The 62,784-nt window shown below is 41.0% G+C and overlaps 1 protein-coding gene and 1 non-coding gene across 2 annotated transcripts; one reads left to right on the top strand and one right to left on the bottom strand.

The window, feature by feature from the left end:
- Positions 1–47,555: 47,555 nt before the first annotated feature.
- On the bottom strand, positions 47,556–48,925 carry LOC132044083 (uncharacterized). Its single transcript, XM_059434572.1, has 4 exons — positions 48,786–48,925; positions 48,570–48,704; positions 48,088–48,515; positions 47,556–47,818 (listed from the first exon to the last, which is right to left on the bottom strand). Exons 1-4 carry the CDS (start codon positions 48,923–48,925, stop codon positions 47,556–47,558), a joined length of 966 nt encoding a protein of 321 aa, XP_059290555.1.
- On the top strand, positions 48,438–48,544 carry LOC132044084 (small nucleolar RNA R71). The gene has a single exon (XR_009412022.1). It is a non-coding gene; the product is annotated as a small nucleolar RNA R71 (small nucleolar RNA).
- Positions 48,926–62,784: the final 13,859 nt, after the last annotated feature.

Here is a 62,784-nt window from a genome sequence, read left to right as displayed (position 1 = left end):
ATAGACTTCCTCCATATCATATATCAACTCCCAAACATCAATAATAACATTCACAACATCATCACAATAGCCTTTATTCACCTACATTATCCTTACTTCTCAATTCACTTCCAATTATCCATATTCACGATCATATCACACGATTACGTTCATTCATATACAATTCCTATTCCATGTTCTCAATATCATTTATAACATGATTACAATCATAATGTATCAAGAATCATATCTCAATCCAAACATTTACTCAAAAGTGACACTATTCCCACATTCATGACCCATTTTCTATACCCTTCTACAATCCAAGTGTTTCAACTTTCAAATACCTTAAACAACATGTAAATACCATAAAACTTACCTTAGATGGTGTAGGAATGAGCCTTGGGTGCAAACACCTCACTTGAGCAAAACCCTAGTTTCACCTTCGCTTGGATTCTTATCTTGGATGAACTTTAATGGGTTTTTTATTCTTGATTCACTTGGTTTAATAGAGTTGAACACTCATTTCTCTTGAAATCTTATGGGATAAATGTGGAGAGATGTTCTAGAGAGAAGTGTAGTGAAAGGGAAACGAAATGAAATAAGACTTGGATCCCTTATTAATACACAAAATCTGACCCGACCGTTTACGACCAACATACGGTCCGTATAATTTATACTGATCGTATGTCTGGCTGTAGATTTGGTCCAGAGAGGGGTGACATTCTGGGAAGATTATACGGCTGAACATACGGTCCGTATGTTTTATACAAACAGCCAAGATGTTTGGCCGTATAATGCCCAAATATTCCGAACTTGTTCTCGTCGACTCGTTTGATCTCCAATCCTTATACCTTCTTGACACTTGTTTATCACCTCATTAACAATCTAAGGGATGTTATAACTCTTCTCCAAAGCATCATTAAATCATCATTAACTTGTTACTCGTAAATCCTTTCCGATACATATCATATGCCTTGCCTTCTCTTGGCAAACTTTCTCGTCTAACATCGAGTGTCTTTGAAATCTTACTTAGGGTCATCAAAAGTCATTCTTTACTTATTGAAATACCGTATACTTCATGCTCTTCGTTAGTCTATTCACTGTGCATCAACAGAAAATTTTTCGAGGTGTAACATATATCATGGCTATGATATTGGGTACTTTACTTGATTGATATTGAGATGAGAATAGTGATTCCATTGTGGCTTATTGTGTAGCTGTACATTGATATTACTTGTGTGCCTGGGAGGTGCAGTTAAGAATTGTGATTCCATTATGGCTTATTGTGTAGCCTTACTATTGCTATTACTTGTTTGCCATGCGTGGTACTGTTGAGATTTATTTGATTATTGACATTGAACTCATACATTGCACGCATTCTCTTCCTTCATGATATGCTGTTGATACATTGATGATATACAAGGAAACACTGTTATGAGCTAGGCCCAATTAGATGAGAGTGACATGAGAACCGATGTCCGATAGTTATCCCGGAATCGAGGTATGAGTGCTGGTAGCGATTGCCGAGGTCTTTGTTGGAATCGTGAGGGTACATGGACTTCACGGGTCCCCTATGGGTTATGCTGCCGAGATATAATATTCCATCATCGGAGTACAGGTGTACAGTGCAAATGCATTGCATTCACATTTCATACATTATTGTATTGCATTGTATCATTTGGCTTCCTGTGATATTCCTGTGATTTATTGTGATATACAGATTCAATGTTGATATACTGAAACTTGGCACATTTGGGCTTAGATGTTATAACATAGGTGATGACTCGTTGTGATACTATGGTGATGTACTGGTTCGTATTGATTATGCTGAGACTTGGCACGGTTGGGCTTAGATGCTACAACATAGGTGATGACTTATTGTGATACTATTGTGATGTATTGGTGCGGATTGATTATGCTGATACTTGGCACAATTGGGTTTAGATTCGATAACATAGGAGATGACTTGTTCTGTAGATATAGATTCGTGTTGACTCGTCCTTGTTGGTTTATGTGTTTATCTTACTTTGTTGTCTTTATATACGTCAGCTAGTCTTAATCGGCCTATGATACCCACCAGTACTTATTGTTTGTACTTACCTGCACTTGCTACATTCTTTTGTGAATGCAGAGTACCAGTTGAGATCGACTTCTACTCCTCGTGACTGAGAGTTCGAGGCTGCTGATTCGAGTTGTTGGGGTGAGCATGTGGACGCTTCGCTACCTGATGACTCTTCTTCCATTATGTCTTATTTTGCTATTCTGAGACATTATTGAGACTATTGATGCATTATTATTACGTCCAGACTTATAGATTTTAATTAGATGCTCTTTTATGACCAGACGAGATACTAGGGTGGTTTTTGATTTACTTCCGCAATTATTATATAATCATATGTCAGACTTACGTTACTTTATCTTCTTCCGCTAATTTCTATTATTTCTGAATGTTGAGTTAAGGGTTCGCCTACAAAGGTGGGAAAGGTAGGTGCCCGCACGACTTAGTGAAATTGGGTCGTGACAGTATATTGATAAAAAGGACTATAATATTGAAGGTATGACATTTTTCATTTCTTAAATCTATTTTATCTTTAATTTAGATAAATCAAAATCTCAATTCCCCCCTCCCCCCCCCCCCCCCCCCCCCGCCCTCCAAATTTGTCCATGACTCCGGTCAAAGTATCCGAAGTTGGTTGACCGAATCCGAGATGTTTCCTACACCCATCCCAGTCTCGTGTTGAGACGGGTTCGACATAAATAATGAAGAGTCCACGCAACTTAGCCTACATATATATACTGAAGAGATAGCCCACCAATTCAATAAGCATCAATCATTTTTAAGATCTCTAACAAGGTGAAGGTTATATATTATCCTTCAAGTATAAAAATCGGGGTATTTTTGCTCCAGGGTGCTATCTGAAAAAAGAACCATGAAGGTTTGAAGCTGGGCTTTTGATTTATACCTTGTTTGTGTATTTTGATTGATTTTGAAGTGTTAATTTCATTCCCCTACCTATCTTCTTCTAGGATTAGCCAAAGGATATTTAGGAAGAAATGTATATCCTTCTTTTGTGATCGAACTACGTAGGGCCTGATTTCCCCCGACGGGATACGTAGGCAGTTTACGTAAGACTCTGTCCTTTCTTGGTTCGAATCATAATCCCCGCCCCCTCCCCCGTTTGCTTAAACTCTCATGACAGGTCAGAAAGTTTCGGCATGATAAGACAACCGCGAGACCGCCACACCAAGATCCACCCAAGCATAAAAGCCTATAATATCCAAGACTTTGGAACATCACATCAAGAGTACTCAAGCTTCAATATATGACATTGTGTTCTACTTGCTTTAAATACCCATATGTGATATTTTGCCTTTATATTTGGTGCCCAAAAACTAACTTTCTTTACCACGAGTTATTCTTATCTTATAGAAAGGGGACAATTACTGTGACATCGAAAGCGGTCATACTTCATGAGATCCAAGGCCGCGTTAGCATCCCTCCACGACAAAGGAAAGGACAAAATGATTGGTACCCCTGAAGAGACAAGAAATGAGCTCGCTCTCCGCAACGAAGACACCTAGGACTAGCAAGAGACAGCATCCCAGGAGGATGTGATTGCAACATTGTCAGCTACCATCGCTACTCTCCAAGAAAAGGTAGCCAGAAGGGAGGCAGCCGATGTAGGAAAAAATGCCTCCACTGAAGGAAGGGGGCCCCCCCCTCCCTTTCCCTCGTTAAGCTCTCCAGTGCCCGATCACTTTCTCGTCTACACGCCAGGAACCACACCCCCTTTACTGAACACCACCAATCCAAACTATGCTAGCCCCTCTTGCTGCACGCCACCGCCAGTTAAAAACACTCAAGTCCCAGGAACAACCCACTCAATCCCCTCGTACCAAGTCCCTTAGCCAGTATTCCTCAATCCAACAAGCTAAGCGCATGCACCGGCCCCACTGGCTGGGCAAACCACCACTATCCCGTTTGACCATCCCACCCACCAAGTATCCTTCTTCACTCCCAACATCCTAAACGAATCCCCCCCATGACACAAGGAGTTGGGTCATTACGAGGAGATGGAAAGGACTTGGAGAGCTAAACAAGATAGATGTCAAAGACATGGAGAGGAAGATGGAAGAATTGTTGGAAAAGTCTAACAGATCCGCGAGAAAGGCCACAGGACTGAGGTATGATGACTTGTGCATGCACCCAGATTTGGACCTGCCAGAAGGGTTTAAAATCCCGAAATTTAAAATGTTCAATGGGGCAGAAAACCCTAAGGCGCACCTTCGTTCATACTGCGACCAGTTAGTCAGAGTAAAGAGGAATGAACCCTTAATCATATGACTATTCAGTGATAGCCTAACTGGTGAGGCGGCCAAATGGTTCGCCACACAAGACATATGCCAATGGCTCTGTTGGGAAGACCTGACAGAATTCTTCATAGAAAGGGTTTGTTTCAATATCGAGACCCTACCAGACCGTTACTACCTTGAGAGGGTCAAGCAAAAGTCAACGAAGAACTATAGAGAATTCGCCAGCAGATAGAGAGCCTAAGCAGCCCGCATGCAGCCACAAATGTGCGAGGGAGAACTCGTTTCTGTATTCATCAGGTCGCAGGAGCCAGATTTCTACGATAGGATGTTGTCCATAGCCAGGTGGCCGTTCTCTAAGTTGGTGAAAATAGGAGAGGCCATAGAAGATGGCCTCAAATCTGGAAAGATCGTTAGTATCTTCAACAAAGCGTCTGGGCAGGCCGCTGCGGAAGTCTTCTGCAAAAAGAAAGAAGACGTGGCAAGCATATCCCATATTTCAAGCCAAAACACAAAAAGACCACCACCTTCCTACCAAGCTCCGCCCCTTTTAAATTATTCTGCCCCTCCCTACAGCCCAGCACCCGTGTATTACACACAATCAACCTTTACCACTGTTGTGCCAGTATACACGGCTCCGCCCAGTGTCCGTGTATTCGCTCCTACTTATCAACCACCACCACAACAAACATACCAGCTACCACCCCAGTAAAACTACCGCCCACCACAAAACAACCCTCCATAAGCCTATCAACCCTAGAATTACCAAAATCAGCTGCCACCCCCAAAGATATAATATAACACATCCGGCATTCGAGAAAAGACCCTTAAGAGAATTCACGATGCTCCTCGAATCGAGGGCTCGACTACTGGAGAGTCTACTGACTGTGGGGTTAATTCAGAAAGCCCCACTAAAGCCGGCACAGCCCGAAAATAGGTTCTATAGGGCCGATAAGACTTGAGCCTACTATTCAGGAGGGAATGGGCAGAGCACAGAGGATTGCATAAACCTGAAATACAAAATTCAAGATCTGATAGACAAAAGAGAAATCATTTTGGAAACTGTCGCTCCCAATGTGAACACGAACCAGTTGTCGAATCACAAAAATGGCGGGGTCCATATGATAGAGAGGGACGAAGACTGGGAAGCTTGCGGAACATTGTCTCCCAAAATCACCGAGCCTCTTGAACAGACAGTTGCTTCCCTCACACTCCAGGAACGTCCCAAATTCAAGGTCTTGATCCCCAGTCCGAGAGTTCCCAAGGCTATACCCATGTTCAGGACCTTGGTCCCAGCACCTGTGATAGCCCAGGTAGCACAACAGATTGTGCCTGACCCCAAAAGGCAATCACTATGCAAGCGGCTATGACCCAAGGCATAACTCGTTCAAGAAGATGCTATACTCTTGAAGAATTAGCCCAAAACGCCACAAGGAAGGAAAATACTCAGAAAAGGGCGATAATCATAGGAGAGGCCGAAGATTTCTGGCGGCGCATGCAGCCAAAAGATTATTCTATTATTGAGTATTTAAAGAAGCTGTCGGTGTAAATATCAGTGCTATCATTGTTGGCTAGCTCACCGTCACATAGCCATGCCCTCATAAAGGTATTGGACGATGAACACGTACCAGCGGGTATGAGTAGTGAAGATTTAGCCGAGCTAGTGGCCCATATCATTGGGGAACATAAAATTTGCTTCTCTGAGGAAGAGTTGCCCGGCGAAGGGACATCCCACAATAGAGCCCTCTATATCACCCTGGAATGCCGTGACAAGGCCGTAGGTAGGGTACTTGTGGATAAAGGGTCGGGCCTCAACATTTGCCCTGTAACCACCATAACTCAGTTTGGCTATGACATAGGCAAGATTCGCTCGAGCGGGTTGAACATCAGGGGATTCGATGAATCTCAAAGTGATTCCCTGGGAGAGGTTGACCTGTAAATCCAGGTCAGACTTGCCTCCTTTACAATAGAGTTCCAGGTCATGGCAATCACTGCCAATTACAGCCGGTGCAGTACCATCAAGTCTGCACCAGGCCATAAAGTTTGAATGGCAAGGATAAGAAATTATGGTGGCAGCTGAGAAGGATATTCAAAAGTATCCTTACAACACCATTCCAGTGATCGAAAGGAGTTCTCATTTCTCAAACTTTCATATAGTGGAATACATGCGAGCCACACATGTGGAGGAAGAGGTCGATAAACCTGTACCAACAGTCTACAGAATGATTGCCTCTACCATGATGAGGAATGGTTTTGAAATAGGAGAGGGTCTAGAAAGGGACCTCGAAGGGATAACAGATCCTGTGCCAATCCCAAAAGAGAACTACCACTTCGGTCTAGGGTATACCCCTAGCGAAGACGACCTCACAAGGGAAATCAAGAGAAAGCCCAGAACAAGGAATCTGCCTCGTCCAATTCTGGGTCTGTACCAGTCATTCCCCAGAAAGATGTCGATGCTGAATGAAGAAGAAATCGATGGGAGTCTCGAGTCGCTGTTCCAAGAAGAGGGATGCTACGCGGTCATTGAAGAAAATCAGTAGCCACCCAACGTATGCAATCTGAGGACGAGAGAGCGCCTGAACAATTGGACATCTACCCCCCACTTGGCTCCTCGGTAGAGAGATGGATTGTCCTTAAAAACCTTTTGCTAAAAGCGGTGACATCAGCTGAGGCCCGAATAATCACCTTTTCTAAATTACTTCGTGATGTTTAAAAATGAAAATGGTCCGATGTTGTTCCGAACCAAGACCACAGTTGTAATCAATTACTTTTGAATTAATGAAAAGCCTCGATCTACATAAAACTGCTACATTTATCGGATAATAATAACGAAAATTTTCTAACTAACTACGCGTAAAGAACAATAATAAACCTAACTTTACTTTGCCTCACTTTTTCAGTAATAATCATAATAAAATAACAAAAAATGTCATGATGTGTCATGAAACGAACGAGGAAAACAACCAACAGGAATATGAGGAGTACGATGAATCGACGATGATGCCAGAAGGGCTGGTAGAGGAATTGGAAGAATTAGAAGAAAAGAAGAAACTGAATATGGATGAAACTGAGGTGATCAACCTCGGTGACGAAGAGGATATCAAGGAGACAAGAATCAGCACTCACTTGGGGGCCCTACAGAAAGAAGAGCTCATAGCTTTGTTAAAGGAATATGTGGATGTCTTCGCTTGGTCATACGCGGATATGCCAGGATTAAGCATTAAAATAGTGGCCCATATACTACCCATCAAGGAGGGTTTTGTCCCAGTCAAACAAAAGACGCGAATATTTAAGCCAGACATAAGTATCGGGATAAAGGACGAAGTAGAGAAATAAATCGAGACGAGAATAGTGGAAGTAACATTCTACCCCACTTGGGTAGCCAACATAGTGCCAGTACCCAAGAAGGACGGAAAGATTCGAATCTGCGTAGACTATCGAGATCTCAACCGGGTCAGTTCAAAGGATAATTTCCCTATCCCAAACATCCATATCCTGATAAATAACTGCGCCAAGCACGAGCTGCAGTCATTCATCGACTGTTTCGCCGGATACCACCAAATACTCATGAGCGAAGAAGACGCTGAGAAGACAACCTTTATTACCCCTTGGAGAGTCTACCATTACAGGGTAATGCCGTTCGGCCTCAAAAACATTGGTGCCACATATATGAGAGCCATGACTACCCTGTTCCATGACATGATGCAATGAGAGATCGAAGTCTATGTGGACGATGTCATCATAAAATCAAAAGAAAGCTCAGAACACACCATGCACTTTCGCAAGTTCTTTGATAGGCTTCGCAAATTCAATCTGAGGCTGAACCCTGCTAAACATGCATTCGGAGTGCCTGCCGAAAAGTTGTTAGGATTCATAGTCAGCAATAGGGGCATTGAATTGGATCCTACCAAAATCAAAGTGCTCCAAGAATTTCCACCGCTCGAGACCAAGAAAGAAGTCATGAGTTTCTTGGGGAGGTTAAATTACATTGGTCGGTTCGTAGCCCAGTCAACTGTAATCATGGAGCCAATCCTTAAATTGCTCAAGAAAGACGCTCTCACAAATTGGACGAAGGAATGCCAAGAGGCATTCGATAAAATCAAAAGATATCTTTCAAATCTTCCCGTTTTGGTGCCGCCCAAGCAGGGAAGTCCTCTCTTACTATACCTGTCAGTATCAAAAAATGCTTTCAGTTGTATGCTGGCCTAGCATGACGAAGAAGGCAAAAAGCAACATGCCATTTACTACTTGAGCAAGAAGTTTACATCCTGCGAGGCATGGTACACGCTAGTAGAGAAGACCTGATGCGCTCTGACTTGGATCGCTCAAAAGCTAAGGCACTACCTATCAGTGTTCACCGCCTACCTCATATCCCGAATGGATCGATTGAGATATATTTTCAGGCAACTGATGCCCGTCGAAAAGTTGGCTAAATGGTAGATGCTACTAAGTGAATTCGACATCATATACGTAGCGTAAAAGGCTATCAAAGGACAAGCCCTGACTGACTCGCTGGTGGAAAGCCTCGTCGATAATGAGCTTGAGCCTTTACGGACCTTCTTCCCAGACGAGGAGGTACTTGCTATGGAAGAAGAGTTGACAGAACCACACTCAGGTTGGAGACTGTTCTTCAATGGGGCAGTCAATTACAAAGGGTCAGGCATCGGGGCGTTGTTGATATCGGAGACAGGACAACACTATCCGATGGCCGCAAAGCTTAACTTCAGGTGTACCAACAATATGGCAGAGTACGAAGCATCTGTCTTCGGCCTCAGGAAGGCATTAGACATGAACATACCCGAGTTGTTGGTAATCGGGGACTCCAATTTACTCATAAATCAAGTAAAAGGGAATTGGGTGACCAAAAATGATAAGATACTCCTGTATGTAAATCTAGTGCAAAGACTGTGCGGGAGATTCAAGAATATCGATTTCAGGCATACCTGTCACGACCCAACTAGGGCCGCGACGGGTACCCGATACTCGTACCGAGCACCCCCTTACCTCATATCGTACTCTTATTACTAAGTGGGCCATTTAAATTCTTATTATTGCCATTTCATTAATTACTACTATCATAGCGGCATCATAGAAAAAAAAAACATAAGCTTTGCTAGCTTAATATACATCAGAGGAGATCGTTCGTAAATACAAAATATCCGACTATACATGATTGTCTACGAGCCTCTAAACAACATACATATGATAACAGAGAGGGCAAGCTATGCGTGCCCGAATATGTACACAAAAGCAAAGCACAACAAGCCGTGGCTCTGAGCAACCGGAGCACTTCAATGAACCGGAGAGCTCCCAAGAGTCAAGTCCTTCGCATGCTTACCCGCGCGGCACGAAACGCGCCGTCCGCAGCAGGACGGACGCACGATAATGTACCGAGTATGTAAGGCATAAATCATAGCATGGTAGCAAAAGCGGAACAAGAACAGTAATATGAAGAAACAATACCAAAGATGCAAATAAAAACATGGCTGTAGCTGTCTGCCCCTGAGGGAGGAATCATGCATGCTTACCTTTATCTTTACATACATACATACATAATCTGTCTACATTACATAAGGCATCATAGCCTCGTCCGAGTCACATAACATCGTTAGCCCGCGTCCGGCCTCCCGCGTCCGGGTAATCGTCTCGTGCCGCCCACTAGTGGTGGTCGTGCCGCCCTCTAGGACCGGTATATACATCGCAGCCCGCATAAGCGGTGACATGCCCGGCCATCTAGGCGCGGTATAATCATCCAATAGCTGCCGCCGTAGCGGTGACATGCCCGGCCATATAGGCACGGTGTAACTGCCATAACTTAAGCATGCATAAGAGCCCAACCAAAAGCTATAACTTTATCGGAGTGACATAAGGTCGGAATCCTCTGATTGTATTATGGAATAATCCCAATCGTCATGTCTCGCCTTGAAGGAACTAATATCATAAGGCGAGACTATCAAGGAAAAATGACATTAAGAGGTAACATGGAATAAGATCACGAGCCTTATAAAACATTTATTCAAAAATAGCTTAACATTTCATATCGTCATATTCGTAGTAAGAACATATCCTTGACATATTCGTCATATACTTTTTCTCATCTCTAGCATCATCATAGAACCGTAATCGTCGCTTAGGTCATTAAGGCTTTCAATATTGTAAAACTTGGTTTTTGGAGAAAAATGAATACTTTGGAAAACATTTGTAAACTTTTGGGAAGGAAGATCATGCCTTGGATTCAAGGGATTGGTTAAAACAACTATTATTAGTAGCCGGAGTGATGTCCAAAGGTTTTCTCAAGTTATAGTACGGAAATAAACCAAGTGGAGCCATATGAGGAAATTAGGGAATAGTGGGCCCACCTCGAGTCAAATGAGGCGGCGTACACGATGTTACACCTCGCATTTTGTACATTCGAATATTCCGAGTTAATTGCGGGAAGTTAAGGGCAAGACCATCTTCGAAAAATTATTTTAGTACATAAGTTGGTTATGAATATTATCTATGAATATTAGTGGATGGGAATATTGAGAAAGGCTAAGGGCAAGAAGAGAAATTCGCAAAATGGGCCGTGAAAATAATGTGGAAGGTCGGGGACAAAATGGTAATATTAAAGAAAGTCGAGGGGTAAAATAGTAATTTCACCAAGTACTAGAAAAAGTCTTGAAAGGGACCAAAGTGTATCAAGGAAGACACTTGGTCTTCTTTGACCAAGTGAAGAAGTTCAAGAAAAGAAAAGAAAAGTCAAGAAAAAAGAAGAAAATTCTAGAGAGAGGAAGAAAGGGGCATGAGACCTTACTTGAGGGACCAATTAATAAATATGGAAAGTAGGGGAGACATGTATATATATATATTTAGAAGTCATCTTTTAAGAGGAAGAAAGAAGAAAGAAAGATGAAAAAATAAGAAAGGGAGGGAACGGCCAAGGGGCTGGCCGAACCCAAATTTTGTTGTGGTCTTGGAAAAATGTTTTCCCCTTGGTTTTCTACTAATTGAGAGGCCCTCGTCGACGTGGAGTAGCTATTGGAGCGAGGAAATCGTTCGTTAGTGCCATGTAGGAAGCTTGGCCGTGTGGAAGCTTTCAATGGAAGAGGTAAGATTTCACTTTGCTTGCATGGTTTCATAGGTGATTGTAGATGTTGTAGTATGCACAAATGGATGCAAACCATGAAAATATGAATAATGGAATTGAACATGGATGTTGGACTTTGGCCGTGAGTATGCTAGATGTGTAGAAATAATGAATTAATTGTATTTAGCATATTTATGTGTTGTCGTAGAGTGTAGTAAATGAATGAAACTCATGAGATTATGTATGTTGAGGAATGGCCGTGTAGGGGCTGATTTGGTGTACGTATGCTAAGCTAATTTTACTTAGTGTTTTAGTTGTTGTTATTATGGATTACGTGATGAAAATGAGAGTTTGATGATTCATGTTGAAGTTGGAAATGTTATGGGCTGATTTGGAGCCTAATTTGATTTCAATATGGCTTCTTGTTTAATGAGGAATGATGTTGTTAGCATATAGAAGTGTGGATGTAGTTTATGAATTTGGAAGAAGGAATTAAGTTGTTATTGTTTTTGTCGAAATTGTAAAGTATTGGATGAAGTGGTATCTTGATTGAATCGTTTTGAAAGTTATGTGAATTGAATTGAATAGAGTTGAATAATTGTGGAGATATGTTAATAGTTTGGCCGGGTTTGAATTCCCGGATTGTGATTGACGAGAAATTTGGCTATATTGAATATGGAGGATGGTATATTTACAGAGGAAGTGCTGCCGAAATTTCGGTAGCCAAGTGTTTCCTTCAGATTCTAACTCTAAGAATCCTAATAAGAGTTTTGGTAAACATGACCAATTCGCAGATTTTGACGAGATTGCGACGTGAATTTGGAATGGCAAAAGGAGCGAAAAGAGGTATGTAAGACTTCACCCTTCTTTCTATGGCATGTCTTAGACGTACTAAGTTGGATACGGGCCTCGGGGATCATTCCTTTTCCCGAAAACCAAGATTGAAATTCGCTACTATTCATTCAGTAGAATTGAACTAGAAATGGTGCGAAATGTTAAGAAAACTTCTTAGACCTATAGAACTTCCATAAATGAGACCCGATTGCTTTAAAACCCTTATAAGTAATGTCATGAAACGACTTGTACGTAAATTGTATACGCCGCCTCATTCGACCGAGGCGGGCCCACTATTCCCAAACCCCTTCGTATTGTTACATTAAGCTTACTTTCACGCCATAGCTAATAAAAGTTTTTGGTTATCGTTCCTACTACCAAATTAGTAGCGGTTTTAACTAAACTTTTGACTTCAATGCATGATTTTTCTTTACAAAAAGTTTATAACTGTTTTCCAAAATATTCCTTTTTCTTTAAAAAAATCAAGTTTTACAATATTAAAAGTCTTCATGACTATTCTAAGGATTCTAACTACCGGGAACTGTGCTTTATGACCCCGACTGATGTGTGATCCCGGCATACATATATATATATAATAACAGAATCAGAGCGCTATATAGGCGCTGATAAATATACATGGAATATAATGGTAAAACCAGAGCGCTATAGACGCTGGTAAATATATATGATATAAGTGTGTGCATGTGACAAAAAGAATCAGAGCGCTATAGACGCTGATATATATATGTGCCGAATGAGACAGGGCGCTATAGACGCCGATATTTATACTTGAAGCATGCATATATTTGCGGGGAAAATAGGGATAAGGGCGTAGCGTTATGTACGCATATCCACCGATCGGTTGGAGTATAGCACATGATATCGTCCGGACGCGGGATGCCCGGACGCGGGTGTGTGCATATTATGGTTAAATGGATCGGGCCGCCGACGCCTCGGCAATATAATATATATTCTTTGTTTTTATATAAATATCTATGAGTAAGGAAAGCTAAGAAAGTACGACATTTGCCCAAGGGCACTTATAGGTACGTGCTATCCTCTTATCTCATCACGTACTCTATAATCCCATGGTATTGTTGTTCATACTTACGTTCTTGTTCGTATTATTATTATTCATGTCTTGCATACTCGGTACATTGCTCGTATCGACCCCCCTCTTCTTCGGGGGGCTGCGTTCATGCCGCGCGGTACACCCGGACGGATCGAAGTTAATGTAAAAGATGTTCCGGCAGGTTGGCAAGCTCCATTTGGCCCGGAGTGAAGCCGAGTCGGAGTATACGTGCCGGGAGTCCCGATTACGTTAGAGACTTTGCGACAGAGTCGTGGGTTTGGGAGAGTCGGTTTGTATTGTAGTGCAAGTTTGTATAGTTACCTATTTTACTTGATGTAAAAGCAATAAAAGAATGTTTTAGTAATCTTATTGTATACACACGGCTTAGAGGTTTCAAAAATTTTCAAGTACGTAGTAAGGGTCGGCGGGTTCGCTCGGCTCGGTTACGGGGTCGGTGCCCATCACACCCTAGTCAAGACCGGGGTGTGACAAAGTGGTATCGAGCGGGTCGGTCCAAGGGTTGTACGCAAAGTCGTGTCGGTAGAGTCCGTTTATGGTGTGAAGCCGGCCACATTTATAAACAGGAGGCTACGGGGCATTTAGGAATGGTTGACCTTCTTTTACGTCATGAGATCGTGCGATAGAGCCAAGTCATAGGAGATAAGATCCTTTATACTAATCGTTGACTTCCGCAGAAGCCCAGTATCGGCGGAAAAAGGCGAGAAATGATATGGAAGGCAAAAGAGGTGAGACCGGGTGAATATATTTGTTCTATTACGTGGTGGGCGCCAGACGGAAATAGTCGTGTATGCAGGCGGAAAGTGATCATCGGGATAAAAGGGTAAAACGGTCAATGAAGAAGGAAAGACGTACTACGAAAACGTCTCGAAGTTATAAAGTTTTGATTGGCTTCGGACCGAGTAGTAAAGGCCACGTGGGAAAGCGGACGCGAAAATATCGACAATTAAGGCACCGAATTCCGGTGAAGTTTTGGGTTAAGCGTGCCCGGTGGGAGCAATTCTAGGATGGGTGACCCCGGGAAGTTTATAAGAAATTCTATATATTCGAACATCGGGGAGACAACGGAGGTGGAGCAACCTAAGGGAAACTAGAGTATATGGAATAATTGGAGATCATAAGAAGACGCGTAGCGTAGGACGAGGCGTACTTGCTCGGCGAAAAGACGGAAGTGCGTCATAGCCCTAGAACTAGGATAGGCTTGAACAGCGTTTGGACGTATTTTGCGGGCTAGTTAATAGTAATTGAATATATGTATATGTGAAGGTGTAGGATATCCCAAATATGATGGTATCGGTGGACACATGAATCCCAGTAACCGAAGTTACGGTACAAAAGCATTAATCGAGTAAGGAATGGTTCAAGTGTTGCCAAGTAAGCTGTTATCATTCCACTGTAGATTGAGGTTGGAGATGAGGATATGAGACGAGGTATAAATAGATAATGGTATAGGTGCGCCCCTAAAGGGGGGAAGCAGGTGAGAGAAATATAAGGATGAGATAAAGACAGTTGATACGGTAGTAGTATGTGTGGTATGGATGCTTGGGCTACAAATGAGGCCCCCTTACTGAAGCGAATTGTAAGGTCGGAAAAAAAAAAAAACCGACACCAAATGGATAGAAGTCTGGATAATATTTAAGGTAATATGAGAAGTTCGCACGAACTTTGAGTAGTGCGACGCCAGAAATGGACGCATATAAAGAGAAAGAGTATGACACAAAAGAACGGTATTGGATGGCTTAAGAGCTAATGTGAAGGATGGAAAATGACTATGAAAAGGAGCTCCCCGAGGTACTTATGAGACTCCGGACGACTAATTGAACATTCGAGGACGAATGTTCTAAAGGGGGGAAGGATGTTACACCTCGCATTTTGTACATTCGAATATTCCGAGTTAATTGCGGGAAGTTAAGGGCAAGACCATCTTCGAAAAATTATTTTAGTACATAAGTTGGTTATGAATATTATCTATGAATATTAGTGGATGGGAATATTGAGAAAGGCTAAGGGCAAGAAGAGAAATTCGCAAAATGGGCCGTGAAAATAATGTGGAAGGTCGGGGGACAAAATGGTAATATTAAAGAAAGTCGAGGGGTAAAATAGTAATTTCACCAAGTACTAGAAAAAGTCTTGAAAGGGACCAAAGTGTATCAAGGAAGACACTTGGTCTTCTTTGACCAAGTGAAGAAGTTCAAGAAAAGAAAAGAAAAGTCAAGAAAAAAGAAGAAAATTCTAGAGAGAGGAAGAAAGGGGCATGAGACCTTACTTGAGGGACCAATTAATAAATATGGAAAGTAGGGGAGACATGTATATATATATATTTAGAAGTCATCTTTTAAGAGGAAGAAAGAAGAAAGAAAGATGAAAAAAATAAGAAAGGGAGGGAACGGCCAAGGGGCTGGCCGAACCCAGCCCCCTTGTTGTGGTCTTGGAAAAATGTTTTCCCCTTGGTTTTCTACTAATTGAGAGGCCCTCGTCGACGTGGAGTAGCTATTGGAGCGAGGAAATCGTTCGTTAGTGCCATGTAGGAAGCTTGGCCGTGTGGAAGCTTTCAATGGAAGAGGTAAGATTTCACTTTGCTTGCATGGTTTCATAGGTGATTGTAGATGTTGTAGTATGCACAAATGGATGCAAACCATGAAAATATGAATAATGGAATTGAACATGGATGTTGGACTTTGGCCGTGAGTATGCTAGATGTGTAGAAATAATGAATTAATTGTATTTAGCATATTTATGTGTTGTCGTAGAGTGTAGTAAATGAATGAAACTCATGAGATTATGTATGTTGAGGAATGGCCGTGTAGGGGCTGATTTGGTGTACGTATGCTAAGCTAATTTTACTTAGTGTTTTAGTTGTTGTTATTATGGATTACGTGATGAAAATGAGAGTTTGATGATTCATGTTGAAGTTGGAAATGTTATGGGCTGATTTGGAGCCTAATTTGATTTCAATATGGCTTCTTGTTTAATGAGGAATGATGTTGTTAGCATATAGAAGTGTGGATGTAGTTTATGAATTTGGAAGAAGGAATTAAGTTGTTATTGTTTTTGTCGAAATTGTAAAGTATTGGATGAAGTGGTATCTTGATTGAATCGTTTTGAAAGTTATGTGAATTGAATTGAATAGAGTTGAATAATTGTGGAGATATGTTAATAGTTTGGCCGGGTTTGAATTCCCGGATTGTGATTGACGAGAAATTTGGCTATATTGAATATGGAGGATGGTATATTTACAGAGGAAGTGTTTGCCGAAATTTCGGTAGCCAAGTGTTTCCTTGATTCTAACTCTAAGAATCCTAATAAGAGTTTTGGTAAACATGACCAATTCGCATTTTGACGAGATTGCGACGTGAATTTGGAATGGCAAAAGGAGCGAAAAGAGGTATGTAAGACTTCACCCTTCTTTCTATGGCATGTCTTAGACGTACTAAGTTGGATACGGGCCTCGGGGATCATTCCTTTTCCCGAAAACCAAGATTGAAATTCGCTACTATTCATTCAGTAGAATTGAACTAGAAATGGTGCGAAATGTTAAGAAAACTTCTTAGACCTATAGAACTTCCATAAATGAGACCCGATTGCTTTAAAACCCTTATAAGTAATGTCATGAAACGACTTGTACGTAAATTGTATACGCCGCCTCATTCGACCGAGGCGGGCCCACTATTCCCAAACCCCTTCGTATTGTTACATTAAGCTTACTTTCACGCCATAGCTAATAAAAGTTTTTGGTTATCGTTCCTACTACCAAATTAGTAGCGGTTTTAACTAAACTTTTGACTTCAATGCATGATTTTTCTTTACAAAAAGTTTATAACTGTTTTCCAAAATATTCCTTTTTCTTTAAAAAAAAAATCAAGTTTTACAATATTAAAAGTCTTCATGACTATTCTAAGGATTCTAACTACCGGGAACTGTGCTTTATGACCCCGACTGATGTGTGATCCCGGCATACATATATATATGTAATAACAGAATCAGAGCGCTATATAGGCGCTGATAAATATACATGGAATATAATGGTAAAACCAGAGCGCTATAGACGCTGGTAAATATATATGATATAAGTGTGTGCATGTGACAAAAAGAATCAGAGCGCTATAGACGCTGATATATATATTTGCTGAATGAGACAGGGCGCTATAGACGCCGATATTCATACTTGAAGCATGCATATATTTACGGGGAAAATAGGGATAAGGGCAGAGCGTTATGTACGCATATCCACCTGATCAGTTGGAGTATAGCACATGATATCGTCCCGGACGCGGGATGCCCGGACGCGGGGTGTGCATATTATGGTTAAATGGATCGGCTGCCGACGCCTCGGCAATATAATATATATTCTTTGTTTTTATATAAATATCTATGAGTAAGGAAAGCTAAGAAAGTACAGCATTTGCCCAAGGGCACTTATAGGTACAGGCTATCCTCTTATCTCATCACAGACTCTATAATCCCATGGTATTGTTGTTCATACTTACGTTCTTGTTCGTATTATTATTATTCATGTCTTGCATACTCAGTACATTGCTCGTACTGACCCCTCTTCTTCGGGGGCTGCGTTCATGCCGCGCAGGTACACCCAGACGGATCGAAGTTAATGTAAAAGATGTTCCAGCGAAGTTGGCAAGCTCCATTTGGCCTGGAGTGAAGCCGAGTCAGAGTATACGTGCCAGGAGTCCTGATTACAGTTAGAGACTTTGCAGACAGAGTCGTGGGTTTGGGAGTCGGTTTGTATTGTAGTGCAAGTTTGTATAGTTACCTATTTTACTTGATGTAAAAGCAATAAAAGAATGTTTTAGTAATCTTATTGTATACACCTGGCTTAGAGGTTTCAAAAAAATTTCAAGTACGTAGTAAGGGTCAGCGGGTTCGCTCGGCTCCGGTTACGGGGTCGGGTGCCCATCACACCCTAGTCAAGACCGGGGTGTGACACACGATTTACGTACAATACGTTTCACGACATGAATTAAGAGAGTTTTAGGTTAAACGGATCCTATTCGTGCAAGTTCTAGGTGTCTAGACAATTCTTTCAACATTTCATAAGCATTTAATTCAATTCTACTGAATGAATAGTAGCCAACTTCAATCTCGGATTTCTAGGATTAGAGTAGTCCCCGAGACACGTTTTCAAGCCTATTACATCTAAGACATGCCAAAGAAGGAAAGTGAAGCCTTACATACCTTTTTCGCTTCTTTCACGACTCCAAACTCGAGCTCCAAATTCACCAAAATCTACAATTTGGTCACATTTACCAAACCTTCATTAGAGCATTCAAGAGTAGAATCTCAAGATAACACTTGTCTACCGAAATTTCGGCAACACTTCCCCTATAAATACACCATCCCACCAAGTTCAACTTGGCCAATTTCAATCATCAACAATCCCGGAATTCAACCCGGCCAAACTATCAACAACAATGCCAACATTCATATTAACAATCTCAATAACCAAACCGAAGTACATTCTAACAATTTGATCAACATATTACTTTCTTCAAGACCTTCCGACTCTCATAATAACAATAACAACTTAATAGTTTACACATCAACGACATCATACTATCAACATTATCCTTCATGCATGCAAGAATACTATATTCAAGTCACATAATCTCTACATGAAGTCTCCAACTACAACAATTTCTCTAATATCCTTAAGCTTCCATTAGCAACATAAAACCCACACAATAACAATTAAAACATTGAATAAAATCAATTCATTCCCTTCCATATTACACTACCACCACACGGCCATACCACCACACACATGCACGGTCACTCCCACATACACAATACACGGCCAACATCATGCATATACAACTACAAACCATATGGACTTCAAATCATTTTCCTTTCCTTGTCTATACCACAACAATAACAACCAAACATTCAATAACATAATTAAAACATGATTCATACACACCCATAGGCATGCACGGCCACACCCTATATTTTTGTTCTTCATGAATTTCACTCCTTTTCATACACTATACCATGCACAAGCATCTATAACATACAAAGGAAATGAATTCTTACCTTCTTCCTTGATTCTCCAATTAGCTAGGATTTCCAACTTATATGAATATATATTTTTCTTGCTCCAATAACAACTCCACTTTGTTAAAGACCCTTCAATGGAATGTTTGGATAGAAGAGAATAATTTTCTTGACGAAAAATCCCCAAGTCTCCTTTGCTCTTGCTATGGCCGAATGGCCTAGTAGTTTTCTCCCTCTTTCTCTTGTTGTTCCTCTCTTGAAATTTCTAGAGAAATTTGGTGAATTAAGATGACTTTGTCATCTTTTTAAATTGGATGAATTAATCCCTCATGGGCTAGGCCCATGTCTATGGCCGGTTGGGCCTTCTCTTGTTTTAAAAAAATTCCAAGCCCAAATATTTTTCTTTCATGACAAATTGTAATTCATAAAACGATTTTCCAAATTCCCAATTTACCCTTCGCCTCCCTTTCTATTTCTTCGAGGCGTATTGCGAATTCCCCTTTATGCCCTTAACCTCTCTTAATAATTCCGCTTCTAAATTCTTCATAAGCCATTCACATGCTTAACAAAATGAAAATGTGGCCCGGCTTGTCGTCCTCCCGCGATTGTCTCGAATTACCCAATTGCACAAAAAATGCGGGATATAACAATACCCCGAGAGCCCAAAATGAATTCACAGACGCATTGGCTACGATAGCCTCCATGATCCAACACCCCGATAGTGCTCACATTGACCCTCTGGAGATCACATTAAGAGAAGAACAGGCTCACTGTGCCTACGTCGAGGCCGAGCCGGATGGCCAACCATGGTATGCCGACATCAAGACATACTTAGAGAAGGGAGAATACCCCCTAGAGAGTTCAGCAAATCAGAAAAAGACTATCAGGAGGCTAGCTAATGGTTTCTTCCTGAACAAAGAAGTATTGTACAAAAGGACACCTGACCTTGGGTTACTCAGGTGTGTGGACACCAAAGAGGCTACAAAATTACTGAAAGAGGTGCATGCAGGGGCATGCAGTCCCCACATGAATGGATTCGTCTGTGGAAAGAAAATCCTAAGGAAGGGATATTACTTGATGACCATACAGCATGATTCGTGCAAATTCGTACAAAAGTGCCATCAGTGCCAGATACACAAAGATTTAATTAAGGTTCCTCCCACTGAGTTACATGCGATGAGCTCGCCATGGCCCTTCGTAGCATGGGGGATGGACGTCATACGACCCATCGAGCCTCCAATAGACATCATTTCATCTTGGTCGCCATCGACTACTTTACTAAATGGGTAGAAGCCACTTCGTACAAGTCAGTGACTAAGAAGGTCGTGGCTGACTTCATCAAAAATAATTTGATATGCCGCTTCGGCGTACCGGAGTCCATCATCACAGACAACGATGCCAATTTGAATAGTCATTTGATGAAGGACATTTGCGAACAATTCAAGGTAACCCAAAGGAACTCTACTGCCTACCGGCCATAGATGAATGGAGCCATGGAGGCTGCCAACAAAAACATCAAGAGAATCCTGATGAAAATGATCGATAACTATAGGAATTGGCACGAACAGCTAGCTTATGCTTTGTTGGGGTACAGGATGATGACCCACACTTCCATCGGGGCAACTCCGTATCTCCTTATCTACGGTACAGAAGCGGTCATACCCGCAGAAATAGAAATCCCCTCACTCAGGATTATCCAAGAGGCAAAGCTAAAGGATGCAAAACGGGTCAAAAATCGCTACGAACAATTGGCTATGATAGATGAGAAGAGAATGGTGGCTGTATGCCACGGACAGCTGTACAGACAAAGAATGTTTCGAACTTTCAACAAACGGGTCAGGGCCCGACTTTTCCAAATTGGACAACCCGTGCTCAAGTGGGTCTTTCCCCAACAAGAAGAATATAAAGGAAAATTCGCGCTGAATTGGCAAGGGCCAAACATGGTCAGGAAAGTACTCTCGGGAGGATCCGTAGTCCTAGCAAAGATGGACGGACAAGAGTGGTCTAAAGCCATCACTGCAGACGCGCTCAAGAGATACTACATTTAGGATTCCATTTTCTTGTAATTGCATTATCATTTCCTTGTAATCGTACTTTCTTAATAGAATGAGAAACGTGTATCCTTCTTTGTAAATGAACTATGCAACGACCTGACTTCCCTATGGTGGGATACGTAGGCAGTCCAATTGGACCCGGTCACATTAGTAGTAAAACCAAAAACTCAGTACTGTGTCCCAAACTACGTTCGACTTGAATTCCTGTTGCGACAGGAAACGTAGGCGCTTTCGAGCTCGATCGTCATAAAAGAAAAACCAGAAGCCATTAGGAAAACCTCAGAGACAACAAAGCAAGATGGAATCGATGAGATCAAGGTACGAGGACCGACACGAGAACCGGCCAGCGTCAACCCTACACTGGGGGCAGAATTTTTTAGAGGGTCTAAAAAATTCCTATCGAAAACAATCAACATCGAAAATAGCAAACAAAGCTTACACTGGGGAATTTTTTTTTAAGGAACCTTAAAAATTCTCGCGTAACGAGAAAGAGATAGGACCGCTCAAGGAAAATCCAAAACCAAGACAAAATTCTCAAGAAAGATCTCAAAAGTCCTATCAGTTCAGAAATCAGCAATCATACCTCCCGGAAGATCCGGAAGACCTCGTTCAGAGTCACATGTCATGATAGAAGATTTTTCCAAAAATAAAAATAAACTATATATATATATATAGAACAATGCGCTTTACGAATTTTCACTTTTCAAAAAATATATACACCCATCAGCATATGTACGCTCTAAAACCATCTGTTAAAATACCGAGCCCAAAGAGGTTCGGAAGAACGACAAGAGGAGCCACCAGACGGGAAAACAATGACAATAACTGGCCTTTTAGGAAACTCACAATTTTTCTGTGGATGTAGGATTGTAACAGGACAGCAGGCGCGCCACTAACCGGTCTGCCCACAGCTTGGCCCTGCAAGGAAAGACCAAAAAGGTTATAGCAAAAATGGACAGAAAAGACTCATCCGACCAAAAAGGGTTAGAATGGTGAGCGTAAAAATATATATATCCGACCAAAAGGGTCAACAAAACGAATGAATGGCAAAGGCATATCTGACCACGAAGGTCATGAAAAGAATGAACGGCAAAGGCATATCCGACCATGAAGGTCATAAAAAGAATGAACGACAAAAACATATCTGATCATGAGGGTCCTACAACAAATAAGATACCGAGACATATCAGGCCAAAAGGGTCACGATGAATGAGCGTAGGGACATATCCGGCTGAAAGGGTCACGACAAAAACAAAGGGGCATATTCGACCACGAGGGTCACGACCCATACTATGGACGAAAGAAAGATCATTCAACCACAAGGGCCATATATGTCATCTTTTAATTCCTTTCTATTCTTCCATTCTTTAAATTCCTTTTAATTCATTCATACATACTGCTGAAAGGGCCATATGTTCATACATACGGCCAAAAAGCCATTCATACAATCTGCCGAGAGGGCTATTCATTTATAGAAACTACCGAGAGGGCCATTGCATGTTTACTTTCCTGCTGCCGAGAGGGCCATTCATACAAACTGCCAAGAGGGCCATTGCACGTTTACTTTCCTGCTGCCGAGAGGGCCATTGCACGTTTACTTTCCTGCTGCCGAGAGGGCTATTACACGTTTACTTTTCTGCTGTCGAGAGAGCCATTCATACAAACTGCCGAGAGGGCCATTCATTCATAAAAACTGCCAAGAGGGCCATTTCACGTTTACTTTCCTGCTGCCGAGAGGGCCATTCATTCATACAAACTACCAAGAGGGCCATTGTACGTTTACTTACTGGCGCCGAGAGGGATATATATATATATATATATATATATATATATATATATATATATATATATATATATATATGTACATGTATACTTACAATGGACCATTCGTTTTCTTTTTAAAGAAAGGGGACCGAGCCCAGGCCCAATCGCCCAGACCTGGCCCAAGGCGGAGTAATAATACTCCCCGCCTCATTATCCAAAGACCCCTAAGGGGTCATTCCTCTTTCTCTCAAGTCTAGGGTTCAAAAACCCTAGCCGCCACCCTACCCCTCCCCCTACTCGATTGTCCCATCACCACCTGAGCATGAATAGGGCTCGGCGTGGAGAAAAGGACGGAGCATTTATTACTCCCGTCCTCCTTCACGCCTCCTCTTCCACAAAACCTGTCCAAACAGCGTGTGTTGGATTTTTGAGTGAAGACTTGTGTAAATTTACAAGTCCCATAGTGGTTGTATGAGTTCTGAGATGTGTTATAGGGTTCTATTTTATAGAACCCTATTTGTTCAATAAGAGAGGTTGGAACGGATAAAGGCTTGACATTACGATTTTTTTTCAAGTTCAAAAGTTCCATCAGTCATATTTTTAAACTTTAGCCGAAAGGTTTCAGTTTTCCTTAGTTCTAAAAGTTTGCTATATTTTATTTGGTTGTGGTGTTGGTGGCTGAGTCTGGCATTGGAAGCATAGAAGCATCCAAGTCCATTGCTTGCCCCGGTTGCACTCGCAAAAGGTAAATACTTTTTAGTTTATTGCTTTCCATTTAGATTTCTGTCTATATTAGTGTAGTTTAATGTGATTAAGAGTATTATGTGTGGTTTAGAATATAGTTTAAGCTAATATGCTTGTTTGATTTAGATTTCCATTTAGATTTCTGTCTATATCATGCTTGTTTAATGTGATTAAGAGTATTATGTATGGTTTAGTAAATAGTTTAAGCTAATATGCTTGTTTGATATAGGTTTCCATTTAGATTTCTGTCTATATCATGTTTGTTTAATGTGATTAAGAGCATTATGTGTGGTTTAGAATATAGTTTAAGTTAGTGAATCTGGTGCTTTAAATTAGGATTAAGGGGGTCTGTTATGTGTCATGCTGGGCTTAGTCCTATGTGTCCCATGTAACAGCGCTTGGTTTGAGGTTATAGGACCTTTGTGTGATTTATTTGACTTACATTCTTGGCTGTGCCCATTTGGAAATGTGTTTGGCTTGAGGGTTAATTCAAAGAGGGGTTAAAGGTCATTTAAAGTGAGGTGTTTGATTTGGTTTCTTAGCAATCTATTTGATAGTATGTATGGTTTGGAGATTGGTTAAAGGTTGGAGATTTGTTATGAAGGGACATAGTCTGATCATGTTTGTCCTACTTAATCACGTGTTTGTTTGGAAGTTGAAGATTTGATATGTATTGGATCTAGTATGATCATGTTTGTGCTACTTAATCATGTGTTTGGTTTAAAGATTGAAGGTTTACTTTGTGCTCTGTGGGATTCTATTTGTTCTACTTGGTAATGTGTTTGGCCTTAAGGGTGTTGATGGCTACAGGTGGATTAAGTGCCCTGGTTGGCCTGATCTCTGTTTGCTTCATTTAAGTAATATCTATTTGGTTGAAAACTTGGCATTTTGTGTCACATTAGTATATGTTTTGGTCTGATTGTTTTGCTTACGGTAAGAATGGGAACTTGTTGAACCTACCTCGGAGTAGAACCTGTAGAATATGTAAGTGCTTGTGTTGAGTCTAAAGGTCTTTAATATTGCTATAATGAACTAAGTTCAGGGCAGTCTTAAGATGGTCTATGTTTGGTTAAAATGGGCAATCATTTAGTTAATAGGCTTGTCAAGGAGATAATTGTCATGTTTAATTTAATCCAAAGAATGAGATGTATTCATTCTGAAAGTGGCATTAATAGAGAAGAGCTTAAGGATTAGCAGCTTGACAAGAAATAATGTGTGCATGTGTAAGTCTGTTTTGGTCAACCATGTGTAGAAATAGCCACGAATGTGTTGTGTGTAGAAAAATCTTGTCTTTGGGACAGATCACCTAGTTATGATAACTGTAAAGATAAGAAACAAAAGGAGGAAGGGTAATGGGAAACCTTGATATAAGTCTGCTTATTTTGTCTTTGTGTGGCTGTCCTGGATGCTCTCTTTTCCCTTTTTGATATTGTGAATTGAGTTCTTTAAGGAATAATAATAATAATAATAATAATAATAATAATAATAATAATAATAATAATAATAAAGGGTTGAGCATAATGTCTTAGAATTTGGCTAAGGCTAGAGTAATTGATTGGAGTCTGTTGCTGCTTCTCTCTGTGAGAACTAATCCCGATGGAAAGAAAAACGTGTGTTTCTTTTAAAATGCAATGTGGTTAAGATCAAAGATCCTTTCATGATTATAATCTAGACCTGAAGTTGTTTATGAACACTAGCTTGTTATTGTTGTTACATGTTTATGGTGGGTCTGTTCCTAGTGCATCATGTTTGAACTTAGCAATAAAAGTCTTTAAAAGTTGGGCATAGTTTCATGAGTCAATTGTGGAAGTTGTGACAGAGTTAGGTTGTTTTGAACCTGCCTAGGACCTTTGGTGTTGTCACTAGAAAATTAGGATGAGGCTATAGGATTGGGAGGGGGGGGGGGGGAAGAGTTTTAGGAGAGGAAAAGGTGAGCACCGGGCATGAACCGGAGGTGGTGACCGGGGAGCCCAGATCCCTTTTTGAAAGGAGACTCAGGAAAAGGAGATGGGGAGGTAATGACCCCACCCTATCCTGTTTCACTTTCAGGAGCCTGCGACTGTTTTCTCTCATTTTTTGACCTTCTTCTCATGATCTTGGGACACATAAAGGTCTCAGGTAGATTAGAACAACTTAGCTATATTTAAAAAGGAGGGGGGATACACCTAGAGTCAAATGAACTGCTGTCAATGTTTGAAAAGTCCAAGTGCGTATGATTTTTTACCATGTCTCCCGAAGGTTTGTTTTTCTCTATCTTGCGAGTTTGCCTATTTGAGTTTTATTGTTCAAACCAGTTGTGTGCAAGAAAATGGGAATGATAAGTTTTATTGGTATGAGTCCACACCATGAGAATATAAGTGTCAACTTTGTTACTTGCCATTTGCTCCTGTTGTTGGCCATGTGTCTTTTACCCACCTATTCTTAGCTTGTTTATCCATGAGATCGGTGTCTGAGAATTTTCCCCTTTGGTTTATTGATTAAAGCCTATTTCCTATGTGATGAATGAATCCCCTTGTTTACCAAAACTATGATCATTCCACAAACCTATCTCTTGCTTTCTTTCCTTTCTTTTTGTTCCTTGAGAAAAGCTTCTGATGAGTTTAAGTATTTGAAAGGTCATTGCTAAGGGTCAAATTGTTTTAAGGCTGTTTTAACTAAGTGCCCATATAACATGCCTATTAGAAATCTCTTTTCCTTAGCAAAGGCCTTCAGAGTTCATTCATTTGTTAACAAGTAATCCTGATTAGTTAATATGTCTATTACATGCTTGGGTAATAAGGGAGAGGTAAGAGTTAAAAGCTGCCAGTTTTAAACATGTGCTCTAAAGTCCTAAATGCTATCAAACTTTCTTTTATCTGGAACAAGTAACACTGCCTGAAATCTTGATTGCTTGTGAAGCCTTCCCTAGGCCCTTTTTTGTGAGAATGGCATGCTTGTTTTGCTATTAGTTTGGTCATATGTACCCTTGGTGTTAGTTGGGATGGGACTTATGCCATAACTTGAATCTATGAAGAATGTATACCTATCTGGGATGAGGTTGGGAAGCCAAGGGAGCCTGCATAGTCTGTATTGATTGAACTTGATCTTGCCATCACTTGAATTTGGTTAACCTGCCCTGTTTTCTCTATGAAATGGCTTTGACCTTAGTATAAATGGATAGGTCTGTTTGGTTTGAGCATGTACACTTGGAACCCTTTTATATTAAGTTTTAGGCTAGATTACCTTGAAAGATGCAACCTCCATGTGATCATAGAGAAGGCTGGAAATGAACCAAGCCACATGACCTAAGAAAGGCCTTTTAAAGGGGCCTTGGGGAAAGGAGAAGAGGAAAGCCAGGCCTAGCCTGGTTCACAACAGTCTCCTTCAAATAAGAGGTCCCATGGTACTTCTGTGGTTTATGGGGCTGAGGTTCATTGCCAAGAATTCTAGAAACCACCTAGATTCTGCCCCCTAGGCTTAGTGAGACCCCCCTCCCCAGCTTAGAGTTAGCATTGACCTAGTAAGACTAATTTTACCTTTGACCCAAATGAAGAATAATTGTGCACATGAGTTCAAAATAGAAATGAAGATGGAAGGATAGGCAGAAGTATAAATTTGGCTTGCTTATTTTCTTTATCTGGTTTTGTTTGCTTGTCCTTGAGAGCATAGTAGTTGCCCCTCTAGATTGATTTCAGGACTGGTGCATAAGGCTCAGCTATGGGAGAACCTCAGTTCTACCCCCTTTTCCCTGCCATAGCCATGTCCCTGTCTGGTTATATATGCTCTTCTCATTGGTAAGAAGCCAAGATGTTCTAGTTCATCTCATGGTGGTGTGTTTGGTACTGATTTGCCCCTTCGAGTGGCACAGCTTGTGTGCCCTTTTTATGATTGTGCGACTTTGATTTATCTTCCCAGATCCTTCCATAATTTATATTGCAACTGTGTTATTCTTTCTCTATGGCTATGTTGTTTTCCCCTTGTCCCATTTATAAATTTATGGGCTGCAGTTGTGTCACCCTATGACTGTGGGTTTTGTTCTAATTTCTTTGATTCATTCAGTCAGCTTTGGGCCTCTCTCATAAGTATATGTATGGTCATCTTTTGCTACTATAAGTCCATGAATTTATTTGCCTTGTTGAAAGACATTGTGGTGGTGAATTTGGGCAGCTGTGTAGTGACTTATTCTGGGATCTTCTTGTGTCTTTTTTTGTGTGGCTGAATTGGTATGGCGCAAGGTAATTTGGGGTGAGGTCTAGTCTTAGCCTTCCCCGGTGACTAGCCATGCCTGGGGTTCGTGAAACCCCTTGGAACTTGTGTAGCATCGGAAATACGGGGGCAACGACTTACCCTCCCTCCTCATTGCCAAGGACCAACCAACAGGCCTGGTGGTATTCACACATAAGCCTTCACACAGCTGCCTTGCTTCCTTGATCTGTGGAATCTGTGTTGATATACATGTATATGTTTGATGTATATGGCCTTCCTCCTTAGCATAATTGTGATAGTTGAGCCTGTGATGATATACATGTATATGTTTGATGTATATGACCCTTTTCTTAGTATAATCGTGATAGTTGAACCTGTTTTTGACAAATATGTATATGTCTGATATGTATTGCTTTTATTTAGTATAGTTGTTGCGTCCAAATGCAACCGCAAGTGTACGTGGTCGTACAAGTATATAGTGATTATATAAAATCGGATGTCGAACCCACAGAGACTTATGACCAATACTTTCATGAAAATAAACTATTGCTACTATTTATGCAAGCAATAAATAAGAGTTTTGTTTGGTTTGTAACTTAATGCTGAAAACTAAATAACTAATAATGTAAACTAGAATTGTGCTATGAGCGACTTTAAGAATTGCTTTTATCAAGAACTTAGAGATATTCCAGGGTCATGGCTGGTTCACCAATCCTATTGAGTCATTCAAGCATTCTACCTAAGTAATTTTGTTCACAATTTCTAATTAACCGGATTGTTAATCTCGCAGTACTCTTCCGAATCACTACTCGCCAATTCAAGATAATTTGCCTCCTATATTCCTATGGTCTTGTCTTATCAAGAACGCAATAAAAGCACGGTACATAATTGATTGCGATAACTAAGTATATTCCTATCCTAGTCACAAATCCTAGCCCAACTTTAGGGATAATCAGATCACAATCTCTTTACTCCTTATCTAAACTAACAACGTCTTTCCCAAGCACGTATATCAATTAGTAAATAGGGCTCAACTGTTGGGCGGACAATCAAGCACTCAAGCACAAAAGTAAATAAATAATTGCATACGAACAAGCTACTACGATTAAAATACTTATCAAACGTCAATATTCATGGCTAAACCACAACCCCAGAATTTAGGTGTTTAGTTACACATGATTCGAGAATGAAAACTAGAATTCATGAATAACATAGGGTTTCAATCTAAAGAAAAATAATAGAAGAGGAACAAAATCTAGAAAGAGTTTCCCTAGTCTCAAAATTCGTCCAAGCCGCCTTTCTAATGTTAAAAATAACTATTTATACACTAGGGTAAATATAATATAAGTTGGCCCAATCCCGATTCATGTAGGACAACTAACGCCGCTTGTGCGCTGGCTATGCGTCGCATGGCCAGCGCATGATCTCCTCTGTGTGTTGGTTGTGCGACGCATGGCCAATACATGGCCTGTCTGAGATTCAGAGATGGGGTTTTTGTGCGCTAGCTGTACGACACATGGCCAGCGCATGAGACCCTTCAGTGGTCGGATTCTGCCTTCAAGTGCTGGAACTTCCTTCCCAACATTCAATCAACGTACAAAGCCTCTGAGTCAATCAAAAACTACTCAGAATGCCCTCCATTGGTCCTTGTTGTACCTATTCATACAAGCATACCAACACAAACTCATATACAACAATTTGCATTAAAAACTGCGATTAAAGTGCTAAGAAGTGAAGTGCAAATGACACTAAATCTAGATATTTGTGCCAAATATCAACACCTCCCACTTAGACTTTGCTCGCCCTCAAGCAACCACTTATCATACATTCCCTAGTACTTTACTTAGCCATGCCACTCAAACGGGTCTATATCAGGATTCAGTGGATATAAAAGTTTCAAAATTGCATTAAAACATACACATTGAGCCAATTCTCTCAAAAGTCATGCCAATTGCTTCAAAATAAACATTTTCTTACGCCTCCAAATATTAGCAACCAAACCTCTCAAGAAACGATATGTTCAAAAACATGCATATGACTCCAGACACCACTCAAAACACAAAGAGTTTGCTACTTGACCGAGTGGGAGTACTTCACCCATCTCCTACCAATTATACGTCCTCACCCAAAAGAGATTTGTCCATATTTCACACAAAGTTAACGACATATTTCACTGGACACAAGTTGCACACAAGATCGCTCATTCTCACAAAGAATATCCAATGCTCAAACATAGCGAATCATAGGCTTGCCCGTAGTGTAACCGTTCCACAAATTAGAGTGAGATGAATTTTGGATTACTTAGGACTTGTATGGTTGTAACGTAGGTTAAGGGATGGGTAGGATATATTTTGGAAATAGTGACTAACCTCCCTAAGCACTTTTAATACCTCACAACATAGTTTATTTAGCACCCTCCTTCATCAACCATGAATTTCAACCACAAGCTACCCATTCTATCCCGTCAACAATCATTTATTTTCTCAACTTTAAGCGCCCTCCTATTTTCAACTAGCTAGTGGGACACCATATTAAGAAAGCAAATCACTAACTGGACAATTTCTGTTTTCTGTTTTTCAGTTCTATTTTTTTTTTTTAGTTTGCACTCATACTGCTTACTACTAGCATTCAAAACACTCAAGCGCACCAATAGCCTTCCTTTCAACTTCATTCCGCGAACCCTCCCTTAGTTTCACATCCTAACTCCAATTCCACAATTTGCATTAAAAGTGCCCAAGGAGTAAACAGGGATAAAAAATTGGTCAATAAGAACAACGGAGGTAGGCTAATTGGTTGTTGTCGAAAGAAAAGCTAAAGTCTCAACGGGGTTGACTAGGGATATATACACACAAAAGGTAGGCAAGCGACGTTTTGACATTTGGCTAACAAAGAAATGCCTAGATCACTTCCTAAACTTCTCACTCAATTTCACTTCACGAACACACCGGGCAAGTGCTAGTCATCACTATCAAGCATGGATCATACAAGAGTTTTCTCACATCACACACAACACATAATCAATACAAAACAAGTTCATACAACCCTCCAATCAAGCAACTATCACAAATTATACCAAGTGGGTCATACATAAGTCAATGCAATTCACTACAAAAGCGTTTCGAGAGAGGTTTCTTCTTTTCATGCATGCTTTTAAAAATCATCAAGAACAGCTCATGGTTTTCACATTCCACCTAACCTGAGCACCTAGCATTCAAGTGGTCTAACAGGCTTGACTCCTACGACACCTTTTTACAAAACTAAAAAAATCTAACCCGATTCAAAGGCCCCCCCTTGGGAAAGAACCAAGGCCATAAGAAAACCCAAGGGAGTGGATGGTGTGTGCCACTAATGAGGGACTCAAGAAGCTACAGAGAAAATCTAAAACAACAAAAATAATTTTTTTTTCGACTCTAAGACTCAAAAACTACCAAAAAGAAAACTATGGCACTTGATCACCATCCTCAACCACAAAAATTGTTGATACAAGGGACGTATTTCCCATCCTACACTTAAACCATGCTTTTCCCTCGAAGACATATTAGATGAACAAATTTAAAAACAAAGCAAGGCAAGAAATACTCCCGGAGGCCCACTAAGGCCTAGTCATCCTCCTCATCATCCTCAGCCTCGCCATCAGACGGCTCGGCATCTTCTTCCTCATCATCCTCAGCATCCTGTGCCTGGGATTCTTCTTCACTCCCTTCCTCTATCTCGGCTGCTAGGAGGTCTACGGAGCACAAGTCCTCATCAGTTGGCAGCTTGCCCTCCTCCCCAATGAGAACTCGTGAGTAAGTGGTGTGAGGGCACTCTGCAAATACACTAGAGAGGTCTAACTCAAATTGCTCACTCGCAATCATCGCAATCTTGTAGATTTATGCCAACACGATGGACCGAGCCGATCTTTCTTGGGCGGAGTCAAATTGAGTTTAGTGCAACTTTCGGGGACTTGACATTAGAGATGTCGATCATATTATCCGGGCACTCAAGCACCCTGTCATGGGGAACTCTCCAAATGAGGTGCCAACTTTCTTAAGTAGGTAGTGAGGGTATTCCCAAAGCTCAGCCTGAGGGACTTTCCCTCTCTAATGTGGTGCATCTCCCTTAGCATCCAATAGCCGATGTTGACAGGTTGCCCCGTCAAGAAGAAGTATACAATATCGACTCTCTCGTTCAGCACAGTAGTGAAATGATCAAGTGGCATGATATAGTAGTTGAGTAGCCTGAGCCACACTCAGGCCTCTTTCAGAAAACCACCCATCAGCATAGTCTTGTGCAACCTTGGGTCCTCTCTATATCTGGCCCACTTGGCCTTGGAATCATACCCACATAAAGTGTCCCGAATGGCCTTGTAGTCAGGCCTTTTGATGAATTCAAGCAGTAGTCCAATGGGACAATCAGGGACCCCTAAATGTGCACACAATGTGGAGGCTGTTAGAGGCACATACTCACCTCTTACATTTACCGACGGCTGCATCTCACTGCCCTCTGTTCTGGCCAACTCTAGATTGGCATACATCTCCAACACTACGTCAATGTTCACGGGCCCCAGATTCTCAAAGACACCCTGCTAGCCCATTTCTATTTTTTGGTTGTATATCCCCCAAAATTTTTTCTTCAAGGCTACTTTGTTAACGGGCCTTTCATGAATGTACCCATCCTTCAAAAGGAACTCTTTGTACCATTTTTCCGCACACCCAATCCTTATAAGATAGGGACAAGGCCTCAGAGGAGAAGCCCAAGGAATGGGGACTACCGATTGCTTGCTACTGCGGGCTGTTGCCCCTTTCTTGGTGGCAATGGCCTTGCCCCCTCTGGGTCTCTTTGATCCTTGCGAGGGACCCACCTCGTCAACTTTGCCTTTCCCTTTGGTCACCATTGTACCTGTAGAGATTCACAACACAAACATCCAACTTCGTTAGCAAATTCAAACTAAGTTCACGACCCCACATGTATTGCACACTAACACTTCACTTTATCGTCCGCAAGTTAAGCCCAAGTGGGGTCGTTTCACGACCCCACACTTATTTCAAACTATGGTACAAAAATTGAAAAAAAGAAGTTACCTAACTTAAACAAAAAAACAAAAATTAAAGAAAAAAAACTACACTACAAAACAAGGGAAATCATGTTGTTTTCGACTTATGGGCGTTAATGGTGACACCCCAAGGTTTCTACTGTTGTTTCAAGTTCAATTGCTACTCAAGACTTCACAAAAATCACAAGAAACTTGGTTTAGTAATTTTTTCAAACACCTTATGGGCCTAGAAATATCCCTTTGAGTTTTGCAACAATGGAGGGTGGAAGAACCCTCCCTTTTGTTTGGGATTCATTATTCTATCATTAAACAACAATATCAAACACAACAATACCAAATCCCCACCCCAATTCGCCCAACCCCATAACCCTAGTTCATCATTCTCAACATCAACAAAAAGGGGAAAAAGGGAATGGGATTTCATGGAAAAACTATAAATATTGGTTACATTTGTTGAGATGTGAGGTGATGCACGCGAATTTCTTGAGGATGGGGAGGATTTGGGGAGGGTTTTTAGGGGTTAGGGGCGGTTAGGGACGAGTAGAGAGAGAGAGAGTGTTTGTGAGAAGTGGGGGAATTGGGGGGGTCGGTCTGTGTTTTAAATCTTTAAAAGATTTCGAACCGGGTCGACCCGTGCGCTAGTGATGCGTCGCATGATCATCACACAATACCCCCACCTCTGCAGTTTATACTTAGAAAAAAATTAGCTGATCAGCTGTCATGCACTTGACATGCGTCGCATGCCCAGCGCACAAAGAACCCCTTTCTGAACTTTTTACTTAGCCAAATATTTGGCTCTGAGTACCCTACATGCGCTAGTCATGCAACGCACGCTCAGCGTACATAAAACCTCTTTCAGAACTTTTTACTTAGCCAAAATTTTGGCTCTGAGTGCATGTCATGCGCTGATCATGCGACTCAGATCCCGCCCACAGAACACCCCTTTCTGAATCTTTTACTTAGCCAAATTTTTAGCCTACTTACCTGTTGTGCTATGACTGTGCGACGTACAGATAAAGCACAATAATAAACCTGAAGCTTGATTCTTAATGTTTTGCATTCGTTTCGAGTTCCCGTTTCTTCCTTAGCCCTGCAACATGAACAAACATGACATATATGCCACAAAAGTTGGGTTGCCTCCCAACCAGTGCCTTAGTTAAGGTCGTGGCATGACACTTTTTGTATTTTTCTTTTATTTCAAATCGTTACATTACAAACTCAGGTTGCCTCCCAAGAACCGCTTAAGTTAACGTCACAAAGACAACGCAGATCCTTCCTAATGTCGCTTGAGACGCTGTCCATTTACGAGGAACTTGCGGTGTATTTCCATAGCACCATGGGGTGTGATTCTCGTCACAACAAATGGTCCAGACCATCGGGACTTGTGCTTTCCCGGAAACAACTGCAGCCTAGAGTTGAAGAGTAGTACCTACTGGCCTGGCGCGAATTCACAGTGGTGAATATGCTTGTCGTGCCATCTCTTAGTCTTCTCCTTGTATAGCTTTGCATTCTCATACACTCCCAGTCTGAATTCATCAAGCTCGTGCAATTGGCGCAACCTCCTCTCCAGCCAGATTCATATCAAGATTGAGCTTTTTGATTGCCCAATATGCTTTATGCTCTAATTCAACCGGCAGATAACATGCTTTCCCATAAACTAACCTGTAAGGAGATGCTCCGATAGGGGTTTTATAAGCTGTGTGATGCGCCCACAAGGCGTCATCCAACCTTATTGCCCAGTCCTTCCTCTGAGCATTCACAGTTTTCTCTAAGATTTGCTTCACTTCTCTATTCGAGACCTCTACCTGTCCGCATTTCTGTGGGTGGTAAGTTGTAGAAACTTAATGCTTCACCCTATATTTTTCCAGAAGGTTCTTCAACAAACTGTTGCAGAAGTGAGCACCCCCATCACTAATCATCACCCGTGGGGTTCCAAACCTTGCGAATATGTTCTTTCGCACAAAATTCACCACCACCTTCGCATCATTGGTTGGAAAAGGGACTGCCTCTGCCCATTTTGAAACATAATCGACATCAAGCAGAATGTACTTGTTACCAAAGGATGGTGGGAAGGGACCCATAAAATCAATGCCCCAAACGTCAAATATCTCTACCTCCAATATGTTTGTCGAAGGCTTCTCGTGCCTCTTAGAGATAGTTTCCCATTCATTGACACCTGTCGCAACTTCTAACAAATGCATGAGCATCTTTGCAAAGAGTGGGCCAATAGAAGCCAGATTGTAATACCTTAGCCACAGTACGGTCACCTTGAAAGTGCCCCCCGTATGGGGAGGAATGACAGCTCTCCAGCACTTGACTGACCTCGGTCTGCGGAATGCATCTCCGCACTAATTGATTAGTCCCTTGCTTAAATAAATACGGCTCATCCCATATATTAAGCCGGGAGTCATGATACAGCTTCTTTATCTACTATGAGGTGGCTTCTGGAGGGTGCACCCCACTTACTATCAAGTTCACAATATCAGCATACCATGGGACTTCGGCAGGAGGAATAGCAAATAGCTGCTCACCAGGGAACGACTCTCGAATTTAGACATCCTCTACAAAATGATTATGGCTGTCCAATCTAGACAAGTGGTCTGCGACTTGGTTCTCAGCTCCCTTACAATATTTAATCTCAATATCAAATTCTTGCAAAAGGAGAATCCACCGAATCAACCTGGGTTTAGCATCCTTCTTGCTGAACAAGTAGCGAATGGATGCATGGTCTATATAGACAATAACATGAGTCCCCACAAGATAGGATCGAAACTTATAAAACGCATAAACCACAGCTAGCAGCTCCTTCTCTATTACAGTGTAATTCATTTGGGCAGCGTCTAGCATCTTGCTAGCATAGTAGATAGAATGAAAAACTTTCTCTTGTCTCTGTCCCAACACAGCCCCCACAGCATTGTCACTTGTATCACACATCAATTTGAATGGCAAGTTCCAATCAGCTGCAATGATTATTGGTCCAGTTACAAATCTTTTCTTTAGACCTTCAAAGGCCTTGATACATGCATCATCAAATAGGAATTTCACCTCCTCTTCAAGTAACCTGCACATCGAACTCGAGATCTTCGAAAAATCCTTTATGAAGCGTCTGTAGAATCCTGCATGCCTGAGAAAACTGCGCACACCCTTGACTGACACGGGGGGGGGGGGGAGGGGGGGTGGCATGTTCACAATGACTTCCACTTTAGCACGATCAACCTTCAACCCTCTCTTTGAAACCTTGTGCCCAAGGACGATGCCTTCTCGGACCATAAAGTCACATTTTTCCCAATTTAAGACCAGGTTAGTCTCTTCACATCTTGCAAGTACTCGGTCTAGATTCTTCAAGCACACCTCAAAAGAGTTCATGATTACCGAAAAATTGTCCATGAACACTTCTACGAAGTCCTCAACCATCTCTGAAAAGATATCCATCATACATCTTTGGAAAGTCGCGGGTTCATTAAACAACCCAAATGGCATGCGTTTGAAAGTATATGTACCATATGGGCATGTATATGGGCATGTAAACGTGTTACACCTTGGAAAATTTCCTGTTAACGTACAGTGAATAGAATAATGAAGGGCATGACGTATACGATGTTTTGATAACTAAGAAATAGCATTTGATGACCCTAATCGAGATTTCAAAGACATTTAAGGTAAGGGAAGAAAGTTGTTAAGGAAAGCAAGTTATTTGTTGTGTGTCGGGCAAGATTTACGAGTATCGAATTAATGAGAGTTTAATGATGTTTTGGAGAAGAGTCATAACGTCCCTTAGATTGTTAATAAAGTGTTAAACAAGTGTTGGAAAGGTTCCATAAGTATTGGAGATCAAAGGAACGACGGAGATCATTTCAAGGAGAAGGAGTTATACGACCGACTTATACGGTCCGTATAACATTATACGGTCCGCATAACACCCAGCAGAGATGTCGATTGCTTAGTGGTGAACCACGACCACTTATACGGGCCGTGAAATGTTCCATGGACCGTATAAGTGTCCGTGGAAGTCCCGACGGGCTGAGTAAGTTCAATTATATAAATGTGATCCCACTTCACTAATTTCATTTCCCACACTTCTTCATCTCTCTCAAGACCTCTAGAAGGTTCCACATACTTCATCTACAAGAAAACAAAGGAAAACAAAGATCAATATCAAGAATTCAAGTGAACCAAGCGTATGAAACACATCAAAGTTCATCCAAGCCAAGAAATTTCAAGGGAAGTGAACTAGGGTTTTGGTGCAAGAAGAGTATTTCCACTCAAGGCTTATTCTTCCATTATGTAATGTGAGTTTTATAGTTTTCGATATTTTTTGAGGTATTGAAAAGTTGAAACACTTGGATTGAAGAAGGAAATAGGAAATGGGTCATGAATGTAAGAATAGTGTCATTTTTTAGGAGTAGTTTGGGTTGAGCCATGATTATTGATATGTTGTGATTGTAAGTATGTTATGAATGATATTTAGAAGATGAGATAAGTACTATATGTGAGAAAACACAATAGTGAACTATGACCATGATTATGGAGGAATTGAAGTGAAATTGTGAAATGTGGATAATGTAGATAAATGATGATTGTTGTTTACAATATTGTGAATGATGTTATGGATGTTTGACAGTTGATATGGAATATGAGGAAAGTTGTAGAAACAAAGAAAATGCTACCCAATATTCTTTAGCTTTAGTAAGCACGTTCTTATAATTGTTTAGCTAATGTTAATACGAATTCTCTTGAAGGTAGAAACGCGAGCATCGAAGGAGAACAATCAAGTGATAGAATTGTTAAACGAAAGAGGTATGTGCAGCTAGTCCTTTCTTTCTAAGGCATGAATCTTATGGCATGATTTTCCTCCTTCTTCAAGAATTTCCTACATTCCGGAAAAACTAAGAGTCTATGTTCATGAATAGCCATATGAAATAAGAGATACATTACGAATACGATAATGATGATGATGAGCTTAAGTCTAAAGATTCTAGAGTTCATGATATGATGTTCCTACAAATCTAATGACGTTAACTATGATCCGTTGATGTTTTCCTTATGTGCACTCACCTTACAACGTTAGTCCCTCCAAGGTGAGATATAACGACTATGATCACTCCATCACGCAATCGGGGGTTTACAACCTTATGTCACCCCGACATCGCTATAGTTGCCTTCAAGCTCTAATGTATGTTTTGGTGATAAATGAAAAATGATGCTAAAATATGATAGATGTATGGAAATGCCAAGGATGATGTTGATTTCATTTGTGTATTTTTATGTATGTATGTGTGTATGCATAGCATCGAGTCCCAGAAGGGCCGAGTACGGATAGTATCGAGTCCCGGGAGGGCCGAGTACGGATAGCATCGAGTCCCGAAAGGGCCGAGTAAGGATAGCATAGAGTCCCGGGAGGGCCGAGTACAGATATTATCAAGTCCCGGGAGGGCCGAGTACGGATGATACCGAGCCCATATGGCCGGGTATGTGGCTGTACTGCATTGTAAGTTATTGCATATGTAAGCATGTGGATGTAACAAGTGTATCTTTAGGTGAATAAAGGGGAAAGTACGTATGACGAATGCTTAAAAAGTATTATGAGAAATGAACAGTTCTTTTATCTTATGCTATCCCTCATGCTCTTGTCATGTTGTTATCCATGTCTTACTTACTCAGTACATTGCTCGTACTGATGATCGTTTTCTTTGGACGCTGTGTTCATGCCCACAGGCAGACAGGGAGGCGACCCAGATTCATAGGAGCTACTAGTAGACTTTGAGGGCACTCCATTGTTCCAGAGGTGCCATTGATTTATTATTTTGTGTACATATATGTTTTGGGCACGATAGGGTCCTGTCCCGTCCATATGTCTAGTACTCTAGTAGAGGCTCGTAGATGCGTACGTGTGGGTAGTATGGTCTCACGATGTCCTTATCGTATGTATATTATTTTGATAGCCGAAGGGCTTATGTATATAAAAGTAATTATGTTTTGAAGTGAAAGAAATGGTTTTTCCTATAACTTGAGTGTAATATTAATGAATAAATGCTTAATGAATACGATAGGTAATGATATGAGCGGTGCTCGGTGGTTAGCCCCGGGTACCCCTCATGGCCCCTAGTCAGGTCATGACAAAAGTGGTATCAGAGCAGTTCAGTCCTACGAAGTGTCTACGAGCCTTGTCTAGTAGAGTCTTGTTTATGTTGTGTTGTGCGCCACACTAATAAACAGGAGGCTACAGGGCATTTAGGAAGAATGACCATTCTTCTTCTTTCCAGATCGTGCTATAGAGCCATGTTATAAGATTTTCCCCTCTCTAATGGTGCGTTTATGATTTCAAAGAAAGTTGATGAAAGGAAAAGTTACTGCAGCCCAGAAGGGCAAGGCAGTGATTGCAGAAGGGCTGGAACGGGGGCCAACTACGTATATGGAGGAGAGTGAACCCCAAAATAAGGCCCTGTCTCAGTTTTCCCGTACCTCGCCCACTTTCGAGGATCAGAGGGGAGCCTTAATTTTAGCTCCCGCACCCCCAGTCCCTCCTCCAGATGCCTCGGGCCAAGAGATGAGATAGGCCATTCCTTTACTGACTCAGTTAGTAGTCGCTCAAGCTCAGCGGCAGGATATGGGCCACGGTAACAGGGGCCGGAGAAAGAGAGTTAATTCTTCAGGGTTTGATCATGAGTTTAGGGGCGCTCCGGGACAACAATTCTCCAGGCACTCAGTTCGTTCAACAACTAGCACTCCTCCATAGTTTCTTGGACCCGTGTTTGATGAATCTACTAATTCTAGGCTGCCCCAGAGTCTCAGAGTTCCCAGTTCTCGGAATAGGGGTGATTCAACCCAGATGAGATTACCTGTATCGTGATATAGTCAATGCAGAAAGTTACATTCTGGACCGTGCCGCTTGGGTTCGGATGTTTGTTATGCCTGTGCTCGGCCAGGCCATTTTAGGCGCGATTGTCCATCGCTACGTGGTAAGGATAGGGTTCGGTCTACGGGAGTGGTAGCTGGCTCTTCATCATCAGTACGCCCTCCTAGGCGGAGGCCGCAGATAGTAGCAGGTGGTAATAGAGATCAAAGAGAAATGCCCAGTCTGAGTGGATCCCAGCGCCATACTTATGCATTAGCTGGGCGACAGGATCTTGAGTATCCCTCTGATATTGTCCCAGGTATATTTTCAGTAATCTCTTATGATATGTATGCGCCGATTGATTCGGGTCCTACGCTGTCATATATTACTCCCGATGTGATGATTGTGTTGAGGTGAAAAAAAAAATCTGAGCCAACCCAACAATTTGAGATGACTATATTTGTTAGTGACCTAGTGATAGCCAGAATTGTGATTTACGAGTAAGTTGATTGACAGTGTGAGAAAAAAAAATATATAATAATATGTGTATGTGTATATATTGGAATTCTAGACCGAGTGTACAGGCACGACTTATGAGACAAGCTCTATTATTTATATCCTTTAATGGTAAGTGATCGTGTGTCGCTGAGTTGCATATTATGTGTGTACTGATATATGTCCTATTAAGGCATGGGACGTGTTCTCTGGGCTATGTGCAGGTTTGGGATTGTTATGTTTACAAGAGAAACTCTGCCGAAATTCTCCCAAGAATCTAAAAGAAATTGCGGGAACCGTAGACAGAATTGTCGTGAAAAGAAGAGAAGGCCAGCAATGAGTGATTGAGAACAGAGCGTATAGAGGTAATATATTCTAAAGGACAAAGAGGTACTGAGTTAAGAATAGGATTCCTTGTGCGAGGAATAAAGGATTGATTATAAAAAGGGAGGTAATAAGATAAATTAAGGAGGGAAGAATGTAAAGGAATAAGTACGGGTATAGAAGGAAGAGGAAATATAAGAAATACGCGCGCTCAAGAAATAGCCGTATTATGAGAAAAAAAGGAAAGACGCATCTCCTACGAATATCCTCCACTAAGACAGAACGAGTAAAGTGTATAAGAGAATAAGTTGGAGAGAAAAATGTGGCCATGAATTACGAGTCTACCGTACGATGATAAAGCGATAGAGTAAGGCTATCAAAGAACGACAAATACAACGTGATTATGATTGGTTTCGGAATCAATGTTGAGTGCAACACAAAAGTATGAGGCAATAAGGGGTGTTAGTGGCGCATGAGACTTAGATCCTTGAAAACAAAGAAAAACATAATGGTGAGTTTAAGGGCAAATAAGTCGATTATAGGAAGGAGAGGAATAATTCAAAATGGGAAGAAAGGGGAAAGATGATGCTATAAGTGAACTCTGGGTATCGAAGAAAGGCAAGTGACATTGCATGGATGGTATGGGTAACTAGACATACTACTATTGTGAGCATTCCTATGGGACAAAAGTTGGTAATTGGAGCGGATCTAGACATTGATTCACAACTACCAGATGAGCTAAGAAAAATACATCCTTGTTTGGGTTGCTATGTCAGTTGTATTACTTGATTACAAAACTACAAGATGAGTATGTTAAGACTTCACACATGAATTATCGTAGCTATAAATTACGGGAAACGGCGTGGATAAGATGTAGTATAGTAAGGAATATATATGAAATCAAGATTTGAAGGTGAGGCAACGGATTTGAGAATGGTACAGGCAAAACCCCTTAAAGGGGGGCAAGCGAGTAAAAAGAATACAAGTGTAGAGATTGAAACGATGGATCCTAAGACGTGACAGATATAGACTCTAAAACAAAAAGCGAAAGTTATGCAGAAATGAGTTTAATAACTAGTAAATAAGTGAACAAGAATCGAGCGGGTATCTGAGACTGTACTGAAAATTATTCGTGAAAACCTTGAACAACATGACATTGGGAGCAAATAACTTGAGGAATATTGTAAAGGATAGCGATGCTATACTGGAATAGAGGCGAGGGAATTGAGAGTAGAGTCGTTTGTTAATGATATTGCGAGTTATAAGTGACAAATAAGAAGAGACATAAATTTTTCTATAATAGAATATAAGATGTGATAATCAGGGGACTAATAAAGGAGAGAAAAGAGTATGACGAGATAAGTTACATCAGATAGACAAAAGAGTTTTGGTATGTGTGAGATACGTAAAATAGAACGGACCAAAGGGAGGGAAATTACGGATAAGATCAGATGTTCGTACACTAATCACACAAGAACGGTTATGTAACCTGTAAGCATTTACATATCGAGAATGAAGCCAATGGGATACATAGAAAGAGGAGTAGGGGGTAAACAAGAATAGTGTGTTGGTGGTACTCCGGGTCAGTTGAGGGAGAATATATGGTAAATTAAGTCGAAATGTTGAGCCGGAATTATCATTAAGGACAAATAGGACAATCACTCTGGATGTGATATAGTTATATGTTATATGTTTCCTACAGTAGCCCTGAGGTGGGTTAGATTACTTACGAATTCGATAGGATCATTGAATAAAGGGGGTTTTACTAGAAGAATATCATGCCTTGGAACTTTCATTTTGTATCATTGTGGTTATAGTGAATTTCCAACAGATTACCAAAGGGTTATGAAATTCTTGAAAAACTATGAAGTCTGGAATGAGTCGACAAGGGACACCTATGACAAGACATCTCGAATTGAATTTATCTAGACTCTACAGATGTAAATCAATACCATTACCATAGTCACATGGAAGAAAGAAAGTGGGATAGATTTGCAAACCATGTAAGACTTAATATCACTATTGGGCAAGAAAAAAAGGATCGACGAGACTTAGAATTTTCAAGTGAAAGATTGGGTATTCTTAGAAGTGTCGCCAACGAAGAGCGTTATGAGATTTGGAAAAAAAGGGGAAGCTCAGCCCCCGATACATTAGGCCTTATGAGATTATGCGCAAAGTAGGCAAAGTGGCTTATGAATTAGATCTACCTCCCAATTTGGAGTCAGTTCACCCAGTTTTCTATGTCTCGATACTTCGTAAATATGTTGGAGATCCTACTAGGATTGTGCTAGTAAATGATGTTCAAGTAACAGAAAAGTTGACTTATGAAGAGGTACCCATTGCCATATTAGATAGGCAAGTACGGAGGCTTCAAAATAAAGAAGTGGCGTCAGTTGAGGTCTTATGGCGAAATAACAACCGAGAAGAAATGACTTGGGAAGTGGAAAAAAATAGGAAATCCAAGTATCCGCACTTATTTCAGCCCCCGAAAGAGATCCACGATGAGACATCGAGATTATGAGGTATGTATGTTTTCTTTCTATGCTTCTGGGTCGTGTATGGCCAAATCCTATTGTTATTGTGTTGTGGCCCTGTGAGGCAATGTTATTGTGGGTTGTTGTGACAGGATGGTAGTGCCATATTATAGGGGAAACTTTGGCAAAATTTTCGTAGAATTCCCGAGTGTTTAACATTCGAGGATGAATGTTCCAAAAGGGGGGAAGAATGTTACACCTTGAAAAATTTTCTGTTAACGTACTGTGAATAGACTAACGAAGAGCATGACGTATACGATGTTTTGATAAGTAAGAAATAGCATTTGATGACCCTAATCGAGAATTCAAAGACATTTAAGGTAAGGGAAGAAAGTTGTTAAGGAAAGCAAGTTATATGTTGTGTGTCGGGCAAGATTTACGAGTATTGAATTAATGAGAGTTTAATGATGTTTTGGAGAAGAGTCATAACGTCCCTTAGATTGTTAATGAAGTGTTAAACAAGTGTCGAGAAGGTTCCATAAGGATTGGAGATCAAACGAACGACGGAGATCATTTCAGGGAGAAGGAGTTATACGACCGACTTATACGGTCCGTATAAGGGTCTGTATAACACCCAGCAGAGATGTCGATTGCTTAGTGGTGAACTACAACCACTTATACGGGCCGTGCAATGTTCTACAAACCGTATAAGTGTCCGTGGACATCCCGACGGGCAGAGTAAGTTCAATCATATAAATGTGATCCCACTTCACTAATTTCATTTCCCACACTTCTTCATCTCTCTCAAGACGTCTAGAAGGTTCCACATACTTCATCTACAAGAAAACAAAGGAAAAAAAAGATCAATATCAAGAATTCAAGTGAACCAAGTGTATGAAACACATCAAAGTTCATCTAAGCCAAGAAATTTCAAGGGAAGTGAACTAGGGTTTTGGTGCAAGAAGAGTATTTCCACTCAAGGTTTATTCTTCCATTATCTAAGGTGAGTTTTATAGTTTTTCCATGTTGTTTAAGGTATTGAAAAGTTGAAACACTTGGATTGAAGAAGGAAATAGGTAATGGGTCATGAATGTAAGAATAGTGTCATTTTTTAGAAGTAGTTTGGGTTGAGCCACGATTATTGATATGTTGTGATTGTAAGTATGTTATGAATGACATTTAGAAGATGAGATAAGTATTATATGTGAGAAAATGCAATAGTGAACTATGACCATGATTATGGAGGAATTGAAGTGAAATTGTGAAATGTGGATAATGTAGATAAATGATGATTGTTGTTTACAATATTGTGAATGATATTATGGATGTTTGACAGTTGATATGGAATATGAGGAAAGTTCTAGAAACAAAGGAAATGCTGCCCAATTTTCTCTAGCTTTAGTAAGCACGTTCTTATAATCGTTTAGCTAATGTTAATATGAATTCTCTTGAAGGTAGAAACGCGAGCATCGAAGGAGAACAATCAAGCGATAGAATTGTTAAATGAAAGAGGTATGTGAGGCTAGTCCTTTCTTTCTAAGGCATGAATCTTATGGCATGATTTTCCTCCTTCTTCAAGAATTTCCTACATTCCGGAAAAACTAAGAGTCTATGTTTATGAATAGCCATATGAAATAAGAGATACATTACGAATACGATAATGATGATGATGAGCTTAAGTCTAAAGATTCTAGAATTCATGATATGATGTTCCTACAAAGCTAATGACGTTAACTATGATCCGTTGATGTTTTCCTTATGTGCACCCTCCTTATAACGTTAGTCCCTCCAAGGTGAGATATTACGACTATGATCACTCCATAACGCAATCGGGGGTTTACAACCTTATGTCACCCCGACATCGCTATAGTTGCCTTCAAGTTCTAATGTATGTTTTGGTGATAAATGAATAATGATGCTAAAATATGATATATGTATGGAAATGCCAAGGATGATATTGATTTCATTTGTGTATTTTTATGTATGTATGTGTGTATACATAGCATCGAGTCCCGGAAGGGCCGAGTACGGATAGCATCGAGTCCCGGGAGGGTCGAATACAGATAGCATCGAGTCCCGGAAGGGCCGAGTATGGATAGCATCGAGTCCCGGGAGGGCCGACTACGGATATTATCGAGTCCCGAAAGGGCCGAGTACGGATGATACCGAGCCTATATGGCCGGGTACGTGGCTGTACTGCATTGTAAGTTATTGCATATGTAAGCATGTGGATGTAACAAGTGTATCTTTAAGTGAATAAAGGGGTAAGTACGTATGACGAATGTTTTAAAAGTATTATAAGAAATGAACAGTTCTTTTATCTTATGCTATCCCTCATGCTCTTGTCATGTTATTATCCATGTCTTACTTACTCCGAACATTGCTCGTACTGATGATTGTTTTCTTTGGACGCTGTGTTCATGCCCACATGTAGACAGGGAGGCAACCCAGATTCATAGGAGCTACTAGTAGACTTTGAGGGCACTCCATTGTTCCGGAGGTGCCATTGATTTATTATTTTGTGTACATATATGTTTTGGGCACGACAGGGTCCTGTCCCGTCCATATGTCTAGCACTGTAGTAGAGGCTCGTAGATGCGTACGTGTGGGTAGTATGGTCTCACGATGTCCTTATCGTATGTATATTATTTTGATTGCCGAAGGGCTTATGTATATAAAAGTAATTATGTTTTGAAGTGAAAGAAATGGTTTTTCCTATAACTTGAGTGTAAGATTAATCAATAAACGCTTAATGAATACTATAGGCAATGGTATGAGCGGTGCTTGGTGGTTAGCCCCGGGTACCCCTCACGGCCCCTAGTCGGGTCATGACAAAACGTGGTCATCTCCTGGACCTCCGGAGCAATAACTATTTATTGTCGCTAGAATAGCCATCGAGAAAACAATAAAACTCTTGCCCGGCTAACCTGTCTAGCATTTGATCAATGAAGGGAATGGGATAGTGATCTTTTTTGGTTGCCTCATTCAACTTGCGATAATACATGCAAATTCTCCATCCAAAGGATTGTTCTAGTAGGAATGAGCTCGTTTTTGTCATGTGTCACAACTGTCATCCCTCCTTTCTTCAGGACACACTGCACTGGGCTCACCCACTTGCTATCCGAAATAGAAAAATAATGCCAGAATCTAACCACTTGATTACCTCTTTCTTGACAACCTCCTTCATCACAGGATTCAGTCTCCATTGATGCTGTGCGCTAGGCTTATGATCATCCTCCATGAGTATCTTGTGCATGCATAGCGCGGGGCTAATTCCCTGAATATCAGATATCTGCCACCCCAATTCCCTTTTGTGAGACTTCAATACTTCCAGACAAATATTAACCTCTTCGGCGGTCAACTCTGCTGCTAACATCACCGGTAAGGTATTACCCTCGCCTAAGATTGCATATTTAAGATGTGCGGGCAAGGGCTTCAATTTTAACTTTGGAGGCTCTTCAATTGATAACTTCAGAGTTACTGCCATTTTTTTGTCTAAAGGCTCAAACTCGCCTACATGAATATAAATACTCGCCATATCCAGAATCTGCGCCATCTCAAACGCCGCCGAGTCACCAAAAATATCATCACCCACTAAGGCTCTCTCCAATGGATCATGAGAAGTGATAAGGGACCTTCGCGTATCATCTTTCAGAGCAGTAATGGCGGACAGCTCCGCATAGATTGCAGGTATCTTCAGAGCTTGGTATACATTGAAAACATCAACTTTATCATGTACTCTCATGGTGAGCTGCCCAGTAGATACATCAATAAGTGCTCCCCCTGTGGCCAAGAATGGACGCCCCAAAATAAATGGGACTTCCAAGTCTAGCTCGAAGTCCAAAATCACGAAGTCTGCAGGAATTATCAACGACCCCACTTGCACCAATACATCTTCAATAATGCCTTCGGGTCTTGCTAACGATCTATCTGCCAGCTGAAGAACTATAGTGGTTGGTCTGAGTACTCCTAAACCTAGCTTCCTGAAGATAGATGAAGCATCAAATTTGTACTTTCACCGAGATCACATAGTGCTCGAGTAACAACCTGCTTCCCAATAGAAATCTCAATCATGAAACTTTCGAGATCCTTCAATTTAGTGGGCAACCTGTTTTGAATACGAGAAGTGCACTCCTCAGTAAGTGCAACAGTGGCATACTCTATGAATCGGCTCTTGTTTGCAACAATATCTTTGATGTACTTAGCATACTTTGGAATACTCTGCAGCATATCAACCAACGGGACATTCACGTGTACCTGCTTAAGCAAATTAAGAAACTTCTTGTAAGTAGCCTCTTCTTTCTGTCTTGCCAAATGTTGAGGGAATGGAGGTGGTGGCTTTGCAACCATGGGCTATGGCTGCTTTGCTACTGGTGTCTTGACTACCCTCTCTTCTTCAATCATCTCCTCGGTAATCTTCTCTATTTCAGCTTCTACTCGATTGGTTTTCTTTGGAGTCGCTTCCTCAAGTTCTCTCCCATTTCGAAGAGTCACAATATTATAAGGCTTGGGATTCACATCCGTATCACTTGGAAGTCCTCCAAGTGGTCTAGTATTTTGTGCACCAGCTATCTGCCTCTCTAAATTCCGCACAGCCAAATCGCGATTCTGATTATCTGCTATCAACTTCTACTGGTCTATCATCATCTTCTGCATATCACCCATCATCTTTTTCATCATCTCTCCTATACTGTTCGTGGGGTGCTTCGAGGAGCGAGTCTTTGGTCGATGTTCGTTTCTGATTACCTGGGTTGTCACTCCACCTGAAATTCGGGTAATTCCTCCAATTTGGGTTATAGGATTTCCCGTATTGATTGTTGTTTCCTTACCTCTTGCCTACATTACCCACATTATATGGATGGGGGATTTGCAGGGCATTCCTCACTGTTGTGACCTTCTCCACAAAATTCACAAATAATGATGGCTTGTTGCACTGCATGCACCTGTAGTGGAGCTTGCGCAGCAGTTAACTTCTTAATTTCAGTGCGCATGGCATCAATCTGTGCTGATAGTGTTGTAAAATTATCCACTTCAAAAACACCCGGTGCCTTCCTAACTGAACTGCTAGCTGCATCATCCTGCCAGTCTGGAGTGCTCTGAGTAAACCTGTTCAATAGTGTGAATAGTTCTTCATAGCTTAGATCAAGAGCCTGCCCTCCTGCAGCAGTGTCTAGTGATGACTTATGTTGGGCATCCAGACTCTCAATAAATGTGTGTACCAGAACTTCATTCGTCTGATGGTGGTGAGGGCAATCTCTGAGAAGACCTTTGAACCTCTCCCACGCTTGATACAAATTTTCCCCACTTTTCTGCCTGAATGATATGATCTCTCTTCAGAGTCGAGTTGCCTTTGCTGGTGGAAAGAACCTTGTCAAGAATTTCGTCGCCAAATCATCCCATGAAGTGATAGAATTTGCGGGCTCTGCTAATAACCAGTTACTTGCATTCCCCAATAGAGAAAAGGGGAACAGTGTCAGCCGCACATATTCTTTGGTGACCCTTCTAGTAGAGAAAGTATCCACAATCTGCAGAAAAGTATGGATGTGACGTTGAGGATCCTCATGGGACATTCCCGTGAATTACCCACTAGAGTGAAGTAGCTGAATCATGGGAAGCTTCAGCTCAAAATGCCCTTCGATGGTGGGCTTGATAATGCTCGAAGTTACATCAACCACACGAGGCACTGCAACCTCTCTCACTTTCGCTGGTGGATTATTAGCCATTACCACAGGTAACTCTGCTAAAGCCTACGGGTTCTGCAATAAATTCAAATCTCTCCAGTGCCGACTGAAAGTACGTTTAGGCTCAGGATCGAATTCCTCAAGATTGTTTTGACTCACAGTCCTTCGCATTCGAGTAAAGTACCTGCAATCAAGTAGCAGCTAAGATGAAGATGTTAATACTTGGATAAATAAATCTATACAATTTATTATGGCAAAAATAATTGATTTCTAAGTCCTCGGCAATGGCGCCAAAAACTTGTTGCGTCCAAATGCACCCGCAAGTGTATGTGGTCATACAAGTAATATAGTGATTATATAAAATCGGATGTCGAACCCACAGAGACTTATGACCAATACTTTCACGAAAATAAACTATTGCTACTAAATATGCAAGCAATAAATAAGAGTTTGTTTTGTTTTGTAACTTAATGCTGAAAACTAAATAACTAACAATGTAAACTAGAATTGTGCTATGAGCGACTTTGACAATTGCTTTTATCAAGATTTTAGAGATATTCTAGGGTCATGGCTGGTTCACCAATCCTATTGAGTCATTCAAGCATTCTACCTTAGCAGTTTTGTTCACAATTGCTAATTAACCGGATTGTTAATCTCGCAAAGATTCTTCTGAATCACTACTCGGCGATTCAAGATAATCCGCCTCCTATATTCCTATGGTCTTATCTTATCAAGAACACAATAAAAGCACGGTAAATAATTGATTGCGGTAACTAAGTATATTCCTATCCTAATCAAAAATCCTAGCCCAAATTTAGGGATAATCAAATCACAATCTCTTTACTCCTTATCTAAACTAACAATGCCTTTCCCAAGCACGTATATCAATTAGTAAATAGGGCTCAACTGTTGCGCGGACAATCAAGCAGTCAAGCACAGAAGTAAAGAAACAATTGCATACGAACAAACTACTAAGATTAAAATACATGTCAAACGTCAATATTCATGGCTAAACCACAACCCCAGAATTTAGGTGTTTAGTTACACATGATTCGAGAATGAAAACTAGAATTCATGAATAACATGGGGTTTCAATCTAAAGAAAAATAATAGAAGAGGAATAAAACACTAGAAAGAGTGTCCCTAGTCTCAAAATTTGTCCAAGCAACCTTTCTAATGTTAAAAACAACTATTTATACGCTAGGGTAAATATAAGATAAGTTGGCCCAATCCCAATCCAAGTAGGACAACTGACGCCGCTTGTGCGCTGGCTATGCGTCGCATGGCCAGTGCATGATCTCCTCTGTGTGTTGCTTGTGCAGCGCATGGCTAATGCATGGCCTGTCTGAGATTCAGAGATGGGGTTTTTGTGCGCTGGCTGTGCGATGCATGGCCAGTGCATGAGACCCTTCAGTAGTCGGATTCTGCCTTCAAGTACTGGAACTTCCTTCCCAACATTCAATCAACGTGCAAAGCCTTTGAATCAATCAAAAACTGCTCGGAATGCCCTCCATTGGTCCTTGTTGTACATATTCATACAAGCATACCAACATAAGCCCATATACAACAATTTGCATTAAAAACTGCGATTAAAGTGCTAAGAAGTGAAGTGCAAATGACACTAAATCTAGATATTTGTGCCAAATATCAATAGTCATGATAAGTTCAAAAATTATAAACTAATCGATTTCCCCTTTTGTTTCCTCCCTCACCACATGGCCAATCGGGTTGGGTCAGCCATGCCTATTGGGCCTCAAGCCCAATAAGGAAAATTCTTTTCTCGGAGATATTGAGTCCGTAAAGACGAAGTAAAAGCTTGGCATGCAGAAGGCCTAGCCATGGGTGAAAATGGCAGGCTAGGGGCTTGGTACGCCTCTAGTCTTTACATCATTGCTCATGTCCTCTCCTTCGTTTTGTTTTGAGTTTTTATGTATTTGTAAAACTTGTACAAACTCATGTCATAGTGGAATCCTTATTGTGTGAACTAGTAGTCTTAGGACAATGGTACTTATGCAGTCTAGATTGACTCTAAGTCCCCAAACCACTTCTTTCGAAAACCCGGATTTAGCATAATGATTTTTGATAACTTAAAAGCGGATTAATTAACTATTTGACATGGTTTTAAATCTTTAAAACAAGAGAATGAAAAGAGTATTTCAAAAAGCTTTGAGTATTGCAAATGTGTTAAACAAGTTGGTTCTCCAAATCCAAAACTGAGTTTTGTTTTCTAGAACTAAAGGATAAAAATAGGTAAGTGTTTTATGACTAACTTGGTATAATTTGGGGCCAAAACCCTGCTGATTTTTGGCAAAAATGGACAAGGCCAGAATTGGCCAAAAACAAAGAGGATATTTCGAGCCAAAGCCCATTTACAAGAAAACAAAAAAGGGGCGTGTATGAACACCCCTAAAGCCTTTAAACAAACTCATTTGGGCCCAAAATAGGTAGATCTCTTCCAAAAAATCAAATGTTGGCTATGAAAGTCCAAAACACTAAACCAATTTCATAAATTGTCTCAAAATAATGCATTGCCTAAAACAAATACATTCGTATACATATGAGTTCTCGGATAAAGTGTTCCAAACGTGTTATACGGATCGAACCAAATAAAGTATGAGTCAAGCATGAACAAAATTGGACATTTTCAAAACGTAATAAGTTTACATTTTTTCAAATAAAGACAATAATCTTATACTCATTTTCCAAACGAAATACATCACCCTTACAGACAAAAAAGGGGGAATTATTTTACCCGGATATTATAAATCTGAACCTACGTACCTTATTTATAAAAGGAACATCTTCAAATTCTTTTCAAAATGATATGCAAAATGACAAAAACAATTTGCGAGAATAAACACTAAATTGATAGTTCATGCAAATACTCATATGTTGGAATTTAAAGGTCAACTGTATAGTACGGATCCTTAATATTGGGATGCCTAACACCTTCCCTAGGGGATTATCAGAACCCTTACCTAGAACTCTGGATTACAAAGGATTTTTCACGATATTTGAATAAACCCTTTACCCCCAGTTTTCCTAATTTCCTAAAAATTAGGTGGCGACTCTTTTCAAAAAATAGGTCTGAAAGAGCACCACTAAGTTCGTAATAGCTTTTATGACTTAACACCACGCAAAAAGCGAACCGTTACAATTAATTCATTTAATTAATCAGATCCCTTGAATTAAACAGAGTAAAATACTCGCTAATTGATTTTTGATAATTTAAACAATTAAATAAATAATTATTTTAAATTATTCCCTTGATTAAATTTAGCAAATATATCATAATTGCTGCAAAACATGTAAATTAATTTCCAAAATGATTCATAGTATTATATAAGCTATTTCGCCAAAAAATTGCAAAGTACTATCGACATAATTTTTGTAAAATCATTTCGACTCGTAGAAAAATACATATTCACTCCGTTTAATATCCAAGGACTCTGGGCAATTAAATAAATTATGAGAGGTCAAAAACTAGGTGTCAACATCCCTAATCAAGGAGGTGATGGTTCATTTATTGGCTAACGTAGAAGTTTTAGGCAGACTGTTCATAGGCATTGGTTGTGCTCACTGTGTATGAAGGGTAATGCTGTGGGTTTCTACATCAATATGATAAGTCTAGGGATGCCTGTTTGTAGGTTCTTTTGCCTTTATGGAAAGTGTCATGAGCAAGATTGTGTGTATAAGCACACTAATGAGGATATTAAAGAGTGTAACATGTGAGATTTTCATTGTGATCTGTATTATTATTTTTATTCTTTTGCAATTTATTGAAAAAAAAAATTGATACTTCGTTTTTGTATGTAAATAATATCTAACAGTGAATAGAATTTTGTCATTATCAGATTTGAGTCATTTCCTTGCAGGAATTTCTACTATCTGCAATTTTACATATCAAAACAAAGTTAATCAAAAATTAAAGTTGCAGCTTCTATATCATTGGGCTCGTGCAGGCACGGGCCATCACCATCTAGTTTGATAGACTGAGGAAGGAATTTATTGGCTATTAAATTACTGCAAAACTCTGATTTATATCAGTGCCTAGGAATATTGGGGAATATCACCATTAAATATTGAAAAACTTGTTCAACACACTGATACAAAGGGAACGCTCAGGAAGGCCCGCGTTGCACACAGCCAAAGCATGCTACCTTCATAGCCAGGCTTATTCTCAAAAAACCATTTTGCATTTTGAGAAATTATTAGGTTCTTGAATTACTAAGAAAAATTAACGGTTCATGCATTGAATAGTGTTGTTTTCTTTTCCACTACTGTCACGCCCCAAATCTAGAGAGGCGTGGCCGGCACCCGGTGCCACACTCGGCCCGAGTGAACCACTCTGAATCTGCAACTCTAAAGGGGTAACCTCAACTTAGGCCGACAGAGCCTACCTGCACACAGACAATACCAACAAGCCGACAAGGCTGCAATGTAGATATATATAAACACTGGCTATCTCGTCTGAATTGGGCACACACACCCAAAACATGTATACACAACTGAGCAAGCCGACGAGGCTACTATGATCATACAAAGTCAACAGTACCCAAACAGACATATACAAGCAGGAAAGGCTATCACACAGACACATTATATACAGGACTAGTCTACAAGCCTCTAAGGAAAGCATAACTATATCATGGTCGGGACAGGGCCCCGACCTACCCATCAAGTCAATAATCACAAAAGTAAGACTCCAAAAGACCTGGTGACTCCGAACAAAGGGAGCTCACAATCTGCTGATATCAGGTCCTGTCTACTAAGGAGGTCGATCGGTGTGTCTATCTGTACCTGTAGGCATGAATGCAGTGCCCCCCAACAAAAGGGACGTCAGTACGAAACAATGTGCCGAGTATGTAAGACAACATATAACTGAAACTGAAACTGAACTGAAAAAAATATACTTTGGAGGCCAAAGAATACCCTGATTATATTACATGATCTTTCTCAGATGAAATGCAATAAAATATTTGATATATCTCACTGACCAAGTGGCCAGGCAACTGTAAAATATATATATCTCACTGACCATAAGGCTAGACAATCTGTCTCACTGGCCAATCGGCCAAGCAATCTGACTCACTGACCCGCAGGCCAAGCATATCTATCTCACTGACCCGTAGGCCAAGCATGTCTATCTCACTGACCAAGTGGCTAGGCTAAAGAAAAATATATATGTAAATATCATGCTGTATATCATGTGTAAACTGAAATATATGGAGGTGTCAACATGTCTCTTTCTGACTCTTCTATTAACAATGAACTAAGGAGTGGATAGAAATCCCTCAGAAGATACAATACCACATCTACAAGCATTACATCTCTACGACAGCTCTAAACAATAGTTCTCTTTCTTTAAGATTCGACAAGCGCTTACTATCTACGGATCATGCCAAGAAAAGAAAGGATAACCATTACATACCTTTGTTGCTAACAAGTCAATATATACTGCCCGCAGTACTTCAACCTACATCAAGGTATTAGAACTACGGTTAATGCCATGGAAGAACTTAAAACACATTTCTAAGCTAATTGCTCTCTTATGGAAAATTGGGCAGCACTTCCCCTACATTTCCTCACTTCCCCGAATTCAAAACAGCACCAAACAACAATATTAACAATATCAACAACCAATCCCATCCATTTTGCCCCTAAACAACATAAGAAAAATCCCAACAATTCAAACAATAGTACAACGAGCGGCAAGCTCGGTTCACGATTAAACAATTTATAGCTTTAAAACTCCTTTTTCTTCCAATTATGTTAGCAACATTAATCACAACATATTCCATTACCCCTAATGATTTTCAGCCACAACATAATATTATAATGACCTCATAACAGTCCACATGCCACAAGCACCTCAACTACAACTTTCAAACTTTATTTCACAAGTTCTTAATCCAACAACATCTCTCCAAGCTTCTCTTCCTTTAAAACATGAGACATGATAAAAAAAAATGCATATATATAAGTCTCTTAGCATGATAGTCACACATTAATTAACTTAGAAATAGCTTTATAAATAGCCCACCATGGTACAACATCAGAAACATGGTTTTTCTTTCAAAACTCACAAGTTCTATCTTTTGCAACTTGGTTACAACTCATAGAAGATCAACCATAGGAAGGAGAACGAAAACTCAACTTAAAATAGTTAGAACAGCCTCGTATTGAGCTTACTTCACTTCAAATTAACCTTCTAATCCACCACATGATTCAGAAAGGGGAACTAGCAACCACCTCAGAAGTTATGGCACCCGAATCACTTAGTAAACTTGATTTTACCTAGGGTTGATTTGAGAACCCTTAGAGAGGACTTCCATGGGATGTTTTATGTCTCTCACAATCTGAATATCTTCCAATTACTTGATGTCCTAGAAGAGAGGAGATGATTTTATGGGCTGTTTTGCAAGAGAATTGAAGAACAACTCAAGAACCCTAAGGGAGAAAGAGGGATGGTCAGTTTGAGAGAGAAACTTTCGTGGTTTTTTCTTGTGTATTACAACCTGAAAATGATAGTGAGAAATGAGGTGCATCAGCCCCTTTAAGGGGTCCCTTTTGGCTGCCCCTATCCTTGCCTTTTTGAAGAATGAATTGTGGCCTTTCCTTTAGCAAGTAGGTGATGCACCTACTTGCTTAGTTAGTAGGAGTCACTTGCAGTTCTTTATCTCTTTAAACACGTGTCTCATCCACGTTTAATAATCGTGACATGTGTTAAGTACTCAAGCAAGTAGAACAAAAAGTACGTTGGCGAAGTAAGCATGTAGGGTAAGCAAGCAGCTCATTTTTATTTGCCCAAAATCTCATTCCTCATGATTAAGTACATTCTTCCACCTCAACCTAGTTGTTTATATGTTGACGAAAATACGGGATGTAACATCCTCCCTCCCCCCCCCCCCCCTAGGAACATTCGTCCTCAAATGTTAAACTCTCAAAGATCTATAGATTTGGCAGAGTCTCCTCTGTATCTGTAATACTACTATGTGTACTACTACCAACCCGTCACGCAGCCAACCAAACCATAAAATGCCACACAGTGCTACAACAATCAATAATAACAATGGCTTTACACGACCAACAATAGTAACTAGTTGCTTGTTACGCACACAACGTAGGCAGGGATGTCCTGGTCTGAATCTCCTCCGAGATCGGAAAAAAGTGTGGATATCTGGACTTCATATCTTCCTCTGCCTCCCAAGTCATCTCCTCAACATTTTTGTTCCTCCAAAGTACATTTACTGAGGCTACATCCTTGGTTCTCAATCTGCGGACCTGGCGATCGAGTATGTCAACGAGAACCTCTTCGTATGACAACTGCTCTGTAACTTGGACATCATCAACTGGTACAACTCTGGAAGGATCTCTGATACACTTATGCAGCATGGATACATGAAAGACTGGATGCACTGACTCCAAATCTGAAGGGAGGTTTAACTCATAGGCCACCTGGCCCACTCTACGCATAATCTTGTAAGGGCCAATGTATCTGGGGCTAAGCTTACCTTTCTGACCGAATCACATAACACCCTTCATAGGCGACACCTTCAAGAATACCCAATCATCTACTTGGAACTCTAAATTTCACCGTCAGTTATCTGTGTAAGACTTCTGACGACTCTGAGCTGCTAATAGCCTCTCCCGAATAAGCTTAAATTTCTCAACTACCTGTTGTAACAAGCTAGGTCGTATCAACTTTGATTCTCTAACTTAAAACCATCTGATAGGAGATCTACACTTTCGCCCATATAGGGCTTCGTACAGGGCCATCTGAATACTAGAATGGTAGCTATTGTTATACGTGAACTAGATAAGCAGCAAATGATCATCCCAGCTACCTCTAAAATCTATCACGCATGCTCGTAGCATATCTCCGAGTGTCTAAATGGTACACTCGGCTTGCCCGTCTGTCTGGGGATGAAATGTTGTACTAAGGTTCACCTACGTCCTCAAACCTGTCTGGAATGACTTCCAGAAGTTAGCTGTAAACTGTGTGCCTCTGTCTGAGATAATAGATACTGAAACACCATGAAATTGCACTATCTCTTTAATATACAACTTCTCGTAATCCACAGCTGAATAAGTAGTCCTGACTGGCGTAAAAATGTGCTGACTTTGTAAGCCTATCAACGATTACCCAAATAGAATGAAACTTACGCTGAGAACGAGGTAAGCCTGTAATGAAATTCATCTTGATCGCTTCCCACTTCCAGGTCGGAATGTCTATATCCTGCAACAACCCACCAGGCTTCTGGTGCTCAACCTTCACTTGCTGGCAATTAGGACACTAAGATACAAATTCGGCTATTTCCTTCTTCATTCCATTCCACCAGTAAATCTCTCTGATATCATGATACATTTTCGTCGACCCTGGATGAATAGAATAACGGGAGTAATGAGCCTCTGTCATAATCTGTTGATCTAACCCCGCAATATCGGGAATACACAATCTGCCTCGATACCTGAGAACTCCATCTCTAGTGATCTCAAATGGTGACTTCTCCTTTTGCGGAGTCATCCCTATAATAGGTCAATTAAGGGTCCTCATACTGACGTTTTTTCACCTCAGCTACTAAGGATGTTGTTGTTGTATCCAGAATAATAACTCCTGCATCATCTAAGTCTATCACCCTGACCCCCAAATTGGCTAACTGATGAAGCTCATGGGCTAACTCCCTTTTTTCGACCCGCAAATAAGCCAAACTACCCATAGATCTGCGGCTGAGAGCATCTGCTACTATATTTGCCTTTCCTGGATGGTACATAATATCCACATCATAATCCTTCAGCAACTCTAACCACCGCCTCTGCCGCAATTTTAACTCCTTATGCTTAAAGATGTATTGAAGGCTCTTATAATCTGTATAGATATCAACATGAACTCCATATAAGTAATGTCTCCAGATCTTAAGTGCATGAATCACTTCTGCTAATTCCAGGTCGTGGGTCGGGTAATTCTTCTCATGCTTCTTGGGTTGCCTAGAAGTATAAGCAATCACTTTACCATGCTGCATTAATAAGCAACCCAATCCGACGCCCGAAGCGTCACAATAAACAGCATACCCCTGAGATCCCTCTAGAAGTGTCAAAACTGGCACTGAAGTCAATCTGTCCTTCAACTCCTCTCACAAGCATCTGTCCACTGGAACTTAGCTACCTTTTGAGTCAGCTTCGTCAATGGTGCTGAAAGAGAAGAGAAGCCTTCTACAAATCTCCTATAATATCCTGCCAAACCCAAAAAGCTACGAACCTCCGTCGGTGTCGTGGGTCTAGGCCAAGTCTTCACGGCCTCTATCTTCTTATTATCAACTCTGATGCCCTCATCTGATAAAACATGCCCAAGAAAAGCCATAGAGTTCAGCCAGAACTCACATTTAGAGAACTTCGCGTACAGTTTCTAATCCCGGAGAACTCTGAGTGCAGAACGCAAATGACCTGCATGCTCGGCTTCTGATCGAGAATAGACCAGAATGTCATCTAAAACACAATCACGAACAAGTCTAAGAAAGGTCTGAATATGATGTTCATCACGTCCATGAACACTGCTAAAGCATTTGTCAACCCGAAAGACATAACAAGAAACTCAAAATGACCATATCTGGTCCAGAATGCCGTCTTCGGAATGTCTTTCTCTCTGACCCTGACCTGATGATAACCTGATCTCAAGTCTATCTTTGAAAAGCATCTGGCACCCTGCAACTGATCAAATAAATTATCTATCCTTGGAAGTGGATACTTGTTCTTAATCGTCACCATATTCAACTGCCTATAGTCGATGCACATCTGCAGCGAACCATCTTTCTTTCTCACGAACAATACTGGAGCTCCCCACGGCGATGTCCTAGTTCTAATAAAGCCCTTCTCGAGCAAATCCTTCAACTGATCCTTCAATTCCTTTAACTCAGAAGGGGCCATCCTATAAGAAGGGTTGGATATCTGTTGAGTATCTGGTAACACGTCTATAGCGAAATCAATCTCCTGCTCTTGTGGAATACCTGGAAGCTCATCTGGGAAAACATCTAGGAACTCATTAACCATTGGAACAGACTAAAGAGTCGATGATTCGACTTCTACATTCTGAACTCAAACTATATGATAGATACAACCCTTCGAAATCATCTTCCTCACCTTGAGATAGGAAATAAACCTACCTCTCAGCGAAGCTGTATTTTCCTTCCATTCCGAAACTGGTTCCCCTGGGAAGTGGAACGTAACAATCTTTGTCTAGCACCCAACGTTAGCGTAGATAGAAGCTAGCAAATCCATACCCCTAATAACGTCAAAATTGACCATCTGTAACTCTATAAGATCCGCTAGGGTCTGACGACCATAAATAACTACTAAACAACCCCGATAAATCTTTCTAGTAATAATAGGCTCACCAACACTTGTCACAACATCTGGAGGACTCCAAGTCCTGATGACCTGCCAAGGCATAGATGCGGTTCTGAGCACCGCCTGCACTAGAAGCTCCGCCTCTGCCTCTGCCTCTGCCACTACCAGTCGACGACTGAGACCCGTGCCCAAAAGGACGCACTAATGCAGATGACTCTGCTAATGAACCAGTCGGCTGTGCCATTCCACCTTGTCCCCCCTAGGGACGTTCTCTCACAAAGTGATCTGGGCTGCCACAAGTATAACAAGCCCGCGACCCATACTGACATCGCCCGTAGTGCGCTCTACCACAATTACCACACTGTTATGGTAGTGATCTGGTCTGGCCTGGACCCCTCTGCTGTGACCCTGATGCACAGGAGCTCTCACCTAGTCTAGATGAAAAGTAATACCCTGACCTGTATCCCTGAGACTGAGGTAGTGGTGGCCTAAATGGCCTGCCCTGATACTGGGGTCTGAAACTCCCTCGACTATTACCCTGCTGACCAGTAGACCTAGCCCTCTTATGATGCTCCCTCTCTATCCTCTCGGTCACCCGCTGCTGACATCTACGATCCTTGCAGTTCTACGCGAATGCCTGAATACGAGCAATGTCCATACTATCATTCACCGCCGCAGTGCTACAAGCCTCAACATAATCGGGGTGCAACCCTGCTATAAACCTGTGAATGCTGGCCCTCGATGAATTAAAGAAGGATGGAGCGTATCTGGCTAAGGAATCAAATCGAAGGCAATAATCATAAACACTGGAACTACCCTGCTGAGCAGTCAAGAACTGATAGACTCTAGCCTCTCGTATCTCCAACGGCAAATAGTGGTCAAGGAAGGCCTCTGAAAACTCAGACCAACACGCTTGAGGTGCCTCAGGACCTCTAGCATGCTTTCATCCCTCATACCATAAGAAGGCTATATCACGAAGCCTGAAAGCCGCTAACTCAACCGCCTTAGTCTCAGTAGCATGCATGACCCTGAAAATACAGTGAAGCTTATCAATGAAGTTCTACGGATCCCCATCCCGCCTAACTCTTGAGTGCTTTGGGGGATCAAGTGCTAGGAACTCACGAACCCTCGAACTGCCGGGCCCCTCAGTGGGTCCTGCTCCCGTAGGTGCTCTTGGCTGCCTTTGAGTAGCTACAAGCTATGTCAATAACTGCACCGCACTCCTAAGATCCTGATCTATCGGTGCGGGAGGGGTTACCGGAGGTACTGCCTCCCTCGAAAGCTCCTCAGGTGGTGGAGGAGTCGATGTGGGCTGCGAAGGGGTCTCACCCTGGGCCTCAGACTGGGCCCCTTCTACTGGGTGTGCGCTACTATTCCCCTCACAAGCTGTCATGTCAACTCTCCGACCAGCTGCAGCCTTCCTAGTCACCGGCATAGCTGTATATAAACATGAAAGGGTAAGTTTAATTTAAACCTCTTATGACTTGGCTCTACAACACGATTTATATCTGAAAGAAGGGTAACTAACTCCTAAATGCCCTGGAGCTTCCTATTTATATAATGTGGTGCACAACACATCTATAAACTTGTAGACTCCCTAGGACAGACCTGCTCTGATTCCAAGTTTGTCACGCCCCAAATCTAAAGAGGCGTGGATGGCACTCGGTGCCACACTCAGCCCGAGCGAACCACTCTGAATCTGTAACTCTGAAGGGGCAACCTCAACTTAGGCCGACCGGCCCTACCTTCACACATACAATACTAACAAGCCGACAAGGCTGCAATCTAGATATATATAAAAACTACCTATCTCGTCTGAATTGGGCACACACACCCGAAACATGTATACACAATTGAGCAAGCCGACGATGCTGCTATGATCGTACAATGCCAACAGTACCCAAACAGACATATACAAGCAGGAAAGGCTATCACACAGACACATTATAAACAGGACTAGTCTACAAGTCTCTAAGAAAAGCATAACTATGTCATGGCTAGGACAGGGCCCCGACCTACCCATCAAGTCTATAATCATAAAAGTAAGACTCCAAAAGACCTGGCAACTCCGAACAAAGGGAGCTCACCAATTAGCTGATATCGTGTCCCGTCTCATCGGGGAGGTCGATCGGCACACATCTGTCTATCCGTACTCGTTAGCATGAATGCGCCGCCCCCAACAAAAGGGACGTCGGTACGAAACAATGTACCAAGTGTGTAAGAAATCTTATAACTGAAACAGAAACTGAACAGAAAACAATATACTCTGGAGGCCAAAGAATGCCATGAATATCTCACCTGATCTGTCTCATATGAAATGCAATATAATAGTTTATATATCTCACTGACCAAGTGGCCAGGCAACTGTAAAATCTATATATCTCACTGACCATAAGACTAGGAAATCTGTCTCATTGGTCCGTTGGCCAGGTAATTTGTCTCACTGACCCGTAGGCCAGGCATGTCTGTCTCACTGACCAAGAGGCCAAGCTAAAGAAAAATATATATGTAAATATCATGCTGTATATCATGTGTAAACTGAAATATATGGAGGTGTCACCATGTCTCTTTCTGACTCTTCTATTAACAATGAACTAAGGAGCGGATAGAAATCCCTCGAAAGATACAACACCATATCTACAAACATTACATTTATATGATAGCTCTAAACAATAGTTCTCTTTCTTTAAGATTCTACAAGCGCTTACTATCTACGGATCATGCCAAAAAAAGAAAGGCTAGCCATTACTTACCTTTGTTGCTAACAACTTAATATATATTGTCCACAGTACTTCAACCTACATCAAGGTATTAGAACTACGGCTAATGCCATGGAAGAACTCAAAACGCATTTCTAAGCTAACAGCTCTCTTACAAAAAATTGGGCAGCACTTCCCCTACATTTTCGCACTTCCCCGAATTCAAAACAGCACCAAACAACAATATTAACAATATTAACAACCAATCCCACCATTCTATCCCTCAACAACATAAGAACAATCCTAAAAATTGAAACAATAGTACAACAAGTGGCAAGCTCAGTTTACGATTAAACAATTTATAGATTTAAAACTCCTTTTCCTTCCAATTCTGTTAGCAACATTAATCACAACATATTCCATTACCCCTAATGATTTTTAGCCACAACATAATATTATAATGACCCCATAACAATCCACATGCCACAAGCACCTCAACTACAACTTTCAAACTTTATTTCACAAGTTCTTAATCCAACAACACCTCTCTAAGCTTCTCTTCCTTTAAAACATGAGACACGATCAAAAATGCATATATATAAGCCTCTTAGAATTATAATAAGCCATTAATTAACTTAGAAATAGCTTCATAAATAGCCCACCATGGCACAACATCAGAAACATGGTTTTTCTTTCAAAACTCACAAGTTCTATCTTTTACAACTTGGTTACAACTCATAGAAGCTCAACCATAGGAAGGAGAACGAAAACTCACCTTAAAATAGTTAGAACAGCCTTGTATTTAGCTTAATTCACTTCAAATTAAAGTTCTAATCCACCACATGAATCAAAGGGGAA

The sequence above is a fragment of the Lycium ferocissimum genome, unplaced genomic scaffold (assembly GCF_029784015.1).
Source record: "Lycium ferocissimum isolate CSIRO_LF1 unplaced genomic scaffold, AGI_CSIRO_Lferr_CH_V1 ctg3488, whole genome shotgun sequence".
Classification (NCBI taxonomy): domain Eukaryota; kingdom Viridiplantae; phylum Streptophyta; class Magnoliopsida; order Solanales; family Solanaceae; genus Lycium; species Lycium ferocissimum.
The sequence above is the reverse complement of the archived record's forward strand: the minus strand, read 5'-3'. Positions and strand labels throughout refer to the sequence as shown.

What these genes read in the sequence shown, in the direction of transcription:
- LOC132044083 (XM_059434572.1), bottom strand. Translation starts at nt 48,925, where the DNA reads ATGGCTAATAATCCACCAGCGAAAGTGAGAGAGGTTGCAGTGCCTCGT. An exon ending in CAGCTACTTCACTCTAGTGG is followed by an intron (nt 48,705 to 48,785) that starts GTAATTCACGGG and finishes TTTCTCTACTAG; the next exon opens with AAGGGTCACCAAAGAATATG. An exon ending in TTGTGGAGAAGGTCACAACA is followed by an intron (nt 47,819 to 48,087) that starts GTGAGGAATGCC and finishes AGTTGATAGCAG; the next exon opens with ATAATCAGAATCGCGATTTG.